Genomic DNA, 68,875 nt, shown 5'->3' on the forward strand with positions numbered 1-68,875 from the left:
ATCATTACAAATTGTTCTGAAATCCGCTCTGCACCAGCAGAGGCCTGGGTTTGGACGCCCAGCTGGCCCCCACCTGCCTGGCTGGGGTGCAGGAAGCTGTGCCCTGCCCAGGGGCGCCAGGGCTCTGCCTGTGCGAGTGAGCATGTGCACTTCTGAGAGGCAGCCTGGTATGTGGGGTTACGGGCCCCCATTTTCCAGACGAGGGAACTGAGACTCAGGGCAGCCAGGCCTGGGTGTGCCCTTCCCCGTCACCTTGCACCTTGGGACCAGGGGTGTGTGGGCCCCAGTGCTGCCGGCTATTGCCTTCAACCACATCAACCCTCACCTCCCGGCTGAGGGACAAATGCCACCGGAGCGACCCTCGGTGCAGTCTGCAGAGCAGCATGGGCCATGGGAGCTGCCGCCCAGGATGGCGTCTCCACTCGGCGCCGGGACGGTCTACAAAACGAGTTTCAGGGCGAATGCCGGCTGCACACCCCACAAAGTGCTGGGCTCCGTGAGAGCCCTTGATAAAGGCTCACTGCCCCCTCCAGCCCTACAGGGCTCTGAGGGACGGACCGCCCTCCCTGAGCCTCCCTGGGTGTCGGGGGGAACCTGGAGGGGTGGATGACCAGCCCGTGCGGCGGCCCCTCTCGCGCCTGCTTGGAGCACCTGACTCACCTTAACTATGGGCCTGTGGGCCCGCCGGGCACGGCCGGGGCCAGACACAGCCCGGAGTGCCAGCCCGGGAGGTGACCGCGCCTCCCCAGGCCGAGGCCCCGGGGCCCCTTCTTCCGTCTAGGGCCCCTCGGCCGGCCTCCCTGGCGCAGGCCTGCGGCACTGGCCGCGGGAACGTGCCCGCGCCTCCCCGTCCAGCCTCCTGGTCAGACGGCCGCGGGCCGCGGGAACCTAACGGCGGCCTTCAGGGAAGCTCCGCGCGGGCACAGCGCGCCCGTGTCCGCGGGCACCGCCCTCGGGGTGGGGGCGGGCGGTGCGGCGCCCCCAGGTGGGCTCGGCGAGCGTCCCGCACGCCCCCCTCCCGCCCCTCCCGCAGCGCGAACAGGCGGGTGCTGCGGGGAGCCAGGCCGGGGCCCCACGCCCAGGTCTCGGGCGCCGCCGCGCCCCCAGGACCGCGGGGGGCTGGGCCCGTCCCACTCGGGCGCCGACCCCGGGCGCGGCCGCGCGCTGCGGAGGCTCTGCCGCCGTGGTCGCCATGGCGACGCGGAGCGGTGTATTTTTAATAGCGGCCTCGGGGTAGCGCGACCGCTTTCCACGCCCGCAAGCGCCCTGGTCCGAGGCGCCCCTCGAAGGCCCCCTCCGCCTCCCCAGATCTCCCCGGGCGCCCCCAACTCGACCTGGGCGCCCCCAGGAGCCGCTTCTCTGCGCCCGGCCGGACACAGGGGCCTTCCCTCCGTGTCCACGCGCGCTGCCAGACGGGGCCCAAACAACCCCAAAGAAGTGTCCCTGGGCCTCGCTGCCCTCGAGGAGCCCGAGGCTCAACCCGACGGTGGTCACTCTAGATGCGCAGGGCGGCTCCCACCCGGCTCCGGCCAGAGTCCAGCCAGTGTGCGCCCGGCCGCTGTCCAGAAACTTCGGGGGTCCCCTTCCGAGACCATAGGGGCTCCCACCCGGACGGGCGGGGTGGCCTCCGCGTGCCCTAGCGGCTCCCAGTCCCCCGGCTCCGCCTCGGCCCTCCACCCCGACCACCTGTGGCTGCTCGCCCGCGGAGCGCCAGGGTGTGGGGAGGCCGCAGGCGTGGAAGGACCTGTAGACCCAGGTCTCCTGGAAACGCAGCTCCCCACCCCCGGTATCTGGGGAAAGGCAAGCGCCCCAGAGCCTCCGTGGACTCGGCTTTGAAATGCCAGGCACAGCCCGGCCCACGGGGGGCTGCGCCTCTCCTGCCTGGGGCTGGGGGCCTGCCAGCCTCCAGGGTCCTGGGCCGCAGAGCTTTGGGGTCCACCGGTCCCTCACTGCTCTAGCTACGTTCCCGAATCTCGTCCGCCCCCTCGAGGGAGGAACACCGGCGGGCGACAGGGCCCGATGCCGGGGTCCTATCCCACCGTCCGGGGAGGGCTGAGTCCGGCCAGTCCCGGCGCGCCCGCCCCGACGGCCCAGAGCGGTCGGGCCGAGCTCGGGCCTCGGCCCCCTGGCCCTGCCCCCAGCGCGAGGTGCCGCCCGGGCGGGAGGTGGCGCTCTGTGCGCCCAGCGCATCCCGGCGCCCGAGGCTCTCTCGGGGTTCCCGACGAGCTGCTCCTTCCTTTCCCTTCCCCACCAGCCCCTCGGGCTCCCGGCTCCGGGCGCAGCGCGGCCTCCCGCGAGGGAGAGGGGGCTTGGGGACGCGGGGTCCCGGGGCGGGGAGGAAGCGCCCTGCGGCCCCGGGCGCTCTCGCGTCTCGGGATGTGGGTGCAGGTTCCTCCCTCAGACGCCCCAGGCGGCGGGTCGTGGGCGGGGGCGCGTGGCAGCCGCCAGGTGAGTGCCCCAGAAGCGCCGCCGCACCCGCCCGCCTGCCCCGCAGCCTCGCTCACCCTCCTTTTATGGAGAGGGGGAGGCAGGGGCCCCGGCTCCCAGCCGGGAGGGAGGCCCGAGCGCCGGGGGGCGGGGGCCGGCCGCTTTTGCCCTTTTTGGCGTCGCAGCCCCGGCGCTGCCCTCGGCCGCCGCTGGGGCCCGAGAGGCGAGGCGGCCTCTGCGGCGCCTCCCCCTCCCCGTCCGGTGCCGCAGGGCTGCAGCTGGCTGGCACGGGCGGGTGGGCGAGCCCGGGGGGGCGCGGAGCCGGCGGCTCGGCCGGGCGCGGGGCTCGGATGGTTTCTCCGCCCGCGGGAGCGCGTGTGTGCTGCCGGCGGCGGCGGCCGGGCCCTGCCCGGCCCGTGCGGCCCCCGCGTGCTTCCGAGGTGCGGGTCCCGGGCCCGGAATCCGGGGGAGGCGACGGGGAGGGGGCGGGGGAGGGGCGCGGCGGCGGCGCTATAACCCCCTCCCCGCGGCCGGCCGGCTCCACACGCGCGCCCCGAGGAGCCCGCACAACTCCGGGAGCCGGGCCTGCCCGCGCCTGTTCCTCCGCCGGCGGCGGCCGCTCGGTCCCGCGCCGCCCGCAGGCCCGCGCCGCGAGGCCCGGGCGACCGCTGCCGCCGCCCGGCTCGGGCCAGCGGAGGGCGGAGCACGCGCCGGAGCCGAGGGCGCGCCGCGCAGGGGCGCACGCAGGCCCCGGGCCGCGCCGGGCTGGGCTGGGCCGCGCCGCGCCCGGCCTGCCGGCGGCGGCGGCGAGGAGAGGCCGGAGGCGAGCGCGGGGCCGGCGGTGGGCGCGCGGGGCCGCCCGCAGCCCGCAGCGAGCGCGCGAGCCCGAGGCCGGGCCTGGCCGGGCGCTCAGACAGGTGACGGGCGGGGCAGCGCGGCGGCGGCGGCCTCGCTCCGGGCGCCTCCTCTCGGGGCCGACGCCCGCAACCGTGCGGCTCCGCCGGCCGGGTGGCTCGGAGCCTGCGCCCGGGAGCGAGCGCGGCGGCCGGCACCGGGGACGCACCGCGGGAGAGGCCCAGCCCCCGCCCCCGCCCCGCCTGTCCCCACCCCCTACCCGGCGGCCCAGGAGATCCCGGCGCGACGGGCGGCGGGCGCGCACTCCCCTCGCTCCGCGCCGGCGCCGCCCGCTCCCGACCCGCCGGCGCGCTCCGCCCGCCCGCGCTCCCCGCCACCCTGGGGCCGCGCTCCCTGAGGGATGGTACTGAATCTCGCCGCCGCAGGAGCCCGGCTGGAGCGCCCGCCCCGCGGCCTCGCCTCCTCGCCGAGCCGCCAGCGCCTCGGGACGCGATGAGGACCTGGGCTTGCCTGCTGCTGCTCGGCTGCGGATGCCTCGCCCATGCCCTGGCCGAGGTGGGTGCCGGCCCCGCGCCCACCGCTCGCCGGCGGCCCCGCGCACGCCCCCCGCGGGCGGGGCGCCGGCTCGGGCCCCGCGGAGCGCGGTTCGGTCCCTGCCGGGGTCGCTTTTGAACGTTGCCCACCGGGCTGTCCCTGCCGTGCCCGAGCGCGCCGTGAGTTTCCAGCGTGCCGCGTCGCTCTGCCGAGGAGGCGCGGAGTGGCGGCGGTGCACGCGTGGGGAGAAACTTCGGGGGGCGCGGGCTCCTCTCCGGGGAGGGAGCCTGGGCGCGGCGGGCAGTGCGGTGTCGGGGTGCAGGGAACGCGGAAGGGGGTGTGTGAGCCGTGGAGCCGGGGACCCGGAGGAGCGGCGGGGAGACCGGCGGGCCCCCCGCAGCCCGGTGGGCAGCGCAGCGCCGCGGCCCCGGGTCCCCGGTCCCCTGCCCGCTGGGCGGCTGGGCCGGCGCGGTGCCGCCCGCCCTGGGCCTGCTTACAGGTGGCCGAGCGGGCGGGCGCGCGCCCCCCGCAGCCGGCCTCTCCCCACCCGAGCCCCCGCCTCGAACCCCGAGCCCCCGAGCTCGCCGTGATGAATGACTCTCCCAGCCCCTGCCGTGGGAACTTCGTGCTTGAGGCCCCCGGCAGCCCCGATCCCCTGGAAATCGGGACGGGGTGGGGAGGCCGGGCGCGGGGCGGGCTGGGCGGGCACCGGAGCCAGGGCGGCAGACCCCCGCCCGCCCGCCCACCCCGCAGCCTCCGTGGCCGCCGGCCGGACTCGGGGCGCCCGGTCGGCGCTAGGGCCGCGGCCGGGCCGGAGCGGGGGCGGGGTGGGCGTGCGCGCGCGTTCGCGAGCCGGAGACCCTCCCCGCTCGCGGGCCCCGCGGCGTGGGGTTCGAGCCCCGGCGGGGTGCGTGTTGGGGCTGCCGCGACTCGGGCGCCGAGCCGTGACGCATTTCAACTTGCTCGCCCTGCGTGTTGATTCCACTATTAAATCAGAAACTCCCCGGGCCCCTCGTCGCCCCCACACCGCCTGTAACTGACACGCGGGGCGCAGGGGCCGGCGTGGGGGGCTTTTGTTTGAAAATTTGGAGATGGGCGGGTCTTTTGGGTTATTTTTGCAAAGGGCAGCAACGGATGGGGACCGAGAATTGGGGTCTCGCGGAGCCCCACCCCCCGCCGCGGACTCCGCGGCCCGGCGCGGTCGGGGGCTCGCGGGGCGGTCCCGCGTGGGGCCCGGGAGCGCCCCGGGCCGGCGGAGCGGGCGCGGGCGCTGACGCCGTGGGTCTGCTTGCAGGAGGCCGAGATCCCCCGCGAGGTCATCGAGCGGCTGGCGCACAGTCAGATCCACAGCATCCGGGACCTGCAGCGGCTCCTGGAGATAGACTCCGTAGGTAAATCGCGCCCCTTCCCTGCGCGGGCGGGCGGGTCGCGGGCGCAGCGCAGGAGCGCACCGAAAGGTCAGACTCCAACCCGGCCATAAAGCGCAGGCGGATGAGTCAGGAGTTTCTCTTCCAATCACCACTTTCTCTGCCGGCGGCCGCCCGCCCGCCCGCCCGCCGGGTTGTTTTCGCCGCGGAGCCGCGGCGGGTGTCGCCGAGAGTTCAGCGCCTAGAGGGCGCCGGCGCCCGGCCAGGTGCGCCCGCCGCGGCCGCCTCGGCCGGGGGAGGGCGCAGCGCCCTGGCGGGGCCTCCCAGGTCGGGTCCCTTCGCACCCCCGGGAACGTGCCCCGCTCCGTCCTGCGCGGGGCGGGGGTTTCCTGGTTGCTGGAGGCCGATTCGTCTCTCTTTCCCAAGCCAATAAAAAAGGCGCGCCTTGGACACATCTGCTGCTTGGGGACTATTTGGGGGGCTCAGCCTCAGGCCCTGGAGCCCAGCCACTGTAGACAAGTTTATTTGTGAAGCGAGGGTCCGCTGCAGTTCGGCTGGACCTGGATGGGCAAAGGTGGTGGGGATCAGGGTGGCTGGGGAAGGGGAGCCAGGGGGTGCTGGGTGGCTTTGCTGGGGTGCGGACCAGAGAGAGCCCCCTCTGGGAGGAGGGCAAGGATTCTGGCCCAGGTGTGGGTAGCGTGGAAATTCCAGTGTCAGCGTTAACTGGGGAAACGCTCAAATCGGAAAACTCACTATTAACTGAGTTAAAACAGGGCCCAACATGAACTTGTCCAGGGAAGGCGGCGGGGTGGGCGGGAGGATCGGTGAAAAGATTTCTTGCTGAAAACTGCCCTGGAGAAGAGGTGGGGGTGGGGGAATTGAGGGAAATCACAAGGTCCGGCCATTTGGAAATTTGTACCTAATTATGGTGGTGGAGAGGCCTGAACTGTTTTCATTTCGTGCCAAGACCATCTTCCAGCGAGGCCGGCGGTTTCTGTAGTTTCTTGACCCAGGAAATCCTTTGGCTGATCCTTATCGGGAAGGGGGTAGAGTTTCACTTGGAGCCTGGGGCGGGGGGGATTTTTATCTGCCCCTTGATGTGTAGCCCTGGGGAGAAGGGTTTGTTTTTGGTGAGCCAGGAAAGCGCTGGCCTGCATTCTGCAGGTCCCTGTGGATTTGGGAGAGTGGGGAGACTGCCTCCCAGAGAAGGTTCCATGGCTTTTTTTTCTGGCTTCAAGTGAGGCCCGTGGAGAGCTGGGCCTGCTTGCAGGAGGGCTTTGGGAAGACACCGGGAAATGGGCCATTGACTTTCTGCGGGGACCATTCTTATTCAGGTTTCTGCAGCCCCGCCTCCCCCCACCCCCACCACGAATGCTTTTAGCATTGCTTCAGGAGCTATTCGGATAGCATTCCTGACTTGGGGGCTTCTGGCCCAGAGCCTCTTTGGGGGTGAAGGGGGGGGTCTAAACCAAAAAAAGCCGGGATTCACCAGCAATTTCTCAGCTGGTTTCAAATTGCCTCCTCATAACAAGCCCCAGGAGCTCACCTACCTCCTACCCCCCGGGAGTGGGAGCTTGGTTCACCTGCCCCTGTCTACCTGTCAGACTTTTTGTGCCTGGGAGATTTTGGGTGAGAACAGAGGAGGGCCTCTAGGATCTTCCCTAGGGCGTCCTTTGTGACGCACACACCGAAGTGTTTGTCTCGGTGGCCTCCCCTTTCTCAGATGGGGAAGCTGAAAACCAGAGGAGACCACAGTCTTTGGCCTGAGCACAGGGGTTGCACCTGTTGCTTCTAGAACTTGTCGGGAGTGGGGGGGAGGGGTCTTCCCCAAATCCCTGTTCCCGCCAGAAGTGGAGAGTGAGCCACAGTGGGCTGCTGGGAAGGTTGTGAGCAGCTGTGGAAGATCAAGTTGCTCTCCAGGCCCAGGACTCCCACTTGGTCCGTTGTGGGTCCATCTGGGGTCAGTGAGGAAGAGGCTGGGGTGCGGCGAAACCCACCCACAATCAGCTGCCTTTGTATCTCTAGGGGGGAGGGGGGGCTCCCAGATTGACCTGAGCCTGAAGCTAAAGCCCAAAAAGTGGAAAAGAGGCTTTTTAAACTGAGTGGCTCCTCCCTCCTGTGGACGGAGCTCTGTGGTTGGCTTGTGGGATTTTGGGCCCCTCCCAGTGGGCCCGCTGCATTCCCATTTCTCTGGCGAGAAAACTAAGCTGCTACTCCTCCCAGGTGTGGTTGGAGGCCCTGAGGCATAGGATTCCCGCATTTGGAGAGAGTGTGTGCGGGAGTGCAGGGGAGTTGGTCTTCCACGTGTGTGGAGTTTGTTTGTCCAGTGTGTTGAGGTTAAACCCTGCAGCACGGTGGCCGAGGGAGCTTTGTGCTCCAAGCTGTCTGGCCCAGTGCCCACAGGTCATCGAGGAAGCAATACATGAATATCCCATCTCGGGCCATTAACACTCCACCAGGACTGGTGGCTGGAGGACTCCTTTTCTGTGCACAAAAGACAAAAGGGAAACCACTGGGTCAGCTGTCCTCAGAGCAGTCGCAGGGTATGATTCACGGGTCGCCGGCTGCTTCCCCGGATCCCTCGGTCTGGCTGGTTTGCTGACCACCCATCTTGATCGGGGGCAGAGGGTGGGCCTGCTTGACCAGAAGCTGTTTCAACCCAGTCTCTTGTCTCCAAAGCCGGTTCAGATTTCAGATTTCAGCCCGTGGGTGAACTGGGAGGCCCATTGTCATCTCCATTTATTAGGCAGGAGGAGGCCCGGGCGGGAGTGTGGGCTGAGTGTGGACACGGGGTCCTGCCAGTGTTTCTCTCTGCTCATCATTCCATCTCATGGGCCTCAGGCTCAGAGAGGTTGGGGTGTCCACCGCATGCACAGGAGACCCTAGGCATTGGGGAGAGCGATTGGTGCTGGGCTGTAGTGAGGCATCGGAAGGTGGGAGCCGATGTTGCTGAATTCTCTCCTAGAACAGAGAACGGGCCAGCTGCTCTCTGATTTGGCGATAGCAAGATGGCCACCACCAGGACATGACTCATAAATGTCACTTTTTCGTGAAAGAGTGCTTCTTGTAGCAGTGGATTGATGGGAAATTCTTATAGCATGAGTAGTTCTGTTCTGATCTTATTTTGGGTCTCAAAAAAATAGTGGCAGTGGAACGTTGAGTCATTTTAAGTGAAAGTTGGGATCTGCTCAGACTTCAAAAGAGCGCGTTTTTTGCCGTTTGCACGTTAGGCATGGTGCTCGGTTTTCGTTTAGAATGAGCGAGCAGTCACTGGGGCCTCCATGGGCCAGGCACCAGGGAGGGGGCCAGGTCACTCCTGGGGAGGCGAGGAGGTGGCAGAGGAGGAGGAGGGTATCTTTGGGCAGCTGCTGCAGCTCTTGGCTGCTGGAACCGTCCTCTCAGGGCCCCTTTGCCCCTGGTTATCTATTGGGGAGGCTGGGATGGAGGGGGAGAAGAGAAAAGACCTCCCCAGGTAGGTCTGGGGGCAAAGGCAGTAAGGCCAGGTGGCCACTTTTTCCAGGGGTGGGCAGGATCAGTGGGCTGGGTTTGGCCAAATGGCAGGTGGCAGGACTGTTCCTTCCACCCACCTTTTCCCTCATTCCTGAGAGACCTGAGGGCCCCGGGGGAGGAGAGGCAGGGGGTGTGAGTTTGGAGGGGCTCTGGTCAGCCCGGGGGACTAGGGTCCAGTTCTGATCTTAGCTCTGGCCCTGCTGCTTTGTGGCTGCCTCTCCCCCAGCTTGCTCTGCGATCGTAGTACTTGGTGGCGAAGGCCTTTCCTCCCTGCAGGCTGCCTGCATCGGTCACCAGGACTCCTGTCTCAGTCCTGCAGTCAGTCCTTGCTCACGCCAAGTGGGAGGCCTCTTGTGATTCTCGGGGGCCTCACCTCAGTGGACTGGCTTCGGAAACAGTGGGGTTTGGCTGTCAGCCAGCCATCTGGCCTTGCTTCCGGTGCCCTCGAGGGTTAGGGCACTGTCAGGGTTGGTGTAGTGAGGGACGGAGTGGGAGACACGGGCACACCAAGTCCAGCAGCACCCGCGTTGCTCGTCCTCAATTCAGCCCCGTCCAGGGTGCCGTCTGGGAGGTGGGCCTGCTGGGAGCGGCTCGCCTCTTGGTTCTGGGTCCTACAGACCAGGAGGGCCAGCCTTGGGCTTCCCTACCTGGTTCAGTCTTCGCCTGGGCATCCTGGGAGGAGGCACCACAGGGGAGACCCTGCAGCCCTTCCCCGCAGGGCCACGGCTTTGCTGTGAGGTGCGGCGAGGGTGCCACACGTTGGGGACCTTGTGTCGGCTTTGTGGAGATTGGTGGGATGTTTTTGGCAGCTGGGAATCTTTCATCCCCTGCACATTTGGACACTGTGTGGGAATGGAGGGTCTCCCAGGGGACCCCTCCATCTTGGGGAGTGAGGGTGGGGCTGAGCTGCAGGAAGTGCTGTGGACGCACCTGGGGGGCCAGCTAGTCACTGTTTCTTCTCTGTACCCTTAGGGGCTGAGGATGCCCTGGAGAGCAGCCTGAGAGTCCACGGGGGCCGCGCCACCAAGCACGCACCTGAGAAGCGGCCCGTGCCCATTCGGAGGAAGAGGAGCATTGGTGAGCTGGGGGCCTGGAGAGGGGCCTCCGGGGAGCCTTCCCTCCTTCCTCCTTAAGACAAAGGCCCAGCCTGCTCAGGGGCTCCTCCCTCCTGCAGGGGGGTTGTCTCCCTGCCCCAGCCTGGCCCTGCCGAGAGTCCCTGGAGAGGGAGCCGTCATAAATTCCTTAAGTGCCGGTCTTGTTGGGGCCTGCTCTCCAGGAGGCCTCGCTGGGAGACGGCGTGTTTCATTTCCAGCTTCTCGTGTGGAGCCCTGGGTGCTCCTGGCTGTGAGCCGCAGACCTGGGTGCAGCCGTGCCGAGCCCGGCAGGCTGCTCACAGAGGCCCCCTTTCTGTGCCCCCACCCCGTTGGGCTTGGCTCCTCGGGCTCCACCTCATCATGGGTTTAGGGATGTCGGTTCTTGTCCCTTGCACAGAGCAGCTCAGGTCTGCTGGCTGGTGGGGCTCTGAGGGGCTCTGCACCTCTTTGCCCCCCAGGGGCAGTTGGGGCCATGGCCCATCCAGCCCCATGCCATTGGGGTCCCCCTGCTTACTTGGGCTGCTGCCTGTGACCCTGACTGTGACCTTAGGCAGGTGACTCCTGCCTGAGCTTTAGTTTCCTCTGAGAAGATGGGTTTGTAGCTTCTACCTTTGAGCGTGGTCTGTGGGTGAATGATTCCTAGTTAAGCTAATCAGGCCCTTCCCAGGTGACATTTACTGTTGTGACCAGACAGATCACATCCTTCAGACCAATTACAAGCTCCCTCGGGCTGGGGCGTCCTCTAGGAAGGCCTGTCTGTGTCAGTGGGGGAGGGAGCCTCCTTGAGCAAAATAAGGGACTGGACAAAAGGCCTGTCCCTCGCTCCACCCCTGGCCCATCTGGTCAGGTTCCCTGGCAGGTGCTGGGACAGCCAGACCTCCAGCTTCCAGACTTCCCGGTTGGGTGGCCTGTTCTCCGAGGTGCAGCGTCCCGAGTCTCCCAGGGCTCTTGGGAGGTCTCCTCGCCCCGTATGAGGAGGGCATGTGACAGCTGACACCCCCCTGGCACGGTGAAGGCAGAGCATGTGGTCTTTCAGCTGCGTCTCGGCTCCTCTCATCTGCAGAGGGAGCGCCCCGCTCCATGCTGGCTGCGAGCAGTTGGGGGGTGCGTGGTGGGCCCTCCACACCCAGGGCAGGCTCCTTCCAGCTCTGGCTCGGGTCCCGGGGCCCTGAGTGTTGCTGGGGCAGCAGCTTTGGTAGGTGGTCGCGGGGCTTCCTGGTGGCCAGTCACCGGGCGGCCATTACACAATGCCCGGCGGCCTGTGAGCCGGGGTCCAGGGCTGGGCTTCTCATCTGTCAGCCCCACCCTGGTGTCTGTAAGGAGTTGAGGGCTCTGGGCTGGACTGGTTGACCTGTGCTGAGGAGCACAGCAGAAAAGAGCCAGTTCCTCCTTGAAGGAGCCCTTGTCACCGGCGGGTGGCCTCATGGTGGGTGGCTTCCAGGTCACCTTTCAGGAGCAGGTGTCAGGCCTAGGGGGCTGGGAGCCTGGGCGGGGCTTGTTCCTGTCCCTTGCTGTGACACGCCTCCCCCGGCCCCCGTGGCTGCTCCGGTCGTGACAGCGGGCCAGAAGGGATGGTGCAGAGCAGCCTGGGTGTGATCCCTGAAGGCAGGGGCCGGCTCCTGGGTGGGTTTGCCCCTGCCTAGAGTGGGACCTGGTTCTGGGGACATGGCAGTGTGCTCAGCTGTGTCCTATTTGCCCACCCAGCTGTCTAGGGTTCCCGGCCTCGGTTTCCGTTTGTCCATACCTCCACCAGCCCCACCTGCCTGTCAGCCTGTTTCCATTCTGTCCCCGGCTGCACACTCCCTACCCTCCGTGGACCCATGGGACTTCCCGCCAGTCTTGGCCCTAGTGTCACTCAGTCCCCTTTGCTGGCTGTGTCCTTCCCCTGGGGTCTCCCCACTGGCCCTCGAGCTCAGCAGCAGCCTGTTGTGGGGGGTTGGGGGCCCTGGGGCCGAGTGACATACATTGGAGGGAGCAGCAGCCACACTCCCAGAGCTGCTGCAGCCCGCGGGGGTGAGGGTCCGTGGGGGCGCGGTCAGCAGGGACTGGAGTGGCCTCCACACTCACCAGGGCTCTTCCCCTGCAGAGGAAGCTGTTCCTGCCGTCTGCAAGACCAGGACGGTCATTTACGAGATACCTCGGAGCCAGGTGGACCCCACATCTGCCAACTTCCTGATCTGGCCACCGTGCGTGGAGGTGAGACGCTGCACTGGCTGCTGCAACACCAGCAGCGTCCGGTGCCAGCCGTCCCGCGTGCACCACCGCAGCGTCAAGGTGAGCCCTCGGCCCCGAGGGAGCCCGGGCATCCCGGCCCGGGGGGGGCGGGCCGCCGTGGGTGGGCAAGAGCTGGGCCGTGGGTCCTCTCTCCCGTTCGGGGGGGTGTCTGTCTGGGTTTCCCTGCACCACACACAGCCTCTGGAGGATACAGCGGGAAGGAAGAAATCTTCTTGCAGACACCTTGGTGGGGGCTGTGGTGGTGGCAGACGAGGTCGGGTCCCCTCAGCCTGCACTGACCCCAAAGCCTCTCCCCAAGACACAGGAGACAGGCAGGGTTGCTGGTGTGGGCTCTGGGCACGTTGCCTGTAAATCGGGGGGACCCCCCTTCTCTTGGGCTGTATGTGTCGATGGAGTGTTTCTCCGGGAGGGTCCCTCTGAGGTGCTTCGGGCCAGGCCTTTCCCCTTGTTTCAGGAGGGACAGGTGGTGGGGGCTGGCTACCCTCACCCCCACCTGTGTGCACCTGGAGCCTGAGCCCTCCTGTCTCTCAGACAGGGCCGGCTGAGGCGACCTCCGGGGCAGCACTGGGGTGGGGAGATGCGGGGGTGTAACATAGGGGTCTTTGTCCCCTCCGGAGTCCGGGGGGGTTCTCCTTTAGGTCACTCCTGGTGGCCAAACGGGCTGGCTTTTGGCCCAGTGGCTGGAAGCTCCTGTTGGGGCCTTGGTCCCCCTGCCAGCTTGCCTCATCTGTGAAATGGGCCTGAAGCATGCGACTGGGTGGCTGGGCTGTGGCCCTCCCTCGAGAGCCTGGGGCAGGGCCCTCTTGCTTGCCAGGGAGGCTTTCTGAGCATGGACTTAGTCCCTGCGTGGCCCTTTACAGAAGGACAGGGCTGGAGGGAGGCTCTGGGGTGTCTCCTGTCTTCTCAGGAGTAAGGCCGAGACTGGAGAGGCTGGCTGCTCCCCGTCTAGGCTCTGGGTGGGTTAGGGCCCTGGGCTTGGGTCCTTCCCTGGGCAGCGGGCCTGCACCCTCCCACTGAGCCTCACTGGCAGGTGGGCCCGCTGTCCTGGTTGAAGGTGCGTGTCTGGGGGTGCGTTAGAACTCATCCTCGACTACAAGTTATTTCACACCCTTGGTGCCCCACCAGGACAGCCTCTCAGTGTCGGTCCCCGGCCTCCCCGCAAGGTGCAGGGGAGAAAACTTCCTTGGTGAAGGACCACGTAGCCGTCCGGTCCACTTGTCATGTGAGAAGGCCATTTAGACCCATAACTAGGACTTGACCGACCTTGGGGATGAGGCCTCTGCCCCACTTGGGAGCTGAGTAAGCACATTCCTCGGCCTATTGCCCCATGGTCTACACAGCCGGCCGACACGCGAGGTGTTCCCAGTGCTAGCCGCCCGGGGCGCTGGCTCCTCACGCTGCTCTCAGGTGGGGGGCCTCACTCAGGCCTCTGGATGCCCAGCAGCAGGGTGGGTGAGTGGGGCCGGGCCCCTTCCAAGAGGGGTGTGTCTCTGCCTGGGGCACAGGCCCCACAGGCCTTCGTCTGCCCAGACAGGGTCATGGTCAGCCCAAGAGGGGACAGAGGGGTTCCTTTCTGCATCTGGAGGCCAGGTGGCTGGGTTCCATACCCATGCCCCGCCCTGCTCGTCCCTGCCCACCCGTCCGAGGGTTGGCAGGAAAACATCCGGTCCCAGACATTGGGGTCCTGGCAGAAAGGGGACAAAGGGTCAGTGGGAACAGGAGGCCCATTGTGGAGGCAGCTGGCTGGGCCAGGAAGCTGTTCCCGCTCCCTTTGGGGTTGAGGCAGAGCAGGCCCCCGGCGTCCGTGACTGATGCCTGAGTGGTGGGTGCCGGGCAGGTGGGTGGCCTTTGCCGGAGAAGGTACCTTCCTGGTTTTCTGGCCTTTTGGTTCATAAAGGCCTCTTATAAAAGAAGATAACAGTCAGGCTGGGCCTGGTCACCCCATTGAGGCCCAGGAGGGTGAGCTGTCCAGTAGGAGCTCGGCTGGCAGCTGCCCAGTGGCTCCCAGGCCCCAGATGTCTGGACGTGCTGGGGTGTCAATGGCCAGCCCCCCTCTTTCATCTCCGTGAGGTCACAGGTGTGGGGCCTTGGGGAGGGCTCACCTGTCCTCAGGGACCTGGCCCCCCTTCCCCTTGATGGAAGCATCTATAGGCAGGGTCCCCAGCATCCCCATAGGCCCCCCAGGGTAGCCAGGGGACAGCTGACTTCAGAGGTGAGCTGGGTTCTGAGGGGTCGACTTCCCTGAGCTGGGCTTGCTGTTTCCAGATCAGCACTTGCTATCTGCTTCCTTGAGGAGCATGTCCTTCCTTGTTCCCCCGATGTGGGCCAACACCTGGACCCTGCTTACCTCTGATCCTGTCTCCCCCAGGCCCAAGTCTCAGGGTTAGGACAGTGGTGGCCATGACTCGGTGGGGCCCCCAGCGGCTCAGGTCCCCTGGCCCTTGCAGGTGGCCCACTGTGGGGTCAGGGTGAAGGAGCAGCTGTGAGAACATCTCCTGTGTGGGAAACTACAGGACGCGGCAGATTTGGCCCATTTTGTTTGAGGACCACCTGTGGGTGTGAACTGAAGTCCGTTAGTAAATGAACCTGGGCAGCCCCCAGGTGGCCAGAGCCAGCACCCAGCCCTGCTTTGCTGGACTTCCTGGAAGGCAGGTCTGGTGGGTCCGCCCAGGGTACCCAGGATGGGCCTCTGCACCCTATGGATGGATTTGGGGGCACTTTGGGACTTCATGGCTGTGTGGGTCCAGTAAAGGGCCTGAGGGAGGACATGGTGGCTCTGGGGTGAAGTTCTCAAGTAAGAGCCTCCGAGTCCCTCCCCAGTGGGCAGGGATGCCTGTGCTTGTGTGGGGAGAGCCCCAGCGGTCAGGAAGGCCAGCGCCGTGGGCCTTGGGAAGCGGGGCACGGCCCCCGGAACACTGCTCATCGGGCTTCAGGCCCAGAGTCACTATTCCTGGGCCCATGTTGGGCTGTAGCCAGTGGGTTGGGAGGCCCCCCACTCTGTCTGTTAAACCAGGGGAGGTATGTCCGCATGACGCTGGGGTTGGCTTCAGTTCTAGATGGCTGTTGGTCTGTGGAGGGGACACGGGAATTCCCTGTCTGGAGCAGTGGGCTCTGGAGCCGTCACACCCGAGGGGACAGATTTTCTGGACTTAGGAAGTCGCCCGGTTAAGGACGAGCTCAGAGCCTCTGCTGTTTCCAGGTCTGGCCGCCTTCTTCTCCAGGAAAGAAGTCTCGGCTGCTGCCTCAGTTACCTCAGCTGTAAAGTGGGCAGACTTGAGCCCCCCCAGGGCAGCTGTGGGGCTCAGTTAGCTGCTGCTCACACCGACGCTGCTCTGCCCTGACTCGCGCCAGCCAGGACCTAACCTGGTGGCCCCCCATACGGTGTGGCTCTCCCGGCCCTCCCGGGGGGGAGGTACCCTGCCTTGGCAGCCCAGCCTGGGGCGCCCGGCCTCCCCTGTCTAGCAGGGGTCACATCGCTGCTGGGTCCTAGGGTGCATTTGCCTGTGGTTCATGACACAAGTGCCCTCAGCAGTGGGAGTTGGAGTGTCTCTTCCTAAGGTGCAGCCTGGACACTGAGATGCAAGCAGAGGGGGAAGGGAGGGACGTGGGAACCCCACTTGGGCTCCAGTGTGGGTCTGGGGGACAAGGTTCCGGGAATGGGGTCCCTAGAATGTAGATGTCTCATTCTGTGGACCCAGCTGGTCTGAGAACGTAATATTCACAGCATGTTCGTGGGAGGAAATGTAGCCATTTCCTGCCCAGACAGAGGTGCGGGGCGCCCATGAGGTCACAGGTGTGAAGAATCCTCGGGACCCAGAAGCAGGTGCATCGTAAATCGCTGTTTGTTTTTCTTTGATAAAATGGGCCCTCTGAAGAGGGGCTTCCCGACCTGAAGCAGCCAGTATTGTGTGGGCTTTGCCAAGGGGTCTGGGCAGGGAGGTGTCTCTGGAGCGTCCACCCTCCCCCCGCGGTGAACTCCTTGCCCCCCCCCCCATGCCCAGGAGTCCAGGGGTCTTGGCTGAGCTGGGTCCCAGCATCTGCCCCACAGAGGAAACTGAGTGAGTCATGGGACCAAGAGCAGGACAACTGCCCGTCTGCCCCAGCCTCCCATGTCCCCAGCAGAGGCCAAGGGTGGTAGGAAGGCCCCCGTGGAGGAGGGTGCGTGGACGCTCAGAGCCAGGAGCTGTGGCAGGGTGTGGGGCTGGCCTTTGGGTCCCAGATGCTTGGGCTCTGGGGTAGGGGAGGGTCAGGGAGCTGGACACCCAGTTATTGCCCAGGCACACTTGTTCCTGATTTGAGGGGGGCTGGCCAGGTGGCCGGGGTGCAGGTGGGTCTTCAGCCCCCTCAGGAGGCTTTTTGAGGTGCACCCCACCCAATGCCCTCATGAATCCCACTCCCCTACTCGGGGCAGCTGGCTGGCCTCTCCAGACTTGGCACCTGGGGGCTGATTTCGGTAAGATGGGGCCCTGTGTGAAAGGGGACAACCGGGGTCACTCCGGAAGGTGGCTCAGTCCCAAGCTCCAGGCTCTTCTACATGAGTGACCATGTTTATTCCTCACCATGTCCCTGTGGCCCATGTTCCCATTTTGCAGATGGGAAGGCAGAGGCTCTGCTCACAGGGCCCACGGACTTTTTTCTCATGCTCTGTCCCTGGGGAAAGGGCAAGTGGATGGGTGACCCTGTCCCAGGCCTTGGAGGTCGGCTTCTCTTCATTCTCGGTTTAGGAAACCTCCCAGGCCTGGCTCCAAACCTGGCCTGGCTGCCCCCCGCGCAGCTCATACCTGGCCACGGCATTCACGCCCAAGGCCAAGCACTGTGAACCACTTAACATGGCTGACGGCCAGGTGTCCAGCATTCTGCATGGAGGGTTAAGCGTTCATGTGGCTGAGTGGCCGTGGCTGCGTCTGGATGAGCCTTAAGACTAGCTTGTCTGTGGGATGGGTCCCCAGTTGCTGGGTGCAGGGCTGACCCCTCTTCCCCAGGTCATCTGGCTTCTGGACTCCAGGCCTCTGCAGAGGAGCTCGGGAAGTCACCATCTTCCTCCGCCCCTTCCCAGCTGTCCTGGGGCCGGGTCTTCTGCCTCAGGCCCCCTGCCAGCTCTGGGTGGCCCCTCTACATGCTCAAGGTGAAACCTGTGGGCTCTGCTCCCTTTCTGCCTCAGTTTTCCCAGGTGGACAGTGAGCGGATGGAGTGGGTATCCTGAGGGCTGGGCCCCAAGTGGCAAAGAGGGCGTGTCCGCCATGGGCCTGGCTCCTTGGGTGGGGGCCTGGGGCGAGCAGGGGCTGCAGTGGTTCCTGCTGGGGGCCAGAGCCAGGCTGTGGGCCTTTGGGGATGGAGCCCACTGTGGCTGCAGGGAGTGGCCGGAAGGGTCACGTCTCTAACGCCTGTCACCCGTTTCCTTGTCCATAAACTGGGTGGGAGCGAGGGAGGCACGGCGCCTGGTGGTGCTCACTGGCTGCACTGGAAGTCTGCGAGCCAGGTGTGTGTGTCGCTGAGGTCCTGTGATCAGGCGTGTGTTCATGTGCATGTATGTGTATGACTGTGGAGGGTGGAGCTGTGTTCCCAGGACAGACAAGCCAGTTCCCTGGAGTCCGTGGGGATTAGACTTCTATCCCCCTTCTCGACTGCCTGGACTTGTGCCTCGGGGCCATTTCCTCCTGCAGCTCCTTGGGGAGGGTGAGGCCCACCATGTAGTTCTGTGTCCAGAGTGCCCGGCTGGTGAGGCCCGTGGATGGGTGGTGGTGATTTTCCCGGAACTGAAGGGCACCAACTCCTGTGACGGCCCCGGGTCTCTGCCCACATTCCCTCCAAGTCCAGAGAGACCTGTGGCCTGGGGCCGTGAGGAGACCTCATGCCTGGGACTGAGGCTATGGGGTGGCCTGGCCCAGCCGCCCTGGGGGGGAGGGGTCCCCGTGGGGCTGGTCATGTGGCCTGAAGCCTTTAGGGTCCTGGTCTGGAGTCCATCTCATCCAGACCCTGACAGCCTAGTTGTGGGTCCTGGGGCCAGGCTGGTTCCTCCTTGGGCTGCAGACAGGAGGGAGGGTGATGCCTGGGCAGCGAATACACACAGCAGCTTTGCCCTGTGCTTGGCTAAGGCTTCCCCCCAGTAATAGCCAAGTGCACATTGGGGAACATTGTCCTTGCCCCAGATGCCCCTAAACCATGGAATCAAACACCTTCCCTCACCCCACCCCCAAGCTCCCACCTTGAAGCACATCCTTCAGACCGGCCCAGATGCAGGTGGGGTTTATTTTAAGGTTAAGTGGAACCAGACCGCAAATGCCGTCCGAAGCTTGTTTTTCACCCGGCACTCCTCCAGCCTTTCCCACTAGGAGGAGGTCGGAGGTTGGAGGTTAGAGGTTAGGCTCCCTGCTGCCTAGTGGGGCGAGGCAGCCTCCATGGCTGGGTCTGTTGTCTCTGGCAGGTGGCCAAGGTGGAGTACGTCAGGAAGAAGCCAAAGTTAAAAGAAGTCCAGGTGAGGCTGGAGGAGCACCTGGAGTGCACGTGCATGCCCACCAGCCTGAACCCCGATTACCGAGAAGAGGAGACAGGTAAGCAGTCTCCTCGCTGCTGTTACCAGTTACCAAAGGGTCCTTGGTCTGGCTTCTGGGGCTGCAGTGAAGCGGGGCTCGGGGGGTGGTGGGATTTGGGCTGCCGTGAGCCCACTCAGCCGCTTGCTGACTGGCCAGCGTGCCCTGGGGACCCGCTGGGCCAGAGCCTGCCACCCATGGGCATCGGCGGGGAGGTGGCCGAGCTGTGTGGCTCTGGCAGGAGAGGTTCAGGCTGGAGTGAGGAGGGGTAGGGTGTGCGTTTTAAGTCTCCGGCCCTGGCCGGTCGGCCGGTTGGGGTCATTAGGGGAGACGAGTTTGAGTTGGGTCTCCTCCCAGGTGGGGAGGTGGGTGCTGGGCCGCTGGCCGCAGCGTTGCCAGTGGGGCTCTTGGCCTCCCCTGCGGACAGATTGCCCAGAGGCGGCTGCCCCAGGGAACCAGGAGGGCTCTTCCCGAAAGGCGAGCAGCTCAGGTGTTTGTCGTCGGCGCCCACCGGACAGCCCTCTCGGGCCCGCTCACCTCCCTGCCCTTCTGTTAACAGGAAGGCGTAGGGAGTCAGGTAGAAAGCGGAAAAGAAAGAGGTTAAAGCCCACCTAACCCGCCGACCAGGTAGGCGCTGTGGCGGGGGCCACACGGAGGGGCCACGGCCCGCGGGCGGCGTGACCACCGATCATGGGCAATCTCCCGGCGAGGACGCAATGATTGGCCTTGATTGCTCTGCGAGCTTCTGGTGTCTGGCTGGGCTGTGGGTCTCCTGCTCCCGCCCCCACCCTTCCCCTCCTGCCCCGTGGAAGCCTGACCCACGGCCCTTCGGTCCCGAGGCCCTGCTCTGGCTTTGGTCTTTGTGTTGGGGGACAAAGGCGTCTCATGAGTGTACTGATTAGGGGTCCTGGGCAGCAGTGGGATCAGCTTAGGCAGGTTACCCACCTCATTTGACAGGTGAAAAAACAGGTTTAGAGACATGGCAGTTAAGGGTTGTCTAAGGCTGAGCAGATCCTTTAAGGTTGACATTCATGACTGATGTGTAAAGACGGAGACCAGAGCAAGTAAGGCGATCTCGAGGTGTCGTCAGGGGCCCTCTTCTATCCAGGACTGGTGCTGTCCGTCCTCAGGTGCCTCGTGGCCCAAAATGGCTGCTAAAGCTCCAGAAATAACATCCACACTCCAGGCCGGAAGAGAGTAAGGTGGGAAGGTGGGTAGAGCAACCCCCTTAGAGAACTCCCACCCAGCGACTTCCACTTTGATCTGATTAGCCATCCTCGGCTGCAGGGGAGCCTCGGAAATAGTCTTTTAGAGAGACATGCTGCTCCCCAGAAGAAAATGGGATCTGGGCAACCACAGTCAGCCTGGAGGAGGCAGTTTCAAGCCTTCCTGATCCTTGGTGTTGGCCTGTCTGGCTCTGGAGAGCCTGGTCCTTGTCTCTGGTCCATGGCACCCAAAATAAATAGTGGTGAGAGGAATTCTTAGAGACAGGTGTCCGAGAGCCTGGGTTGCGGCTGGCAGTGTGGCTGCAGGAAGCTGCCAGGTCAGCTTTTGATGCCTGTGAGTCAGGTGCATTCGTGAGGATCCTCTGGGGAGGAAAGGCCCATGTGGACGACCCAAGGGGGTGTGCTGCGGGGTGGTGGTTTGTGCCGTCTGCATCTAGTCTACAGACCACTGGGCTCTGGCCTCTGAGCCAGCTGATGACAGAGACCCCACAGTGCGAGGCGGGGTCCCCGCTCTCCCAGGCCCTGCTGGCATTCGGGCTCTGGGCATGTGGGTGGTACAGTGTTAGAGTGGGCAGTGGGCAGGTGAGGTGGCATGGCAGGGAGCTGCTCTCAGCTCAGCTCAGCGCACGTCCGCCTGGTCGCAGAGACCCCTGGCTGGCGGTGTCCGTCCGAAGGGTTGCCTCGTGGCCCAGTGTGGCTGCCAGAGCTCCAGGAATCACAGCAAGCCCTAGGCTGCAGGGACGAGGCAGGTGAGGAGAACGACAAAAGGACCTTTCTGGGCCTCGGTTTCCCTGTGTGCAGTGGCAGAGTGGGGCGCACTCCCGAGCCCTGTTCTTTCGTGAGATTCTGAGAACCGGGTCCCAGCTCTGGGCAGGATGCTAAAGGGTAACGAGCCACATGCGGACTGAAAAATTTCACGAGAAGGACAAATCCTAAGACTTGCCGCTGTGTGTGGACACGCGTGCGCACGCGCCCTGGGCTGCGCACTCACTCTGGGTGAGGCGCTCGCGGTCCCGTCTCTGACTCTCTCCCTCTCCCTGCAGATGTGAGGTGAGGATAAGCTAGCAGCCCTTTCCCGGGACACGGATGTACATGGCGCGTTACATTCCTGAACCTACTCTGTACGGTGCTTATTGCCAGCGTGCGGTCTTTGTTCCCCTTCGTGAAAAACTGTCTCCATGCGCACCCTGGAGAACAAAGAGACAGTGTACGTTTGTTTAATGTGACATCAAAGCAAGTATTGTAGCACTCGGTGAGACAGTAAGAAGCTTCCTTGTCAAAAAAAGAGAGCGCGCAAACAAAACCACAGAGCATGACGGACAGAGCTGACTCAGAAATACCTAAACAGTCGTGGGAGAGGAGGGGCGCCCTGTGGGACAGAAGCGGCGGGCGCCTGGCCGATGGATTCTGTCCAGGGTGGTCGCAGGTGCTTCTGCCAAGGACGCGGATGGGGCCTGCCCTTCCTGGGAGACGGGCCGGGTGCCGCAGCTCGCGGGGCGCGCAGGAGCCGGAGCGTCTGGGAACCGCCGCGGGACTTTAGAAACCATATCTCCTCGCTGTAGTGTTTAAGTCTATACAGAACCTTCCTGAGAGCCTTAAGTGGGTTTTTTTGTTTTTTTGTTTTTTACACCATAAAGTGATTATTAAGCTTTCCTTTTTACTCTCTGCCTAGCTTTTTTTTTTTTTTTTTTAAATTATCTCTTGGATGACATTGACACCGATAACACCAGGCTGCTGTAACAGGACAGTGAGAAGGTATCTTTCCTAGCAGGATGCAAACAAATAAGATGTATTAAATAAACATGGTATACCCGCCTATGCATCATTTCCTAAATGTTTCTGGCTCTACGTGTTTCTCCCTGGCCCTAGCTCATGTTGCTTTTTAATTTAAGCCATTTCGAGAGAACTATGCGTGAACCAATCAAAGGCGGCCCCGTCTCCTTGTCCCCGGAGCTCCCGCCGATGGCCACAGCGTGGCCGTGGGACGTGGCTCCTGCTGCCCACGCTTGGACACAACCCAAATTCTTTATTTTTGGTAAGATGTTATGCTTAATGTGTACTCAAGAGAAATGTGTGTGTGTTGTTTTTTTTGTTTTTGTTTTGTAAAGGTGACGTTTGTATTTTTATCTAATATTACCAGTTTTATATACCTGAGAGCCTGCTATGTTTTTGTTTTTTTTAACCAAAATGGAAAAAAACCCCACCAACAAAGCCCATGCACATGAAACTCATTTTGTGGTCGTGTCTTCCTAGCTGGGTAACTGAGTCTTGGCTCTGCCTCTGGTCTTGGCCTGCGGTGCAGCGGCCGGGGCTCCTGGTGGTAACTGGGAGGTGACCGCCTCCGGGCCGGCCCCACGACCAGAACTTAGGACGCGGCCTGCCCTCGGGACTCGAGCCTGGTGGGAGTGGGCCAGAGAAGCCGCCTCGCCGGTGCATGTGGCCGCGTGGAGATGGAGGCTGTGCACCTGTCAGAGCAGCCACGTGGATCATGGAGGATTTTAATCCAGAAGTGGTTGACCTCACTGTCCCCACACGAGAGCCAGTGAACACTGCTGTCCCCGTCCTCGAGGCCACCAGGCTCCTGTGGCCATAAAGATCCTTGTTCCCCAAGGGGTTGTCGCTGCATCTGGAAGATTTTTTATAAAGAAATTCCTCTGGCACATTTTCTCCGTCTGGTTCCCGGAACAATGCCTCGGTGGGCTGGGGGAGGAGGGGTGGGAACGTCGGCTGTGTCCCCTGGTTCTCGCTGGACCCCTGGAGTGCAGCACCCCTGGCGTGGGTGGGCGGACCTGCCCCAGGCCCCTTGCTGTTCGCAACACTGCCTGTGAACATGTCTGATGTTAGATGTGTAGACGTGTCATTTGTGTGTATGTTCCGTGACACCCGAGAACACCGCTCAGTTTTTCTTTGCGTGACACTGGCTGATGAGTGGCCTACCCCGTTGAAGCGATGTGGCAGGAAAGCCGTGTGTGCTCATGAGGAGAAAGTGCCACCAGGAGAGGTCCAGGTGCCCGAGGAAGCTGGTGGCAGTGGTGCCTTGTGTCTGCTGGCTGCCCTGCTGCGCTGCAGCTGGTCGGGGGGCCGCACCCACGCAGCTGCAGGCTTTGCCCTGCATTCCCAGCATTTCCCATCCGGCACCGGCACCCTGGGCTGCACCTGGGTGCGGCTGGGCTGGCTCTTTACAGTCCTTGAGCCCCGTGCCCTTGAGCCAGGGGCCTCTGTCAGGGCCTCCGTGTGGGCTGCGGCTCAGGCAGAGCGCGGTCGGCCATGCCGAGGGCAGAGGAGGTGGGGGGCCTGGGGCCCTGCTGGGCCTCGGGGTTGGCTGCCTCCGTATGCAGAACTGTGTCCCGCCTGCCCCTGCAGGTCCTCGTTTCTGCAGCTCTGGGCCCAACATCAAGGAAGCTCGGGGGCGGTACCCTGTCCACCTGTCCACCTGTCCACCTGCTTGGAGACCCGTGGTCACCTGGTCACACCTGTCCTTGTGTGGGAGATTTTGTCAGGAGTTGTGAGGCCCAGGTTCCAGGTGATGGGTGTGCCCTGTCGTGGGGCCACCTCCCTTTCTATCCAGGCCTCTGTGTCCAGTCTGTGAGGCGAGTGAGCCTGGCTGGAGAGCGGCTGTCCCTCCTGGCTGCCGGGTGCTGTGTCCCATCCTCCAGCTGCTGGCCCCGGCCAGGCTCAGACCATCTCTGGGCGCAGTCATCTTCCGGTCCCTCCAGCCCATCTAGAGACAGGGAGTGGTGCCCTCAGCATGTCCTTAACCTTGGAGGACCCTGAGAGAAGAGCAGTGATGGGACACTGACTTTTGGGGGGTGAGGGGACAGCAGGCGTGTCTGAGGGGTCATTCTGTCTCATGGGGCCTTGGTTTCCAGTGGAGGTGTTAGCCAGGTGGGAAGTGCCCCTGGCTGGGATGGGTCTGTATCAACTGAGTGATGCCTTAAAAACCCAACTCGTTCTCATGCTCTGATAGTGATACGAGATTTAACCTCAAAGAATGTCAATTTAAATTAACAAGGTGAAAGGGGTCAGGGTGCTGAGGGACACCCGTGTAGGAGGATGCTGTAGCACAGATGTGTCCAAAACCACAGTGCAGGCCACTGTCCCCACAGCTCTGGCTGTGTCCCAGTCTCTCTGCTGTGGCCGTCCCTGGGGGTCATGTGTCACCTGCACTTTCTAGCACACCCACCTCCTGCACTGCTTAGAATCCTGCCCTGAGAATGAAGTTGGAAACCTGGGCAGGCCCTGCCTGCGGAGGGATCTCCAGGTGCTTCCTGCCAGCCTCACGGCCCAGTGGCTGGAGAGCTGAGGGAGCATCTCATCCCACCTGGGCGGGCGGGAGGCTCTGATCCTTCAGCCACAAGTTGGGGCCGCCGGGTGGGGTGCGAGGATGTGGCTTTGCTGGGCTCTCCCCTGCCCTGGACCAACCAGCAGTGTAACCTTGGGCATCTCACCACGAAACCTTGGGTGTCTCATGACTTTGGATGACCTTGCCATATGACCTTGGTGGGTGGGTCATTTCTCTGTTCTGGGAAACTGTCGCTGGCCTTGTACTGGGAGGGAGTCTTGGGGTCCTCACCCCACACCTGTCACACAGAGGGGGTAGGATGGAGCTGCTCCGCAGACAAGGGAGTGTGAGCCCTGGGCTAACGCCAGACCCCAGGACTGAGAGTATGGAGCTGAGATGAGGGGTGGGCCAGGCGACCCCAGATGAGAGGCTGGGGACTTCGCTGCTCCTCTCCTCCCTGGGTTGGACATCGGGGCCACCTTGCCCTGCTCATGCCTCCTGCAGCTGACAGTGTCTTCCTGGGGCCGTGTTTTCTCCACAGCAGCCTGGACCCTTGGAGGCAGGGCTGAGGCCTAAGTCTCTGGGTCCCCAGGTTGTCCCCGAAGGGGGCAGCAGGCTGTTTGCTCAGAGCCTGGTTCTTGGGGACCCCGGGGGCCTCGATCCCAAATTGTTACTGTACTGACCCAGGAGCTTCCGGTTCACCCCTGGGTTGGGGGCCAGGACCCAGCCTGGCCTTGGAGGTGCCTGCAGTATGCAGGAGCTGGCTTGTCACCCCACATTCTCCACCCCTCCCACCCGTGGCCTAGGCTGGAATCCACCCCCACTCCCTGAGGGGCCTGGGACGCAAAGCGTGTGGTTTCTGCAGAATAAAACTGACTGTTTCCAACCAGGCCCTTGAACTGCCAAAAAATGTGGAGTATTCACCGTCTGGCCCCTGGCCTGCCGATCAGTGGGCAGCGTTCCTGGGAGGACGTCCCCGCCACGCACCAGACACTAGCTGCAGCGCCCGCAGCCTGAGCACCCCCTCCCTGCCAGGGTCCTCCCTGCCACCTGGCTCTGCACTCCCTGGAAGGCCCTTTGTGGTCCTGGTGTGCGGGGCAGACAGACAGACAGACAGAAACACCTCTCCCCTCCAAGCTTCCCTCAGGCAGTACCCGGGCAGGGGACACCTGGCAGCTCCAGGCCTGGGCGGCAGAGCTCCATGAGGCTACAATCCTGCCCACCCAGCCCCCGCCGTGGAGCGTGGGCCGTCAGCCCCATCCCTTACCTGGGGGACTCTGGGACCCTCATGCCCACCTTGTCAGACCTCACGTCTTCCTGACCAGCAGGAGCACGTGCCCCTGGGGCAGCCTGCCCTCGTCAGCCCTTCTAGGCTCTGGGCTGGCAGTGCCCTTTGCTGCCTTGGGCCATCAGAGGCCCTGGGCAGGGAGGCTGGGCTCAGAGCCCATCTGGCTCTTACTGCGGCACCACCCAGATGTGCTGCTGGTGTACCGGGCCATGCGCGGGCCTGACTGGGTGTCATCCTGTGGCAGCCCAGGGTGGTTCCACGGGACAAGGGACGCCTCTAGGGGCTTGAGGGTGGACCTCTGTTGGGGTTGGCTGGGGACAGGCACTGGGACCCTGGCCTCTGCCAAACTGTTCCAGAGTCTTTCCTAGTCCCAGCTCAGGGCCCTAAGGGGGAACAGGCCGGTGTCAATCTGGAGAACACCCCCCACGCCTCACTGGGGTCTGAGGTTTCCTTGAGCTCCCAGAGGGGCTCCAGGCCTTTTCACAGCCATGCTTCCGGAGAGAGACAGGCTGCCGCAGACTTGCCAGGACCTGTGCTCCTGGGGAGGCGGCTGCCACCTGGGCTGGAGGCCCTGTACCTTGTCAACAGTCTCGGCTCAGTAACACAGGCGCAGTGAACTCTGCCTGACCTTAGAGGCAGGCACTTTCCCAGTTTTTTCTGGTCCAGGGCTCCCGCCTTGTCCCCCCCATCATGGCCTGGCAGTGCCAACTCCCCTCTGCCCTCCCCCAGCACCAGAGCCAGGGTCATCCGAACAGCACCCCTGGGACTGTCTCCAGGAGCAGCGACGGACACGCCAGACCCGGACCCGAGGCGGCCTGCAGGGCCGTGGCGATGGCCGGGTCTCCCCAGGTCCGTTTGTTCCTTGGTTAGTTCGCTGTCGTTCTCACGTCAGAGTGCACACCCAGGTGTCCCCTTGCTGCAGCCCTGTTTTGGGGGAGGCGTGCTCTGATGGTCCACGACCTCACACAGCATCTTGGTGCCCCCCGTCAGGTGACTGTGGGTTAGACCACAGGAGACCAGAGGCCCCCAATTTTGTGCACGAGGTGATTTTAGGTGGCGCACGATGCACATTTAAGACCATGTTCTCTTCTAAGACGTTTATGGCTTTAGCTCTTATATTTGATCCATTTGGAGTTAATTTTTGTTTGTGGTGTGAGGCAGAGGTGTGCCATGTTTCTCTTGCACGTGGATGTCCGGTTGTCCAGTTTTTGAAAGACCGTTTCTCTCCCACTGAAGGTTTGGGCACCCTGGCGCTGACCAGCTGACCCTAGCATAAGGGTTATTCCTGGGCTCTGTTCTGTTCCATTGGTCTGTCTGTCTGTCTTTGTGCCAGGACCCCTCCGTCTTCATGACTGTGGTTTGTGGTAAGTTTGAAATCATCTTGGTCAACACTGTTTTGGTTATTTTGGGTTCACTGTCTTTCTGTTTAAATTTTGGGATCGGCTGGTCGATGGCTACAAACAAGGCAGCTGGGATTTGGACAGGGATTGTGTCGGTTCCCTGGGCCAGTGTGGGAGGTTGGCCCCCTAATGTTATGCTCCCAATTAGCGGACACAGGGTAGTTTTCCATGCATTTAAGGTTTTCAGTTTCTTTCCATGCTGTTTTTGTAGTTTTCAGTGCACAGATCTTACAATTCTTTTTGTTAAATTTATTCCTGAACAGTTTATTCTTTTTGATGCCATTGTAAACGGAACTCCTTTCTTAATTTTCGGATGGCACGTTGCCAGTGCATAGTCTTCCATGTACGGCTGGCTTCTGTGTATCTGTCTTGTGTCCTGCAACCTCGCTGACTCGTTTGTTACTCTAATGAGTGTGTTTGTTGGGACTCCTGAGGGTTTTCTACATAAAAATAAGTTATTTCCATCTTCTTTTCCAATCTGATGCATTTTGTTTCTTTTTCTTGTTTCATTGCCCTGGCTGGAGCCTTCCTCCGTAAAGCACTGAATGGATGTGGGGAAGGTCTTGCTCCTGACCTCGGGCTCTGTGTCCATGCCCTTTACCAGGGTGAGGGAGTTCCCTTCTGTTTCTAGTTTGTTGAGTGTTTTTTTTTTTTTTACCATGAAAGGGGATTGGATTTTTGTCAAATGCTTTTCCTGCATCAATTGAGATGATCATATGCTTTCTCTTTATTAATATAGTGTATATTTCATCAATTGATTTATTTTTTGGTCTGTTGAACCAACCTTGCATTCCTGGGATAAATCCCACCTGACCATGGGTATAATTCTTATTTTTATGTGTTGCTGGGTTTGGATTGTTAATATATTTTTTGGAAGATTTTTATGTCTATACATGAAAGATTGCAGTCTGGTTTTCTTGCGATATTTTTTATTTTGGTATTAGTATATAAAAATGATTCTATGAGAATGAGTTTCTTCCTCTTCAATTTTTTGGAAGAGTTTGGGAAGCATTGTTAAATGCTTTTGTTAAATGTTCAGTAGAATTCACCTGTGAAGGCATCTGGTCCTGGTGTTTTCTTTGTAGGAAATTTTTTTTATTATGAATTCCATCTCTTTGCCTGTTACAGATTTTTCTTGGAATCATTTCTTTATGAGTCAGTTTCAGTAGCTTGTGTGTTTCTGGAAATTTGTCCATTTCATTTATCTAATTTCTTGGCAAACAGTTGTTGAGAGTATTCCATTATAATTCTTTTTATTTCTGTAAGGTGACTTGAGTCTTCTCTCTTTTTCTCTTGGTTAGTGTAGCTAAAGGTTCATCAATTTTGTCGATCTTTTCAAAGAAACAACTTTGGGCTTTATTAATATTCTCAATTTTTTTTCTGCTCTCCATTTTACTTATTTTCCTCTAATCTGTACTATTTCCTTTCTCTTGTTTTGGGCTGAGTTTGATCTTCTTGATCCAGTTTCTTAAGATGGAAGTTTAAGTTATTGATTTGAGACCTTTCTTTTGTTTATAACACAGGAGTTTGCAGCTATAAATTTCCCTCTAAGCACTGCTTTAGCAGCATCCCCTTAGTTCTGGTGTATTTTCCTTTTCTTTTGCCTCAGTTTTTCAGGTTCCTTTTGAGTGTTCCTTGTGTGTACTTCTTTCTGTTTTTTCTTTTTCTTTTTTCTTTTTCTCTTTTCCTGTTTTTGGGAAGAGCTGCTGAATATTCTTCAAACCCATAATTTCTACTGGCTTCCCAGGAGTCCCCCTGGATGACTCTGTGGCCATGGAGATGACCCCTGTCCCCAGCTCCCTGCAGGATCTGGCTGAGTTCCTGGGCATGCAGTCTTTCTAGAAGTGGAAACACACTTAAGGTCCTTGTCACATGCTGCTGTCCCCCCTGGCAGCTGGCATCCCTTCTCAGGTCGTACTGTGGGCAGCACAAGCATGTGGAGACAGATGAAGGAAGTGCCCGGGCTGGCGGCCAGTGTTGGTGAGATGCCACGTGAAGGTGGCAATGAGGGGTCATTGCCCCCAGGATGGCTCCTGCTGACACATGGTTGTGGTGTGTGCCCTGGATGCTCCGCAAAGGGCTGGGGAGTAACAGCCACCTTCTGTGTTGGTTTTGTCCCCATGCAGCAGTTTGGATAAATAAAGTGTCACAATTCATCAGGAGGCTGAGCCCCGGGCTGAAGCAGGTCCAGGGAGGCAGGATGGGAGCAGGGCTCAGCCTCAGCCCCGGGCTTGAGCGATGTCCTGGATGATCAGGGGCCCGTTCTGCAGAGTATTTGCAGGTTAAGGAGGGCTTTCTGGAGGACCTGCCATTGGACAGCTCAAGGCCTCCTTACCTGGCATTTTCACTGTCAGGTGGACCCTCTCAGATATGGAAGTGGGAATGGGGGCCACAGCTGAGTGTCCACACTCCAAGGGCATCACCCACCCAAGGAGACCCTCCCTCTGCCCTCCTCCCCTTTCCCTCCCTCCTCTTCATATTTTTGAAGCCACCTTCCTGGGGATTGGTGCTACCTTGGGAAGACCTGGGCACCCAGAGCTGCTCCCTGCCAGACAGAGACTTAGGGGCAGCAGCCCCAGCCCCAGGACCCTGGGGTCTCTTTGTGCAAGGGATGGCGCTGGGGCTGGGCGGTGGGGCAGCGTACTCTGTTTACCTAATACGTGTGTGTGTCTCTGTGTGTTTGTGCGTGTGTGTCTTTCTGTCTGTGGTGGGGGGAGCTGCTGGCAAATAGCCCTTGGCTGCAGGCCTGAGCTGTCTGCCTGGGTGGTGTCCAGAGGCCCCTCAGCTCTGCATATCTTCCTCCCGCCTCTCCACCTCCTCAAACACTGACCTGTGGTGGCTCTGAACCAAGGACATCTTAAAGTTACTCCATGGGGCTGGTGGGAAGTGAGCATGTGTCTGTGGAGATGGGGTTGGGCACCTGGGAAGCCACACCTTCTCCCAAGATGCACAGGAAACACCTGAGTTCCTGGAGCATGCTAGGAGGCTGGAGGAATGTGCCAAGAATCCCGGGCTGAGCCAGCCAGGGCCCAGGGCCAGAGAGGGAGAGTGACATGTCTGAGGACACACAGCAGCACCACACTCTTCCTGTGGCCTGGGGGACCCTTGGGAATCAGCCTATCTTTGGTTACCCCAGACCTTACACCAAGAACATAACCTGATTCAAACACCAGGTTGAGAAGTTCCCGTCCATTACCAAGGGGGTGAGGGGGGCTAGTGGGAGGGTGGACAGAGGACAGACCCACTGTCAGAGGCGGGCTGGGCTCCTGGGCCACATTCATAACAGCCTGAAAAACAGCCTCCAGAAAAAACCAGCTCAGATCATCATCTCATGTGTTTCAGAAATTCTGGCATTTTCCTCCTCAAAATCTGTCCTAGTTATGCTTGAGATCTCCTGACCCCAGAATACTTTTATTTATGACAGAAAATTCATCTCCATAGCAACGCCTTAGGAAGCTGCAGCCTCAAGATTATAACTTCCCAAGCAGGGAAGACAATAAATGGATTTCTCACAAAATAGTGCTGAGCGACTCCAGCATGAGCCAGCCTGCGTGGCTGTCCGGGGAAGGGGATTAGGGTGAGGGGACGAGGGAGGGGCTGCTGGGGGCGAAGCCCACCAAGGTTGTGGGTTGAGGGAGGAAGCCTTTCCCTGGTCTCCATCCTGGGTTTGAAGAGCAGCCAGCACTGACCCTCCATCCTGAGCAAACGGCCCAGGGCTGCACCGGGGTCCTGAGCAGTGTGGTATCAGGCACTCCCAGGGCAGGGCCTCCCCACTCCTGGCATCTGTGTCTTCCAGCAGCCTGGTGAAGGAACATGTGTCTCCTCTTCCTCTCCTGAGAAATGGGCATGGAAAGGGGAAGTGCTCTGGTTGTCCTGGAAACAGGACGTTCTCTCTGGTAGCCTTGAGAATCCAAGGCTGGAAACCCCACTCCACAGAGCTGTGCTCCCAGGTCAGCCCGGATTCCACAGTGGGGAGTGAGCACTGGTCAGTGCCAATGGAAAGATAGCTCCTCTTGTTAGACATGGGCTAGGTGCCCCTTGCAGGAGCCTCAGTTGTATGTAATGGAGCTTCTGCTCTGGTCCCATGAGTCTCTAATCCATTAATTCATTCATCCATCCTTCATTCATTCACCATCCATCCATCCATCCACCCACCCATCCACCATCTACCATCTACCCATCATCCATCCACCCACCATCTATCCATCTACCCACCCCTCACTCCATCCATCCACCCACCCACCCACTCATCCATTCTCCCATCTATCCATCCATCCTCCATCCCTCCATCCCTCTCTCCATCCATCCACCATCCATCCATCCACCATCCATCCACCCACCCACCATTCATCCATCCATCCATCCACCCACCCACCATCCATCCATCCATCCATCTATCCACCCACCATCCATCCATCCATCCATCCATCCATCCATCCATCCATCCACCATCCATCTTCCATCCATCCATCCACCATCCATCCATCCATGTATCCATCCACTCATCCATTTATCATTCATTCATCCAACAAACACTTTGAGCACCTACCAGGGGACTGTCACTGTTTTAGATACCCCAGAATCTTTGCCTTCATGGTGCTAACTACTCAGGAGAAAGTCCAGCATTAATCACACAGAGAACACAACTGCAGACTGAAGTGAGGGCTGGAAGGAAAAGGGTAGCTGTGGGTGGCACTGCTTGGATGCCGACGCTGTGATGTTAGATGCTAAATGTTTTAATTCTCACAACCACCCCACGAGATAGGTGCCAGGAACAACCTCTGTTTTACAGGAGGAAAGTGAGGGGCAGGCTCAGTAAGGAATTTGCCCCAAACTTTGTAAGTGGAGGAGAAATCTGAATTGAACTTGGGCCAGACTGGGTTTTAACCACTAGGGCCTCATGCCTCTTGGGCTGGGAGGGCCTGGTCTGGTGGGATCAGGGGAGACCTCCAACCTTCTTGAGTCCCCAGGAGGAACGGGTGGGTAAAGCGGGGGAAGAGCTTCCTAGGAAGGACTGGCTGTGGGCAGCCCCCTTTCAGCTCAGGGAGCCTCTGCACTAACAGGGGCAGGACTGACCTGGGGTGTGGAGGGGGAGGGGGTGTGGGGTGCGAGGAGGCTGCACTCTCCCTCCGCCTCTCCTGTGCTCCCAACCAGACCACCTGTTATCACACTCTGCTAATGAGCTGCCTGTGAGGAGAGGCGATGGAGCGATTAGGTGAGGTCAGCCTCCGGTTTCCAAACATTGGAAACCAGTTAGACAAAGCGGTTCTTCAGAGGCTATGCCGCTGTCTGGAGGCCAGCGCTCCTGGCCGGCTGTTCTCAGAGCTGTTGGAACCAGTCAGTTAGCAGGTCAGGTGCCGGCTTCCTGCCGCTGCGCCAGCCCCACTCGGCCTCCCTGCCTCTACTCGTGGCCAGACCTCCATCCGGGTGCCTCCCCAGGCCCAGGGGTGCAGGGGCCATGGCCTGGACAGGGCCCGGCTCCCGCAGCTCAAAGGACCTGCCCTGACTTGCTGTGGCGGCTGGGCCCATTCCACGGGGGTCTGCGGGAAACTGTGGCCTGGGTTTGATTTCTGTGGAACCTGTGGCTGCTTCCCACAGCCTGAGGACAGAAGGAAGGTGGCCGCTGTGGATAGGGCTGTTCTCTTCTCAGGTTCCTTGTGGAGCTGGCCAGCTCTCTGCTCCCCCTCCCGGGTCCGTCCTGGGCTTTCTCTTTCTTGGCCCCCAGCTGGGTCTGCCAGGCCTCCTTCCCGCTAAAGATGGGGACCTTGGTGGCGCAGGGCCAGGCACCTGGCACTGCTTCTGCCCTCCCTCCTTGCTCTGCAGCCTGGACTTGGCCTGCATCTGGGTCTGAGCAGAGAACAGTTTGGCCTGTGGGGAAGACAGGCTGGTTCAGGGCTTCGAGGGGACGCTTACAGCCCTGGGCTCCTTAGGGAGGCTCAGAAACCTTGTCGCCGTGGGCAGATGTGCCAGGAAGAGACAACCTGGAGGCTCAGGAACCCCAGGGACCCTGGTCAGGAGGCCAGCTCTTGCCAGGGTCACCAGGCAGGCCCTTGGCTCCCACGCCTGCCCCTTCCCATCTGGAGCCTGGGTTCCTGTGCTCTCGGCTCCCAGAACGGCCAGGCCTGCCCTAACTCAGCCCCAGGACTGGGCAGCCTCCCCTTGGAAAAGCTACTGGTCAGCCCTCAGAGTGTGAGGGGGCCCCTGGGCTACTTCCTGCTCACCTGGTTGGAAGCACCCTGGATGCTGTTGTCTGGAGGGAGGCACCCTGGCTGGATTACCTGCCCCCTGCGTACATTGGTGTCCAGGGCTGAGGTGTGTGGGATGCATACAGAGACCCACATCCTAGCGGTCCCCCACTTGCCCCTCTGGGTCTTGGACCCCGCTTTCTACCTGCCCAGCAGCTGTAAACAGGCCTTACCCGCTGTCCCCCGACCCTTGGCAACCTTCTTAGCTGAGTATCTCAAAGTGCTTCCAACAGCAGCTAAAGGCCCTGGGAGAGTGGGGAGGGCAGAGGCTTCTGAGGGAACCCTCCCCAGTGAGCCCACGAGGGTCCCTGGCCAGTCCCTGGACTCGGTTTCTGGCTCACCCATTTCAAGGCCACGCTGAGGCAGGCCCTGGCTTTCTATCAGGGGAGGTCCAGTCAGGCTTAGCTGCCCCAGCGCTTGTCTGGGCCCCCGCACAGCCTGCCTGCCCCCCTCCCCTGGAAGCTGATCAGCCCCAAGGCTGGCCTCCTGCAAAATTAACCAAACTTCACATCCTTGGAAATGGTGTGTGGGGTTGACTTCCCTGTGTAAAGCAGCTGGGCAGGGCCTCCTCTCTGGGGCCACATCCAGGACTCTCCGTTGCCGGGTAGCTGTGGCGGCCACAGTGCTCATGTTCATGCTCAGGATTCGTTTATTAAGCACCGTCAGGTCTCCGGCCCGCGGGTTAAGCCGTGGGCACAGGTAGTGCCTTTATTATACTCAGTTAACAAATGAGGAGCTCAAGCTGGGGCTCTGCAGGAACTCTGCCAGGTCTCAGGACCTGGGTAGAAGCCCAGACAGAAAGAAGGCTGCCCACCCCGGCCCTCGGCCAAAGCTTGCTCTGTTGCTCAGTTTACCGAACAGCGTGGCACTTAAGGTGTATCTGCTTCTCCCGCTGGACAGCAGGCCCCTCGGGAAAGGAGAGTTACTCCTTTGTCTTCGTGGTGGGTCTTCAGAGCCAGATACAAACAGGAACTGTCCAAATGTCATTTTACACCTCACCAGAGAAGATATAGGGGTGGCTGGTAAGCACAAAAGATGTTCAACACCATTAGCCACCAGGAAATGCAAACTGAAGCCACAAGGAGACACCCACATGGCGAAGAGAGCGGCCAAAATAAAGCACTGCCCAGGCCTACCTCCACCCCCCCTCCCCTACAAGCTTGTGGACACCGGGCCCTTTCCACAACCCTAAAGCGGGCCGTCCTGCCGGGAGGGCTGGCAAAGACCGACCGCCTTGGGGGAGAGAGCCAGCGTCCGATCCCAGGTGAACATAGGAGAAGCCCCAGGAAGGCTGTGGTTTCAGTCACAGAATATTCATGCAGAGCCCTCAGGAGCCCTCAGGTCATTGTGGGGTTTAGCAAACTCATTTTACAGATGAGAAAAGCGGGGTGCTGGTGGGAGGAGGGGTGATGAGGCCACAGAGCAGGTCAAGCCTGAGGTCCTGGACCCTGGTCCTCCCTCCTGACCCTGTCCACCTGTCCTGTCCCCACCCCTCTCTGCCCAGGATAGGACTCCCAGTGGCACAGTTTCCTGTGGCTTCAGCACCGGATGACATGCATGCCCTGGATATCTTGACCTGTGGGGTGAGTGTGGGGGACCCCGTAGTCTCTGCCAGCAAAGTCTCATTTCTCAAACAGCCCCTGAGGTGCAACAGCCATGTTTTAGGTGGAAAACCCAGTTTATTTTTGCACGTCTTTTGGGAGAATGGATCTCAAAGTGATGAATAATTCATCTCTCCAATGTTTTGAGGCCAGAAGTGGCTGAATTAATTTTGTGTTTTAATGTGATAAAAACAACAACGGAACTTCAGTCTTTCCCTGAATCGTGAAAATGCTCAACGGTAGGGGATGGTTTGTTCAGCCACACACAGGGTCAGCACTCGGGCCCCTGGCCGGGGCCGACTTCTGGGGAGCAGAAACCTGTTCCTGCAGCCCCGCTGGCTGGAGCAGAGCAGACTCATGGACGTCCTTTCTTACAAAACCACTGCAGTGCCTGTGTTACTCTCCTACGAGAACCACCTGAGGCTTAAAACGCTTCCTGCTGCCCCGAAAACTCCAGCTTCCTGTTAGGATCCACCGGAAAACAGAGCCCTCTGGGTGGTGGCTTGTCCCTGAGCACTGGGGAGTCCTGGCTGTTACAAGGACTGAGCAGGTCACCCGGTCAGTGCGTGAGGTGGACCCTGGGCCTCTGCACCTGGCCGGGCGGTGGGCAGCTTGGGAGGGGAGAAGGGTGTGTGCTGGCTTCCAGGCCTGGCCTGCCCCGCCCCACCCTGCCATGGCCTGGCCCTCTACCTTCTCCTGTTAGCAGTGGAAGGGGACTGAAGAGGGTAGAGCTGTGGCCCCGTGGACCCTGGGTCCCTCAGTGGCCATGCGGCTGCTGCCCACCCCCCGGAGCATAGGCTTGGGCTTTGAGTGAGTGAGAAATAAACCGCATGGAGGCTCTGAGGTTTCGAGTTGGTTAGTGCAGCAAGGCTTGCTCTCCTAACAGGAGACCTGTGAGCCAGCCAAGGGCAGGTTCAGTTTACCGAGGAAGGCTCTGATGAGATGACGATTCCTGTTTTTAAAAAAGCTCACACAGCTAATGGGTGGAAAAGGCCACCCAGCCTCGACCCCAGGTGCCGGCACTCAGCAGGGGGAGGCCTGAGGAGCCCGATGCCATCACAGGAGCATAGCTCTGCTGCCCAGAACCCATGCTGTCCTGGACTTTCCCAGTAAAGCCTAGGGTTGCCCTGGGAGGACTGAGCTCACAGTTTTCACGTCCAGATCCAATGCATTCTGACAAGGGTTTCTTTAGAGGGCTCCTGGGAACATCTCCCTGGCTCTTAAGAAGGACACAAGCCAGGGCTGCCTTCAGAGGTTGGTGGATAAAGATGGGGTGCCCGGAGCTGTGGCAGCCGTCTTGCAACTATGAGGAGCAAGCATGGGGACCGAGGCCAAGCGAGGATGGCAGAGCAGAAGCGAGAAGGGACCCCAAGTCCTGTGATGGCACATAACCACTAGGGCACCAGCCGGAACTTCCTGTCACAGGACACATTGCATTTAAAGCCGTTTCAAGTTGGTCTGTATTTGCAGCCAAAGCACTCTAACTGGTGTGTGTCTGTGTGTGCATGCACAGGCTCGTACTTGTGTGTTAAAGTTTTCCTTCACATTAAAATGGAGCCGGAGGATTGCTCCTTGTGCAGAGGGGAGACTGGGAAAAGGCAGTTCTAGGAGAGAAAGTGAGAGAATGGGGGGTGAGAGAAGCTGTGACCTGTTCTGAGCCCCCATGGGGCAGATGCCATGGCAGGGTGCCCTGAGTGGTGTCCCCTCCTTGTCACCAAGGGACAGTGCGGGACGGGCCTGGAGGCTGCTCACCAGCTGCAGGGCACCCACTGCCCAGAATTCCTCCCACGCTTTCTCCCCAAGTCAGTGCGGGGCCCATGGGGCCAGCCCTCTGGCCAGTGGACTCTTTCCCACAGAATCTGGAGAGGGGACTGAGTAAGCAGAGCTATTTTTAATGTCTTCAGTCATTGAAGTTGCTATCTCAATTTGTAAGACACAGTTTACACTCCTTGGAAACTTGAGCCGGCCCAGGGCCTGGGGAGCTGCCAGGAGTTTGTCACGAGCCCTCTGGGCCTCCTCCCCTGCGAGGGAGAGACACACACCCTGGCCTGGGCACCCACCCCAGTGTGACTGCCTTCCGGAAGCTTCCTCGGCAGCCGCCTCCATCGGCTGGGTCCCATCCCAGCCCCCCTGTGAGTCCTGGGGGCCCGCAGGGGCACCAAGGACCCCAGAGTTCAGAGCTGTGCCATCCTTCAGGTCCCCATGTGGACAAATGGCTCCAGGGAGCAGGCTTCCCAGGGCTACTCGACACAGTAGCCCATGGGCTGGTTCAGGGCTCATGGGCTGTTTGGAGAAGACAGCCCCTTCTTTGGATCCATTCTTGTCCCACACAGTCTTGAGGACCTGCGAGATCCCTTATTAGACCCTGGTCATCAACTCACCCCCCACACCCAGTCAAGCTGCAAAGGTGAACCCCCCACCCTGTTGTACAGATGAAACAAGGGGGCTCTGGTTGTTGGACGGCCGAGCCAGGCCGGGACCCAGGCTGATTCTGTCCCATGTCACCTCCCTGAATCTGGAACCGTCCTGTTTGGGATATACGACCATCAGACCCACCTCGGCGCCCTATGTCATTCATTCATTCGCTTGTTCATTTTTTTCAGTCAGCACTGTTTGATGAGCGTGCTCTGTGGGCCAGGCTCGGGGTGTCCCATGATGACCAGGCTATGTGTCTATCCCAGGAGCTTCAGACCTGGAGGTGGACACAGGTGGTCAGCACCTGAACACTCCATAAAATGGTACCTGTGGTAAGAGGAGCGTGAGCGCACTGCAGGGTAGGGTGGGGCATACTGGATTGAGCAGTGTCCCCTCAACATTCAAGTCCACGTGGAACCTGTGGGTGGTTGTGGCCTTCATGGAAGCAGGGTCTTTGTAGATGTAACTAGTTTAGGTGGGTCGTGCTGGAGTAGGGTGGCCTTAATCCAGTGACGGGTGTTCTGATAAGAAGAGGGAGATGTGGATCCACATGCGAGGGAGATACGGTCTCAAGCGTGGAGATTGGGGTAATGCATCTGCAAGCCCAGGTCACTGGGATTGCCGGAGCCCCCAAAGCTGGACAAGAGTCTGGAGCAGGTTCCACCCAGAGCCTCTGGAACTGAGAGTGTAGACGTCTGTTCCTATAAGCCACCCTGTTTGTGGCACTTGGTTCCAGCTGACCCTGGGAAATTACATGGCTCCCAGAACCTCAGCCTGGATGCCGCGGCAGTCCTTTCTGGCTTCTCACCTCTAGACCAGTGCTTTCCGGTGGATCCTTCTGGGTGATGGACGTGTTTAATCACATGGACAGAGCTACTAGCCACGTGTGTCTACTGGGCACTTGAAAAGTAGTTTGTGTGACGGAGGACTGAATGTTTAAAATTGCATTCGTTTTTAATTTGTTTGGATATAAGTAGCCACATGTGGCCAGTGCTACCATGTTAGATAGCAGCTGTAGACACCATGTGGCTGCCCAGTCCCAGGGAGAGGTTCCTGCTGTGTGAGACACACTGTGGAGGGCATGCCTGTGTGTGGAGCCCCATGAGTGCCCATGGGGCAGGGGCATGGGGTTGTCTGCTTGAACTACCACCTTCTGTGGCACTGTATACCATGTGGGACTCATTCCACCATCCGCTTTCCAGAAAATGGGAACTCGTGTGGGCCACCCTCATGACCACGTCTGTGTTCAGGGCCGGGCAGCAACTAGAACAGAGGAAGTCCTCAGAGAGCATTGCTGAAGTTCTTTGGCATCTTGACATCCAGTCTTCTCTCTTCAGTTTACAATACCCAGGCTTTGCCGAAACCTCCGTCTTTACTTTGGGAGCCATCCAGATCCGACCAAGCACTCACTTCACAGGATTAACAGAATTGTTTCAAATATAGACTCTACCACCGGCCTCATAAAAGTTTTATTGGTGCTAGTCATTCTTCGGCAGGGCCATTCTCATGTCAGGCGTCAACAAGGGCTACATAAGTGCAAGTTCAGGGTTCTGGATCTGGGGCTGCTGCTGTGTTGGCTCCCAGGGGAGCCAGGGAGCTTTGCACAAGTCATGTAATTACCAAAAAGTTTAACACCTTTGGGTTCATTAGGAAGCATGAGGACTGTCCAGATATGTGTGGTTTACGCAGAGCTTTGAATACAGGCTCTCAGGATGATTTTTAGCTGGGCTCTCAGTGGATATGTCTCAGCATCTGGGGGTGGGTTCTTGGCCAGGGTCTGCTGGGGCTGCGGGACTGAGAGCAGAGAGTGGAGCCTGAAGATCCGTCTCAAAGTTTAGTATCTGGGGACCCCAGGTACTAGAATACTCATTCACATCTTAAAGGAAATTGGCTTGGAGAGTGGGTGAAGGTGACGATGGTGTGTCAGTAGTGGGATGATAGTCTTAGAGATGATAGAGATGATGGAGGTGGTGATAGAAGTAGAGGTGGTAGTGGAAGTGAGAGAGAGGTGGTGATGGAGGTGGTGAAGGAGGTGATGATGGTGATGAGGGTGATGATGAAGGTGGTGATGGAGATGGTGATGAAGGTGGTGATGGAGGTGGTGATGGAGATGGTGATGGAGGTGGTGATGGAGGTGGTGATGATGGAGGTGATGATGGAGGTGATGGAGGTGGTGATGAAGGTGGTGATGGAGGTGGTGATGATGGAGGTGATGATGGAGGTGATGGAGGTGGTGATGAAGGTGGTGATGGAGGTGGTGATGATGGAGGTGATGATGGAGATGGTGATGAAGGTGGTGATGGAGGTGGTGATGATGGAGGTGATGATGAAGGTGGTGATGGCGATGATGATGGAGGTGGTGATGAAGGTGGTGATGGCAATGATGATGGAAGTGGTGATAGAGGTGATGATGGAGGTTATGATGGAGGTGATGATGAAGGTGGTGATGGAGGTGATGATGAAGGTGGTGATGGAGGTGATGATGAAGGTGGTGATGAAGGTGGTGATGGTGGTGGTGATGGAGGTGAAGGTAGTAATGGAAGTGAGGATGGAGATGATGATGGAGGTGGCCATGGAAGTTTAAATATGTTCCCATTTGGGGCCATTCTAAGTAGAGCTGATAGGAATGTCCTTTCTTACATACGTCTTGTGGACCTAAGGCATTTTTCCTCTGGCCTCTTTTGTGTCTGTGATTACAATTGTGCCAGGATATCTGACTTGTATTCATGCCCCCATCCCAGCCTCCGGCACACAGTGACGCTTCACTGTGGTCTGCTGGTCTGACTGTGAGTGTGTGACCATGTGCACATGTCCCAAGGCCTCCATTGCTCTCCTCTCTGTGGCCCAGAGCATTCTACTGTCAGAAAATGGCCAAGAATCCAGAATTCTGCAGGCGCGAGCTGAGAGATGGGCGTCGAAACACGTGTTCGCAGCCAGCAGCACACAGCTGTTTCCTCTTGTGGCTTCCCAGCCTCGGATGACTTGTTTTATTAGAGGCGAGTCGTGCTTGCTACCGGCCGACAGCTCTGGCCGTCCCGGGGAGGCAGCTGCCCAAAGACCATCAGTGGCCTCCGCAGCTTATTTCTGCTGTGTGCGTGATGGTTGGGGCACTGGGCCTGTGGTAGAACGAGGTGGCTCAGCGGGCTCAGGGCTCTGGAAGGAGCTGGCTGCCGGTTTCCTCTCCTATGGCATCATGCAGGCGGGAGCCCTTGGCTACCAGCACAGTCTGCTGGTCTCTGCACAGCTGGGCCAGAGATGGATCGCTGACACCTGCTCCCTCCCCGGCCCAGGGCCAATGACCACATCAGCTCTGCAGGAGCAGCCAGAGCAGGCAGGTCCCAGAGGGCCCCTGGGGGAGTGTGGGCTGGAGTGAGGGGGCTTGGTTCCGAGGCTTTTCCTTTTCTGGTTGGGGACCCTGTCATCTGTCATAGAGAGTGGTCTCTCCTAATCTCAATGTGTGAATGTTCGTGGCCAGCCTGCCCCCTCATAAGTATTCTATACATATTTCTACCTCAAGTTAAACCAACTGCAGGTCACAGTAGCTGTGGGGGGGGGGGGGGCTCCGGGAAGACGGCGATGGATGGACATCCTGTCCCCACCTGCCAGGGCTGGGCAGTCATTCGGGAGGAGCCCCTCCCAGTGGCGCATGTGCGCAGCTGGGCTGCAGGCTGGGGGTTTGGTCTGGCTTCCCATGTGCCTGCCTGGTTGTTCCTTGTGCTCCCCACCCCCAACCCACCAGCACCCCAAACCCAGAACTGCAGGCTTTTGGTTTACATCCCAGACAGATTGGGGTGCAGGTAGGCTATTTGGGTGGGGAGGGGGTCTATCAACTTAGTATGGTTTGCTCTGAGGTTGGGGCTGAAGTGTGGTCTAAGAACATTGGACTTGAGCACTTAGCTCAGAAGTGGGTTTGTACAAGTCTGCCTGAAGCCTGTCCGAGTGTCCAGCCGTCTGTGTGTGGACGCTGCCCTGCTAGCTGGATTCCCATGTTCTCGGGTTTGGATTTGGCCACTATCCTGGGGGCTGATGCCCTCCCCCAGAGCCGGGGTCCTGGGCCCCAGAGCCAGTGACCAGGCCCTGTAGCCTCTGGGCTCAGGGCAAGCAGGGAGCCACCTGCCAGCCTGACTCGGCCCCGTTTACGACAGCCTCCCCGACGTGGCCCCGGGAATTGCTGTCTGCCCGCAGCCTGGCTGCTCGCACCTGGCCTTATGGGAAACTGTGGAAGGGGATTTTCCCAGGGCTCGGGGTTGGGGGTTGGGGGTTGGGGTTGGGGAGGAGCCTCCTATGACATATTAAAACCCCCAAATGGAGAGATTTATGGCATAAATATTGCATGGACGCCCCACCATTAAATCAGAAAACTCAAAAGTGCTGGAGGCCCTGCTGTCTGTCCCCAAGCTGGGCTCATGCACGGCTCCATGTTAGCGGCGGGCTGGGTGCCCTCTGCCCCCATGCTGCACAGATCCCTGGTCACTGCTGTGGCCAGAGGGACAGCGTGCCAGGTGACCGTGGGCTTGTCTTCCCTCAGCGTCAGGATGATGCTCTGGGTTAGACAAGGTCAAATCCCACAGACACCCCCTGAAGGGCTCTGGGCTCCAGCCTCCCTGTTTACAGACATGGCCATGGCTCTTCTGGGCTGGCCACACAAACTCCAGGCGAGGTGACCCCAGGAGGCACTTGGGACCCCTGTGCTGGCCTAGATGGGGACACCTGGGGGCACACACTTTGGAAACTGCAATTGAGAGTTGGAGCTCTGGCCCAGCCCCTTCCTCCCCAGCCTCTCCAGACGCTCCCAACCCTGTCCTGCTCTCTGAGGGTATAGAAAGCGGGGTCTCCCATCCAAACCCCCAGAGGCTCAGCTGGGCACCAGCTTCTGGGGACATCAGGGGAGGGTCCTTCCTGGCAGACTAAGGCCCAGACTGAGGCAGGGCTGGGAGCTGAGCAGGAGGGTTGTTTGGGTTGGGTGGGTACCACATATAGCTGCCACTGTCCACTGAGTGGCCATGGGTCCCAGTGCTGTGGGCTAATTCTCCAGGGCCCTAGCTTCCTGTCCAGCATCAGCCTGGATCTTAGCTACAAGCAGAAGATCCACTTTAGCCAGGTGATGCTGAAAAGTCTGTTGTTAGGGATCACTTACTAGGGGAGCCCCCAGACACTGTGGGAAGGGCCTGAACGAGCCGTAAATACCCTCAGGGTGCTGCAGGCTGCAGGGTCATGGCCAGAGACCTCGGGAGGGCATCTGGGCCATCACCTTCACCAGACCAGCCTTTCTGCATCCGCCTCCCAGGAGCCTGACCCGGGGCTTCCAGTGGGCAGAGACCAGGGTACAGGCAGGGCTGTGCCCGAACCACATAGGAGGCTAGGAAGCCCTGGCCTCCTCTTGGGGACCCTGCTCTCAGAGGTGGGACATTTTCTGAACTTAGGGAGGGCCACATAAAGAAACAGTTGTCTATTCTGCTGAGTTTCTGGAAGGACCCCTTTCAGCCTCTCCCGGGATCTGCTGGGGCTCTCTGAGCCCTGGACCCTGGACGGTGCTGCAGGTCTGGGCTCCTGAGTCTGGCATATCTTTCCCATCTGTGTGCTGGGGGCCCCTCTTCCTTGAGCCCACCCTCCCTGAGTGGAGAGACTGTCTGTGTGTTCAGGGTTAGAGGTCAAGGTCCACTTCTTGGCACATAGTAGGTGCCCATACTCTGGTTGGTGCCTCTATCTTGAAGGGTCTCTAGCACCAGCCCTAGTCAGGCACACGGTAGGTGCCACATATGTGCCACTGAGGTTGGCATGCAGCTGGGGGTACACAGCGAGATTGGCCCCCCGTCTCCCTCCACCTGGCTCAGCGCCCTTGCTGGCATCCAGGGGCCTCTTGGCAGGATGCTCGGCGGAGGGCACAGCGGGTTCCAAACTTCGAGCTGGCAGGACAAGGACTGTCCTGTCCCCGCCAAGGTCAGAGCAGGGCCAGGCAGCAGGCAGAGGCCGGAGGTGGCCCACGGAGGAAATGGTTGACATTTGCAGCCAGGGCAGGAAGTGGACAAACTGTCAAGGAGGAGTTGGAATGCCAGCTGGAATGCCGCCCCCTCTGTGCCCGCACCCACGCCCCCCAGAGATCTGAGCCCAGAGTCAGGAAGTGCCTGGTGTCCTGGCCCAGGCGCTCTCACTGCTGCTGGGTGGGTGCCCCCCGGCCACTTCCAGTTCCCAACTGGAGGCTTTCTAGGGGGCATTGGAAATAGATGGAGGGTCTCAGGGTGGTAGAGGAAACTGGAGCAGGAACCAGGGCCGTGGGGTCCTGTCTCTGCCAGCACACACATGGGATTCCCTCTCAGCCTCCCCTCCGGATGCTCAAAGACCTTGAGAATGGACACTGCCCACCTCCCAGCCCTCGAGGCATTTGGCATTCACACTCGCTCACAGATGTCTCACTTTGGCACACACTAACACCTCCAGCTGGAATGCTTCTCCCAATGGAAAACTTCTATTCAGCCTTCAGAACCCAGCTTGGCAGCAGCTCCTGTATCAAGCTGTTCCTGAAGCACCCCTCCCCTGCTGTGCTGCAGTTTCACAGCCCAAAACCCCTTCACTGGGAGCTGCCCACTGCCTCCCAGATCCTCCCACTAGACTGTGAACTGTGGTGCCCCAGCACTCAGAGGAACACACAGTCGGTACCCAATGTTTGCTGGGCTTGGAAGTGCAGCACCTGTGGTTCCAGCTGCCCGAGAGACAGCCCTGGGATCAGAGCACTTTCCCCTGGGATCTGCATGGACGTGGTCTTTGCCCTCCTCGGCGTCAGCAATCTGTGTGGCCGGCTCCACTGCCCATCGGCTCCCTGTCTCAGGTACCTGAGCTTCAGTTTCCTCCTCTGAGATGGGGGCGATTGCACAGCCCCTCAGAGGGATGGGGAGGACCCAATGACAAAGTGGCCTCCCCAGAGCCTGGCACCCATAGGCGCTCAGCAATGTGAAGCATTGTCCACCCCTCATAGGTGCTCAGGGCCTGAGGGGACAGCGATTGTGGATTTCCAGGCCTGGGTGCCCCCCCCACCAACAAATTCCTTTGCCCCAGAGGGGGAGGTAATTAGCATTCCAACCCCTTAGAGTGAGACTGAGAGTGAGAGCACCCGCTCCTTAGAGTCACCCAGTCAATGAAGAGAGAGGTAGGTGCCCAGCCCGGTGCTGCCTCTGGGACCAGGGCCTCCACTGCTCCTTCTAGCCCCACATCTGCTGGCCTCATCCGGGAGGAGCTGTGTTGCTCTTCGGGAGATACAGGGGGTAGGGGTTGCCCTCCAGTGGTTGGGGCATTTGGCTCATTTTCATAGCCTGGTGAAGCCAGTTGGGTGTAATTCAGCTCTGGAAGCAAGTGGGATCGCCTGGGGCAGCGCTGAGGGAGGTGGGGGTGAGATGGAGGCAGGGACCAGTGAGACTCAGGTGGGGTCCAGGTGGGATGCAGGTGGGGTCCCCATCTCCTTCACATCTGTATCAGGGCCTATCTCCCAGGCTGGAGCTGGACTAGCCCCTGTGGGGTCATCAGTCCTGGATACTGGTCAGCCCTGGACAAGCTCCCTTGTCTCATCAAGCTCTGCCTCCTTGCTCACCCCCTGCTCCTGTCTTGAGCCTTGAGTTCGAGGCTCTCATCAGGGGCTGATGACTCTAACCCCTTCCTCTGAGCACAGGCCCAGGGGCTCTCAATTGGCTTAAAAGAAGAATTTCCCACCAGGAGGGTTAGGGGGTCGACTGACGCTGCAGACAAACCTCCTCTGAAGGTGCTTATTAATAGAGTCTTTGGGGCCGGGGCATCGGTGGCTGTGTGGGAGCCGAGGTCCCCTCCCCAGGAGCTGCCGGGTGCACAGCCACGTACAGATGTGAGCACACTCAGCAGTGTCCTGGGCTCTGCCCTGTCCCTTCCCTCTCTGCCCTCTCTCCCTTGTCTCCCAGCAGGACAGCGAGTGCCTATCACAGCCGGAGGGTCTGCATTTTGTTCCCAAACCAACCTGAGACTCCCTCCCAGTCCAAGCCCCTCCCCAGAGCCAGGAGGCCAGCGAGTCTTTGGGAAGGGCTGGGAGTGTCTTTGGGAAGGGCTGGGAATTGTGATGTTAATTTAATACTGTTGACCTCTGTCAGGTGCCCCCTGAAAACAAGGCCCCATGTGTCCAGCGTGTGTTTTGGTGGTCTCCAGGGCAACCTGCTAGGTGGGCAGAGCCGGAGGAGAAGCCCTGTGGAGGAGGGGGAAGCCCAAGCTGGAGGGCAGGAGGCTGATGTAGGGGCTGTGCCAGGGCAGGGCTGACTCCAGTCTACCAGCCAGGTGAGGAGACTGAGGCACGAAGGCCTGCAGGAGGCCTCGGGGTCCAGGACCACTCCTGTTTCCCATGCTGCCGCTGACCAGGGACAGCTCAGGCCAGGCCGCTCCCGAGCGCTCAGCAGCGAGGGCCATCTCGGAGTCTGGACCTGTGCTCATGGCTTCCTGAAACTCACGGCTGGAGATCAGATATGAGTTAAGGGAAGATTTATTTTAAACGTAAACTGATCTCGGTGGAATTCCTGGGCGGGCCCTGCGGCTACAGCCCGTGGACTGTGAAGCTGCGATATAAATAGGGCACAGTTGTTGCTGCCTTTGACCCGGAGGCCCTGCTGATGGCCCTGCTGATGGCCCACTGGGGAGGTCTGGGCCGGGCGGGGCCAACAGCCTGACTGGCCCTGCACGGTCCGACCCCCACGGTGGCCCTTCAGCCACACCCCCTCCTGTTTTCATTTGCCCAGTGAGTGGAAGCCTCCTGCAGGCCCCTCCATCTGGCTCCAATGCTCCTGGCCCCGGTGTCTCCAGGGCGGTGCTGTCTCCACCCTGCATCCCAGTCCTTGGCCCCAGTCTGCTCCACACGTGGTCCTGAGTGAAAGCCTTGCTTCCTCCAGCATCTGTGCAGGGACCCCCTCCCGGCCTCAGGTCCAGGAAGTGGGGCTTCCACGTGGCCTCCTCCCTCCCCCGACAGCTGTCCCTCCCCCCTGCAGAATCCTGAGCCACTCTGAAGCCCCCTCCCTGCTACCACTCTGCCCTTCCCAGTGGACCCGCGTCATCAGAAACAAAAGCCAAGAATGCTGAGGGGCCCCTGGGATGTGTGATTGCATCTGGCTAGGCTCCAGGAGTCACCCACAGGCATGCCGGGGAGCTGGCTGGTGGCCAGGACGTGTCCTGCCAGCTGCCCCACGGGTGTGGGGGCAGGAAGCCCATGGAACAGCCCCTTCCTGGGAGCCTAGGGGAAGGTTAACTGTTAGTGCCCGCCCTACCCTGCACCAGGAAGCCAGCTTTGTCCATCCATCCATCTGTCCGTCCGTCCACCGTGCTGGCCTGAGGGTGGGAGGCTGGGGCCAGGAGGAACCTTGGCGCTCTCTTATTGGAACCCCCTTAGAGTGGGAAACTGAGGCTCGGAGAGGTGACTGACCAACTCACCTGTCCATGTCAGGTGTTGGGGGAGGAGCTGCGTCGTGACCTGAGATGCTGGGGACCACCTCCTCCTGAGGCCCCGGCCCCACACACAGCCTCTGCAGGAGCAGTGCTCGGGCCTCTGGCAGGGTCCTCTCCCTCTCGAAGACTTTTGGCCACAGGAAAAGCCCATGGAGAGGCAGTGGAGCGTGGTCCTCAGCACTTGGCCTGCCTTTCTCCCTTTGTCTGGTTCCCCATCCCGGCATCTCCTAAGGTCCCTTCTGGGGGCAGAGGGAAGGAGCCTGTCTCCCCTGCCTCCGTGTGTCCCTCAGGGCCCAGGGCTCAGCAGATGCTTGTCTACATAGTGGAGGGACTGAGGGAGGGGATGGAGCTGCCAGACATCTCCACCTGTGTGGCCGGGCAAGGCCAGCAGCTCCTGATGTGTGATCTGGGTAGATAATTGGCTGTATCTGCCTGGCAGCCTTTGCCTGCTGATGCCACTGGATCCTCACACAGCCCTGGGGGCAGGCCTAAGGACCAGTCCCACTTTACGATGCAGGGACGTGAGCCGCTTGCCCAGGCCACACGACCAGCTGCAGAGCGGGTTCATATTCTCCATCTCGCAGAGGCCCAGGGCTCAGCAGGTACTCACCTGTCATGGTGACATGTGAGTGGCCTGGGGCTGCCCTGACAAGGGACCACAGACCAGCTGAGAATGACTGGACGTGTCCTCTCACAGCTCTGGAGGCCTCAAGTGGACTTCATCAAAGGCCGGTGCCTTCCAGCTCCCTCCCTCCCTCCCTCCCTCCCTCCCTCCCTCCCTCCCTCCCTCCCTCCCTCCCTCCCTCCCTCCCTCCCTCCCTCCTTCTTTCATATTCATTCATCCCCTGAGGGGATGGTTCTCCTGTGGCCCCTGTGGCCCTCCTGGCGCCATGACCCCCTGCTCTTCTGGAAGTTTCTTCAAGTCTCCTAGAGCATCAAAGGCCTGGGAGCCGGGTGACCTCTGTCCTCAGCCGGGCGTGGTTTCCGGGCATTCCTGGGGTGGCGGGCAGCTCTTTGGGACTATTTTGGGATCACCACAAATTTCACCCTCCTCCTGTGAACGGGGAGTTTTCATCAAACACAGCAGACATGGGGGTGATGTCACTCCCAAATTACAGGGGTGCTGCGGGATGGGGCCGGGTGGGGGGGCGAAACTGTGTGACCCCAAGCGCCCCCTGAATCCCAGCTCGGCTGCCTGCTGCCCACGACCCAGCCCTTCACCTGTGTGCGGGCTCAGGGCTCCCCTCCAGATACCACATGGCCACGCAGGGCAGGGTGTGCATCTGGGAAAATGGAAAATGCTGGGCAGAATGCTTGTTTGTTTATTTAGGACTGGGCAGCGGGATGTGACGGTTCCAGGGAAATGACTAAGTCGCCTTTGTCCTTTCCAGGGAGTCCTGGCAGGGCCAAACCCAGAGGGAGAGGCTAAGCAGGGTGCCCCCCACGGGCGAGGAGGTTAGGGCTCAGTGTAACAGGTCCCATCCCAGCCCCCAGCCTAAGTAACCCAAGCTCTTAATTAGCCTGTGACCAAGCGAGAGCCACCGGCCCACTGAGTGATGCTGTAACGGCACCTCCTGGCCCCTGCCCCCAGGGACAGAGCAAAGCACGGCTCCCACGGGTCCCAGCTGGACCCAGGGCTCAGGAATCTCATTCAGCTCTTGTAAGAGCAGCAAAGGCCCAGTTGGGAACTGAGCAGAGAGGTGTCCCCTAGCCGTCTCTCTGGACAAGTGACCACTGCCCCAGGAGATATGTGGGTCTCTCTTCCCCGACTGGAGGGTCTGTGCACAATGGCTGCATCCCTCAGACTGAGGGCCTCAAGAAGAGGCATTGAGACACGACCCTTTTCTGGGGGCCAAGACACACCATCTGAGCTTGCTGGGGTAAAATAACCTGTACTTCAGAAAAGACTGCTTGATGTAGAAGCCAGCAGGCTGCATTTTGAAAAAACAAAAGGAAGAAACTTGGAAAGTCCACATCTTCTTAGTCCTCAGGCATGTTTCTTGAAAGTTGGCAGGGAAGCTAAAAACACAACACTCTGCTTGTGATTCACACTGGCTGCATTGTGGTCCCGCATCATGGCCCTGTACCGTGACCCTCTACTGCGGCCCTGTGCTGTGGCTCTGTACTGTGGCCCTGTGTCGTGGCCCTGCACCATGGCCCTGCGCCATGGCTCTGTGCCATGGATTTGCAGAGCTGGGGCTAAGGCTGTGGAGCCCAGGGGAGGCCCTTCTGGGTTAGGATGTGGAAAAAGTGCTGCCTGGCACTGGGTCTGGGCCTGTTACAGCAGGGCTAGGGCTGCAGGGGACCTGGTGGAAGTCTGGAACCTGAGCTCCCAGGGGGAGATTCGAGTTGACCCTTGGCTCATATCCCAGCCTAGAAACTAAGGCAGGAGGCCCTTGGTTGAGATCCCCTTCTGACTGTTCAGGTGAAGAGCTGGCTGCTTGAGTGTCCAGAACCTACTTAGGCTGTGCCAGGCTGTTCACATCCATTCCTCCATCCATGTATTCATTCACTCATCTAGGCATCTACCCCATTCATCCATCCATCCATCCATCCATCCATCCATCCATCCATCCATCCATCCATCCACCTATCCATCCATCCACCTATCCATCCATCCATCCATCCATCCATCCATCCATCCATCCATCCATCCATCCATCCATCCACCTATCCATCCATCCATCCATCCATCCATCCATCCATCCATCCATCCATCCATCCATCCATCCATCCATCCACCTATCCATCCATCCATCCATCCATCCATCCATCCACCTATCCATCCATCCATCCATCCATCCATCCATCCATCCATCCATCCATCCATCCATCCATCCATCCATCCACCCATCCATCCATCCACCCATCCACCCATCCACCCATCCACCCATCCATCCATCCATCCATCCATCCATCCATCCATCCACCCACCCACCCACCCACCCACCCACCCACCCACCCACCCACCCATCCACCCACCCACCCACCCACCCACCCACCCACCCATCCACCCACCCACCCACCCACCCACCCACCCATCCATCCATCCATCCATCCATCCATCCATCCATCCATCCATCCATCCACCCACCCATCCACCCACCCATCCATCCACCCACCCATCCATCCACCCACCCATCCATCCACCCACCCATCCACTAGCTATCATTACCTTCTCAGTGTCAGGCGTGGCCCTAGGTGAGAGGACACAGCCCTGCCCTCATGAAGCTTTAAAGCATGGGAAGATAGAAGGCAGGAACACCAAGGGCTCTGCAGTCTCTTGCTAGTGGGCCTGCCCTCTGGGTTGTGGGGAGATCCCCACAGGAGGGACCTCCCAAGGAATGTGGGGATAGATCAAGAGCTGCCTTTGCTTCCTCCCTTAGTCTTGTGCTCCTGAGGAGTTTTCCATGGGCATGAAGGAGGTGAAGTGCCCCACACCCACCTGCTGTAGCTTTGGAGGCTCTGTCCAGCAGGGGGCTGGGGCTGGGGCTGGGGCTGTGGGTCTGAATGTAAGTGGTCTGTCTCCCCTTGTGTGCTTCTCAGCAAGGATCCGCCCTCAGGGCTGGGTGGTGGCTGAGTGCCCAGCCTGGACACCCAAGAGTCCCTCAAAGTCTGATTTCATTCAGAAGCTGGCTTGCGACAAAGGAGGCTGGGGCAGCCACCCTAGTGTGACCTTTCCTCTTGCGGCCTCCTGGCTCCAGGCCGGGGTGAGCCTCAGCTTTTCCCCAGCCTCCACCAGATTCCTCAGTCGATAAAGAACAATTGAGTCAGGGCTCAAGTGTCAGCCCAGGACCAGCCAGGGAGGGTGGCCAAGGGCCTCTGACCGCCCAGCTGGAGCCAGGGACCGTCCTTCCGCTTGTGGCTGGCAGGGGGTGGGGGTGGGGCTGGGTAGAAAGTCCTGGGTGCCAATCAGACCCCACCCGGAGTGAGGAGGGGAACGTGGGGCAAACCAGTGGCCTTTTCTGAAGGACGGTGGGAGAGGCCTCCCTGTCATGATGGAGCAGAGGGTCTTGCACATGGGCCGTGCTCACACCACCCTCCTCCCGTGGGCTCCAGGCAGGGAGGACATGACCAGCCCTGTGCTGGGGGTGGTGTGGCGAGTGCAGGCATCGTTGGTTCTGGGTGCCCTCGTTTGTGACGTAGACTCTGGTGGCTCCTGCCCTCCCACTAGCCATGCACTGTGAGCTGGGCATGCTGAGCTCTTTCATAGACAGGGACATTCAGCCCCTGACTCTCCACTATGGACTGACCCATGTCCCCCCAATTTGTATAGTGAAGCCCTATTCCCCGACAGGACTGTATTTGGAGATGGGACTTCTAGGAGGTAATTAGGCTAAGGGAGGTCGTGGGGTGGAGCCTGCCCGTCTGTTATGGCTCCAGCTCTGGGTCTCAAAGGCTTCTTTGCTGGCCCTGCTGCCTCACCCCACAAGCAGCTTGGTGTGCACACACTTTCCCAGCCACCTGGCGGAGCAGGACAGTGGGACGTGGCCTCTGGTCCAGCCACATGAGTCCAAGGACACAGGCATACCTTGTAGGGCCGGGCTGCTGTCTCTGAGCAAGGATGCTGAGCTGTTTGGGCTCTCAGGGTGGGTGCCTGTGCCAGTCAGGGCCCTGCAGAGAAGCAGAGAGGGAGAGACAGAGATAGGGGAGTGTTTAAGGAGTTGCTTGTGCAGTTGTAGGGCTGGCAATTGGGAAGTCTGCAGGGCGGGCAGGACCTCAGGCAGGAGCTATGCTGCAGACTTGAGGCAGAATCCCGTCTCCTTGGGGAAATCCCACGGTCTACGGCCTTCATCTGCTGGAGGCAACACCATGAAGGCTCATCCACGCAGCTGAGGTCGATTAGTGACATCTACAGACACCTGTGCGACACCTAGACACACCAGGCCGGCACACCTGTCACCATCCCTATGCCCACCAGTCTTCCTCTCACCACTGTGGGCACATCTGGCCCGATTTCTGTCTGCGGTGTCTGCAAATCATTGCCAAGGACCCTCCGGGGGTTCCACTCTGTTTCCACAGTGGAAACCTCATCCCCTTCCCAACCAGAGGCTCCTGGGACTGCCCCCCAAGTGAGCCGATGGCTTGGGGTCTGTTCCAGGGAACCCTACACTAAGGCAGCCCTGAGGAGGGGAGAGCAGAGACAGGCCCCTGCCCGCCCCAGGGCGGCCGCTGTCCCCTACCTTGTAGCCCATGTGGATGACCCTTGGTGAGCATCGCACACCCTGGTCTCTGAGCACAAGGCTCTGTGGGGTCACAGCAGGGAGCCCCTGGGCCGGGTGTGGGAGGCGTTCCATGCGGAGGGCAGACAGACACTGGCAGGTGTGTAAGTTCATGTAGGCTCTTGCAACATGAGCTGGTGCAGACACATGTGCAGATTCTGACCCTGACAGCCACTGTGTGCTGGGCCCCAGGAGAGAGTGCTGGGCACATCCCAGTATGGAGGTGGCAGTCACACTTGGGACTCCCTCTGTTGCGGCCTCCTGCCCCAGGGCCAGCCCAGGCTGGGCAGGGTCACAGAGGGACTCTTGGCCCACACCATGCCCCCCATAAATCCTGGCCCTCAGTGGGCGCTCAGGAGACGGGCTGCCAGCTGGAGACGCTCGTGAAAGTCCATCGCCAGCTCTGTGCAGAGGCTGGGTCTGGCTCCGGACGCCTGTCCCTGCAGGGCTTTGGTCCAACTGGGACTGTGGAGAGAGGAGGCCGGGTATGGCCGCGTGACCCCCAGAAGGAGGCCAGTGTGCGTTTGGCAGGGCACCTCGCTCTGGCCCAGGGCACCCCTCCCAGCGCCAGCCCCCAGGACCCACTCTGTTCCTGCTTGTGTGGGGCGGAAGCAGCTGCAGCCAGGCCGGTCCTGCAGCCTGACAGTGATGGATGGGCTGAGGCTCGGGTCACTGCCGGGTGGGAGGTGGGCCCGCTTCCCTCCGGACACGAGACAGGCTGGACACGGCCCCCAGGCCTGGAGAAGGGAGTTCCGGGCAGCATCCGGGCAGGTGGCTTCTCTGCTGAATCTGGCGTTTCCGTGGCTATTTCTGCAAGTGACCCTGTGGTTCTGACCTCACCCCGGGCACTGCCCGTCTGCTTTCCCTGGTCTCCAGCCCGAGAGAGGGAGCTGGCTCCCCTGGGAATGAGCTCAGCTGCTTTACTGCAGTGTCTGCCCATTCTGCGTTTAAATAAAAAAATCCCAGAGAAGATGAGGGCCACCCCTACCCCTTCTGTACTTGTGACCTGCCCCATGGCACCTGCTTCCCCGAAGGGGTCAGTCATTCACACAACACCCACGGGGCTGGTAGCTTTCTTCTACGGTCCCCATGTCCTTACACTGAGACGGGGCCATGTTTCTAGGTCAGAGCCACCCAGGAGTGACAGACTGAGAGCTACGCATGTAATTCTAAATCTGCTAGTGTCTGCGTTGAAGGCATAAAAAGAAACAGGAGAAATTTAATTTGGAGCATGTACTTTGACCCAATAATCCAAAGCATTGTCATTTTAACACATAACCCATCCAAAACCTATTAATGGGATATTTCACTTGGTCCAAGCCCTGGACTTTCTGCGTGTGTCCAAGCCCTGGACCTCATGTTCACCTCTGCTGGGACTTGCCAAATTCAGGGGCCGCCACCTGGCCGGTGCAGCTCTCGCTTCCCTGAGAATCCTGGAGCCCTGAGGTGGTGCCTTGAGGGTCCACCAGAGACAGCAGAGCCTGGGTGGGAGCTGAGACGGATGGCCCAGGTGGGGTAGGGTGTGGGCAGCTCACCAGATGTCCTCTGTCCAGGAGCACCAGGTGCTCCCTAGGCTTTCGGTCTGGTCTCTGTCCTCTCATGTCCTCAGGTGGCATATCGGCTTCCTGTGTCCCCTCAGGCACAGAGGGGAGCTGGCCCTGGTGGTACACGGGGCATCCACATTGTGGGCTTGTGCAGAGAGAGTCCTCTGGCTGGTGGCCCTGTTCATGAATGAGGTTGATTTTGTCACCCACATGCAGGAGGTTAAGCTGGGCTGGGACCCAAACCCAGCACCACCTCTGGGTACTGCCACCTCCTGCCTGTTTCCTTCCAGCCAACTTGCTGGCTTCGGAGGGCAGAGGTCACTGACAGCTGTGAGCAGGGCTGTCCTGATCCATGCTCGGGCCTGTACCAGACCCACAGCCCTGCTGGAGTAGGTGGAGGTGAGAGGCTTTGGCTTCACTGTGGGCCCCCGGTGTGATCTGGGTGTGGGCGCAGCACTGAGAACAGGGAATGTGCACACATGTGTATGTGTGTACATGTGTTACGCATGTGTGTGCCCAGGCGTGCAGTGTGTATATTGCATGCATGCGTGCACGTGTGTGTACACATGTGTGGGTGTGTGCACCCACCACAATCACCTCCAACGGGCAGCTGGCTCCTGGAGCTGCTTTCATCTGATCCGAAAAGTGTTTTACAAACACTGACTCATTAGCCTCCCACGGCTGCAGGAGGTAACTCAGTCCACTTTGTAGGAGGGGAAACTGAGCCACCTCACTGTTCAGGATTCACGGCTGGGCCACCCAGAGAGTCACCCCTCCCGACTTCCCCTCAGACCCCAGACGCAGGAATGTGCTCAGAAAAGCCAGAACTGAGGGGCCGGGTCTGGGGGACCTGAGGGCTGCCTCTGAGCTCCGGGTGCATGGCATGCTGTTCCACGCAGTGCTGCGTCTGTGCCAGGCGTGCACGCATGGTCGATCCTTCATACACATGCCACTGAATTCTCTCAGCCGATTCGCATGAGAGTCCTGCGAGTAGGCTCACACCCCCCCCCCGTGGGTGAGGAGGCAGAGCTTCGAGAAAGTCAGCTCTTTGTGCCGAGACCACTAAGCTGCAGGCCTGTCTGACCCTGAGGTCGTGCTTGCCACCCCCATTCTTGCATGCCATCACCATGAAGGGGCATCTCGTTTACGAATGGCCAACCCAGAGCTCAGGGTGTGTGGTCAGGATCCAGGGTGAGCGACAGAGTGAGACAGTTTCTCCCAGGGGAAGTGATTCTGACTTGAAAACACAGTTCCTGCCCTTGTTTCCATCTCACCAACCGTAGGAAGCATTCACGGGGTTTAGGAGACATTGGAGGAGAAGTGCCCTGGGCCACCGAGCCCCTGAGAGATAAGTGAGGAATGAGGGGCCTTTCTGGGGACAGGCCTGCGCTCGCCGCCCACCTGGTCTGCTTTGATAACCCGGACGTCCCGGCTTTATTGTCCTTGCCTGTCACTCAGCCCCTTTGTGAAATTACTTCCATTCAGACATTTGGCTGCTCACGGCTGCAACTGAAGGTGAAAACCTGTCTTCTGTCTGACAGGAAGGGGGGTGAAAATTGCTGTGTAAACAGAAGACTCCTCCAGGCGGCTGGGGCCTGGGGCAAGGGGTGCGCAGCAAAGAACCCCTCCGCTCCTGCTGCCCCCTCTGGTGCTGGCTGCTCAGCTGGGCTCTGTCTCAGGCTTGTTTCCCGACTCAGGGGGGTAAACATTCACCCCTCTGTCCCCTCCTTCACCCCAGGCTTTGTTCCCCGGGTGGAGGCCAAGGCCCCAGGACCCACCCCAGCCCCAGCAGAGGCAGCTTCAGTCCCCTGAATGGACGCTGGTGGACACAGACACCGAACGCCGCCCCTCTGTCCAGGCTGCTCCCAGCCAGCTTGCGAGGGGCCGGCGGAGACCCTGGAGGGCGGGCGCAGGCCCAGGTCAGACGGCGAGAATGATTTCTGTCGGAGCAAGAGTAACAGGGACGCGTGGCTTTTCCTGAGGCCATGGGCTTGTCCTATGAGATTCATCACATTTAATTCTCACAATCCCAATACGTAGGTGTTACTGTCCCAAAGAACTTGTCTGAGAAGACACCTCCGACCAGTGGCTGGGGATGATCTGAACCGAGTTTTCTTAGGCCCTGCAGCCCAGCCCCTTTACCTGGTCACCGGGCTCCCCCCAGCTAACCAGGACATCCGATTGTTGGGGACGCGGGCCCCTCACCCACACAGTGAAGGGGAGACAGAGACAGAGAGAGACAGTGGCTGGGGAGATGCTGGGAACTGGGGCCTCTGCGGTGAGGCGCCTTGTCCTTGGTGGGTCTCTGTGGGGCTTTGAGTCCCGGTCCCGCTGAGCCGGGCAGCTTGTCTGTGTATCTGCAGGGCCCTGAAGACCTCGGCTGGCTGAGCCGCCCGCCCCTGCACACAGCTGCCTGTGGTTGGCCGCCTGGCCCCAGGGCGGCCCCCGGCCCCTGGCTTCCTGGCTGCACACCCCCGTGGTGCACCAGCGGCCCACTAGCCATGCCCATGGCCCCTGGCACTTGGTTCCCCACTGTCTGTCCCCCACCCCGACTCCCACCCGCCAGCTGGCCCCCGCTCTCCTGCCTGCCCCTGCCCTCACCCCACAGGAGCCAGCACCCCTGTCCAGTTCTGCAGCTCACTTGCCCCAAGCCTTTCTTCCCAAGGACCACGGGACCCGGCAACGCTGCCCAGTCTGAGGGCGCGGGCGCCGGCCTCCCTCGGAGGCCACACAGAACTCAAATGCAGGGCCAGAGCCGTGTCTGGGAGTGTCGGGGACAGGGCCAAGGCTGTCAGCCCAGCTGGTCCCTTTGTTTGAGCACCCCTGCCCCCAACTGTGTGGGGCTGGCCTCTTGGCAAAAGGAGGACCTGTTGGAGCCTGGAGGAGCCTCCGTGTGGTCACATGGCCTCCCCCGCCCCGTGGGACGTTTGCTGACCACAGCTTTCACCCCCGGGGTGAATGGTCTTAGCAAGCAGAGGACGAGGGTGCCTGGAAGCTCCCACTCCGGGCAAGCTGGGGCCCTTGGAGAGCCAGAGCCAGAGGTCGGAAGTCTTAAAAAGTCAAACACTCTGAAGGAAATCACTTTCCTCCCCGTGAGTGGCAAAGCTCGGGAGCTGACGTTTCCTGTATCCGGTCCAGTACCCTCTGTGGGGCCACACTTCAGGACGTGGCAGAAACTCAGCCAGGCCACGAGCTGGGGTGGCTCTGACGCCCTGGACCCGGAGCCAGAGCCTGCCCTCGAACCTGAGCACAAGGGCCCCGAGGATGGCCTATCCGCAGTCCCTGCTCTGCTTCTTGGCTCCTCTGCAGGAAATGCCTCTGGCTCCTCGCTGCCCTGTTCCAGTCCAGAGAATGTGGATGCGCCTCAGTTTACCTTACGGCGCCTCTGCTGGGAAAGGCAGCCCACACGGTCAGACATGACTGTCCGCAGCCCAGGCTCGAGGACACGGGGCTCAGTGAGGTGTTGGTGACGTGTGTAAAGCCCCGATGGGCAGCCTGCGTCCGTGGGAACACGCCCGCCGTGGCCGATTCCCAGCAGCCGGTGTGGGGTCAGAGTGCACAGCGCAGGGGAGAAGGGCAGGGCAGTCACCTATGCCGCATTCCTCCCACAGGCGTGTGGCATGTAGCCCGCAGCACAGCCGAACAAAGCAGCTGGAAGCGCCGAGTTTGTAGCATTTGTTACCTCTGTGTTTAACGTAACTCACTTGTTTGCAAGTTCGTGCGACTTAACGTTTAGTGATGACAGTCCCCTCTCACAACACTGGTGCAGCCTTTTTCGGTCCTGAGAGTAGGAGCCCACGGCTGAGTGTGGGAGCCCAGGTCCAGGCAGCACCAGCCTCAGCCCGGGCCCTCCTGAAGCCCAGTCCTCCCCATGGCCCCAGGGACGTGTCCGCCTGATGCCCACTCCCCGCTCCAGGCACATCCTGGTGCCCCAGACTGGCACTCCCTGCCCACACGGCCCCACATCTGCCTTGTGATTTTCCTCCCAGCCTCAGGGGCCGTGCCTGAGCGAATGCCCCTAAGCCTGAGGGCGTGGGCCGGTGTGCTCTTGCGAGCGGGCATGCAGTGTGTTCGTGGTGAGCAGTGAAACTTCACGGCGTGGCTGGGAGAGAAGGTGAGGAGGGAGCTCCAAGGAGGCCAAGAATTCCGAGTGTGAGGCTGATGTCCAGGCCTCGGAGGTTCGTCAGGGCGGGAAGACAGGCTGATTTAACAGTTTAGACCCTCGCCCGTGGGCCTCCCCCTCTCTGTGCCCTCACTCTGGGCCCTGCACACCTGGGTGCACGCTGGTGAGAGGAGGCTCCAGGGGAGTCACACCGGGTTGTGGCTGAGGAGGGAGATGGGAAGAACCTCTGGCTGGGCATCTGTGTGGAGTCCAGGCTGGGGGAGTGCAGCTCGGGGTGGCCCACCCATGAGGGGCTCTGTGGGCCATGACGAGGGGTTTAGATCCCACACCTGAGGGCAAGGAGGACACTGATGCTCTGAGAAGTCAGGCAATGTGGCGGGGGCCACGTGGGACGTGCTTGAGGACGGAAGCCAGGCCCGGATCCCCCGACCCCACACCCGCCTCATTTCTTCAAGGACGAGTTCTCCTGGCGGCCTTCTAACGTGCAGCCCACGCCTGATTTATTGATATTGGGCTGGATACTTCCGAGGTCCCGTGGCTGCTGTGTCAAGACTGGGCCCTGTATGGGAGGAAAAAAGCTCAGAGAGCCATTTGCCTCGCATGAAAAATGCATTATGGTGTGCGAGGCAGCCAAGAGGCCTGGCACGCCCACGCGGAATCCGTGTGCTATTGGTGGCCTTAATGCCGGGCCTGGTGCCCACTTTGCCTGTGGACAAGGAAAGGGGGTCTTTTCCTGCTCTAGGGTCTCCGAGCACCACTCTGCTCCCTCCACAGCAGCCGTGGCAGGTGCAAGCACTCAGGGGACCCACCGAGAACCTCTTAAAAGGCTTTGGACAAAACAGGTGAAGGAAACTGAGTTTTCAAAACCAGATGTGGTCTGAGGGGAGTTTCTCAGGCAGCTCTGTGGCCATGACCCTGGGTCCGCTCTGTCCCACACAGCAGCCACTGGCCACATGTGTCCACTGAGCTCTTGAAATGGGGCCAGCGTGACTGGGGGATGTGTAGATTTTATTTAATTCTAATTAACTTAAATTTAAACTTGAGGAGCCACGTGTGGTCAGTAGCTGCCACATTGACTGTGCAAGTCCCGGAGAGTGACGATATTCCTGATGGGGTTTGGGTGATGCACCTATGGGTACAGTTAGATTTGTGAACTTCACTGTGAGTAAATTTTACCTAAAACAGACAGATGCTGAGCTGTAGCCAGTGCCGGGCCTGCTGGAGCATCGGGCTGATGTCCTGTGGCGTCTGCGGCTCAGGCACAGGATGAGGGTGGGCAGCCGGGGGAGAGGTGGGAGGCGGAGAAAACACAGGCGGCTGCCTGGAGTCGACTGGAGCATAAAGGTGCTCGACAAAATGCAGAAAGGCCAAATATGGTGGGTGGAGGGCCTTGGGTTACTCTCGGGGACCTGCTGGCTCCAGAGGAGGTGCCAGCTGTGTGGGGACCTGATGTGCAGACGGGACAGGTCCCCAGGACGTGACGGCGAAGGCTGGGGGACAAGACGTTGCGGTCAGGGCCATGGGGTCGGTAGCCGGGCCCCAGGGCAGCAGCGAGAGGCTCTGGGGGGTCTGGGTTGGGGGTGCGGTCCGTTGCTTCATTTCCAGGCTCAGACAGGCCATCCCCTCTCTGCCTGCCACCTGGTGGTCTGGCTTTGAGCGTCCTTTCGTGAGTAAGGAGCTGGCTGTCTCTTCACACACTTTGGTGCCCAGGTGTCCTTTTCTGGGAATGGCCTCTCCTTGCCCTTTGAGGGTAGGTGACTTACACTTTAAGAAATGTTCCCCGAGCTCCCTGCCCTGATCCTAGCTCAGGCAGGACAGGGCTGAATGCGCCCTTGTTGCTGAGAGCTGGGCACGTGTTGAAAGGGGTTGTGGACTGAGCCAGCCGGGAAGAAAGCGGGCAGCCGCTCCCCTGGAGGGGTGGTGCCAGGTGGAGTCAGGGGCAGTGGAGAGAGGCGGCAAGGGGCCACTGGCTCCCAGTCCCTGGGTGGGTTGCTCAGCTGGGTCTCAGTATCTCCATGCCTCTGGGCAAGTTCCATCCATCACGTGGGGATCTGGGCTCTCGTGTGTGACCCCTGCAGGACCTCACAGCCTCTGTGAAGTTCTCCTGGGGCCTGTGCTCACCTGCGCTCTCCTGCCAACCAGCCACCCACCACGGGGACGGTCCCCTGTGCCTATCCCTGAGTCCCTGGGGACAGTGCCTGTGGGGAAGGGTGTGAACTCTCCCTGCCCTCAGTGTGGGTCCCCCACAAAGGAGGACCTTGTTTTGAATCCTGCCACCTTCCTGCAGCAAGGAGCTGCGTTTGGGCGGGCTGTCCCCAGATGAGAGCGAACAGGCCCTGTGCACCCGTGTTGAGTGCACAGAGCAAAATTACATTCTGTTGACAAAATGTGCTGACATACCTCTCAGGTTCCCCCAGGAAGGGGCGGGGTCTGAAAGTTCTGTCCCCTCCCCATCCCCGGCCCAGCAAGAGTCCACCAGGAGGAAAGAGGAGCCACCCAGGCCTCTGTCCCCTGGAGCTCTGTCCCCGGGGCCTGGGAGGGATGTCTGCCTCCTGTTGCCCGCTGCCCACTGCTCACTGCCCACTGCCCTCTGCCTGCAGGCTGGACACTCCTGGAACGTGGAGCCCTGACCCTGCTGGTGGGAGTCGGGGGTACTGAGACCTCTTTAGGCGTGGGGCCCACAGACTCCTCAGGTGGGGCAGAGCCCTTGGGGGACAAGATGCCCAGGGCTCCTGTCCTGGGAATCATACCTGAGGATAGTCAGGGGCCCCATTCTGTGAGGTGAGGTGGTTTCCGGTTAGCTGGGCAGAGTCTACGTAAGGCTTGTTAGCAGTTGGTAATTTTATTCAAGAGTAATTCTGCAGTTGTTCCTCCCCCGATCTCTAAATACCTCTGTGGCTGCAGAGTCTCTGAGCCGCAGTTTCCCCAAGGATCCTCTCTTCCTGACATTTCTGGGTCTTCGACCTTGGATACTTGCTTGGTTGCCGGAGGTTGAGGGCCTGGGCACCATGAGCCAAGGCGGCAAGGGGAGAGGGGCTCACAATGAGACGAGACAGAGGTGACCCCCACCCGACCCAGGGGAACCAGGGACCCGAGTCGGACCCACCAGGCTGAAGCCTGGCTGCCCTCTCCGGGCAGACGGTCGCTAAGACAGCAGAGTTGCCAGCTGCCTGGGGGCCTGGCTCCGTGCCACGTCTCACCTGCGTGACCTGATGGGATGAAAGTAATAGTCCAGAGTGGTCCTTTCCAATGTGGCAACCACTGGCCACACGGGGGCTCAGACTTGAATTAGTGACTTACATGCTGCCCTCCCCACTTGGGCATTTTCTCATTTTAGAAAATTGTGATTGTTTGGAAAGTTATGTCATCTACGTTAGCATGTAATGGGTTTATTATTGTTGTTTACAAATAGATGACTATGAAAACAGTTCTCGGTTTTAGTTTCTATCACAGGAAGTGATGAAATACAACCAATGAGAGCTCTTTGGGGTCCTCAAAAGTTTTTAACAGTTAATGGGGTCCTGAGGCCAAAGACTCTGAGAATTATTGGTGAGGGGAGAACCAAAGATGCACAACGAGGGAGGGCTGATCCCGGCAGCCACGGCCTTGCAGCCACGGTGTTCTCGTGTGGCTGGGTTTTGTGTCTTTTCCTGTGGACCCCTCCTCCTCTTCTAGCAGAGTGTTTGTTGCTTCAAAAGGCAGCACAGCCTGGTCTGAGGGGAGTCGGACCAGGGCTAGGAGGACACTTTCCTGGGTGGAGGGAAAGGAGGGGAGAAGGTTCTGATTAAACAAAGACATGGTAGGCTGTGGCGGACAGCAGGCCGGTGATGTGACCCTCAGGAGAAAGCGACAGGGACCCGTCCGCAGCCCTGCTTGGTGCCTGGGACATGGTGTGCCCGGGACCAACACTCCCGCCTCCATCACACCCCTTCCTGTTCAGGGGGCTCTGTCCCAAGGAAATGAGCTCCGGAGAGAAGCAGAGCTGCTGCTGGGGAGGTCAGCCCCACCAGCGCCCCGGCCACGTGCCTGGCAGGAAGCCCGCCCTCTCACTCCTGGCTGCCCCTCAGGACTGGGCTCAGCTATGGAGAGGGGCAGGATTCCAGGCGGGCAGAGCCAAGGGTTGGACAAATCAGAGTTGCCTCTGGCCAATTGGGATGGGATTCCAGCAAAATACCCTGCTTTCCCGGCTGCCTTGGCTGGCCGGACCCGCCGACCTCCTCAGACAGGGACCGGGCAGGGGCACCAGCAAAGCCCCTTCCTGCCAAGAACGAGCGCGGCTAACGGGGAAGGAGGAGACCCACGACCCAGGGCCACGCCAGTCACAGCCAGGTGGGGAGAGGAGGTGCCGTTCGCTCACTTCTGAGACAGGGATGAAAACGTGGGCCAGCGTGGCTCAGTGGTGAGGGCACTGAAGCGTCGCAGGTTCAATTCCAGGTCACGGGCATGCGTCTCGGTTGCGAGTCGGGGCATGTCGGGAGGCACCCAATCAGTGTGTCTCACATCGATGTTTCGCTCTCTCCCCTTCTCTCCTTCCCTTCCACTTTCCCTGAAAAGCAGTGGAAAAAATATGCTCAGGTGAGGCTTAACAAAACAAGACAGAAAAGAGCATCTCCAAGTAAGGTCACATTCTGAGGAACGGGGGGCTAGGACTCCAGCAGATCTCTTTTTGGGAAACACAATTCAATTTCTAGGAGCTGGCTGGTGATTTTCTGTGACCCCTACCTCCCCTTCCTGGGTCTTTACTGCCCCAGCCCAATGGCTCAGGCTTACCCCCATCACGAAGACACGGTGCCTTGTATTCACAGCGTCTGGCTTCCCCGACTCAGCCCTATGGACAGCAGGCTGCTGTCAACGCGCCCTGGCTGTGTGACCACCAGTGAGCGGGGCGACCTCTCTGTGCCTTGGTTTTCTCACCTGGGCAGTGGGTCAGGTGACACGGAAAGGGAGCAGTGCTCAGAGCCAGCACCCAGGAAAAGGCCACTCTGGAGCCAGCACTCCTTCCAGAATTTCTGCTCATCTCCCCCTTTTCTGGACTCGTGGCCATAGTGCCTGTGTGGTCCAGGCTGCACTTTTGCCCCCATGGTTGTAAAGTGTTGAAATGGCTTTGGATGCCTTTGTCGTGGAAATTGTTGGGTCAGCTTCTTTCCTGCCAGGAGGAACCTTTCTCTTTTTTCGCCAGGGCCACTGAGCAGAGCCGAGGGTGCCGTCCCAGCACTTCTGTGGGGGTGGGGCTTCCTGAGCCTTCGGAGCCTCAGGGTGGTGAATGGTGAGTGGTGAGCATGAGGTTCACCAAATACAGGACCAGGACCAACTGCTGGCAGCACCGCAGCTCCCGGCTCCTGCAGGGCCTCTCCTTGAGCCTGTGAGGCAGCCATGACTCACATCCTCACTTCATAGATGGGGAAACTGAGGTCCCGGGAGTTTGAGCAACTTGCCCACAGTCACCAGGACGACCCGTGCTGGGACTCGCACCCTGCGCACTGCCCACTGCCCAGACCTTCTGGCCCTCACCCTGCAGCCCCTCATGGTCCTGGGCACAGGGTGGGGGGTGACCCTACCCAGAGGTGGTGAATGTGGCCTGACTCCCCTCAGGTGCCCCCAAGTGCAGGCACATCTTTCCAGTTGACCCAGCACCTGGCACAGCTCCTGGCACAGTTGGTGCTCAATAAGTGCTGGGTGGCATAAACTGCCACAGCAGAGAACCTTTGGGGGACACTGGTCACACACCAAGGAGGCGAAGGAGGGTGTGGGCCAGGCAGTTTGGGTGAGCAGCCTCAGCTGAGTCAGCACCCAGGGCACCGGCCTCCTGGCCTCCTCGGTCAGTAAGGGAGCCCGCACTGCAGGTCTGGAGGCTGCTTGAGAGGCTCTGATTTGGGAGGACCCAGAGCCCCACCCTGCTCCTCCCCCCTTGACCTTCACTGGCCTCCCCCATGACCTCTGCACTTCTGATCCTCCTGGGCGCCTGCTTCTCCGAGGACCTGACCTCACTCTGCCTCCAGATAACCTGTGTCCTGCATTCTGGGGCCAGGAGCCTCCTGGTGTCTGTCCTTCCCCCCAGCCTGCAGGGAAGGAGGTGCAGCAAGGTGGGCAGAGGCAAGGCGCCCGGCCTTGGCCACGCTCCCTCTCCTGGGCCTGTGCTCTCAGGCGTGGAGGATGCAGGCCCTGGCGGGGCTCCCGGCAGCCCCCCAAGTCTGAGCCTCCCCAGTTTCCAGTACTGAAGAAGCGGGGGGTCAGGCGGGCGCTCAGGGAAGCTGGACATCCTGCTGGGCACTCCCATTCCCCTGGTTCCTCCCAGCCCAGAGGGACTTGGACAGAGCCCATCATTGAGGAGAAAGTTCCATCCCACAGTCAACAAACATGGGTAAAAATAACCCCCAAGCGCCCTTAGCTCAGCAGAGAGGTGAGGCGGCACCTCATTCTTGGACAATTATCCTAAAAATGTGGCCCAGGTGCATCTGAAGCCCCAGAGCTCAACCTCTGCTCCTCCTGACCTGGAGTTTACCTTGGGGAGGGGGCACCTGGGAGCACCAGGGACCCAGGGAAGCAGCAGGCAGCACAGGGGCAGGGGCTCTAGTGGTTTCTGTCAGTCTCTGGGGCTGCCGTGACAGAGCAGAGCCCAGGCGGCTTAAACTCACAGTCATGTCTCAGTCTGCAGGCTGAGCCAGATCAGGGCCCCGCAGACCCGTGTCTGGTGAAGGCCCCCCCGAGTCACGGACTGTGTGTTCCTGTGGCCAAGAGCAGCCAGCTCCCTGGGTCTCTGTTATCAGGGCCCTGACCCCCTCACAAGGCTCCTCCCTCCAGACCTGCTCACCTCCTGATACCCTCACCTGGGGGGTTAGGCTTTGGCATATGGGTTTTGGGAAACACCGCTGGTCATACCTAATGAGTTTCTCACTAAGGTTTAAATTCCTCTCTGTGGATGTCTGGCTGGTCCAGAAAAAGAGAGATGGACCACAAGCAGGAGAGAGGAGGCAGGCGGCCCCTCAGATGTCCAGGAAGGGTCCTTTAAAACTCTGTGTCTTCCAAACATTCCTAAAAATCTCTGGGATAATCTTAGAAACAACACCAAAAGCAGAGTCCATAAGAAAAAAACCTGATAAATTGATTTCATCAAAATTTAAAACTCTTGCTTTTCAAAGACTGTCAAGAGAATGAAGACGAGCTAGAGATGGAGAGGAAATATTTGCAAACACATATCTGACAAAGAACTTGTATCTATAGCATATAAAGAGTTCCCAAAATTCAACAAGGAAACAAACTACCCAGTTAAAAATGGGCACCCATGTGAGCAGACTCCTCCCAGGTATCACCAGCTCCTCAGCCGCTAAGGAAACACAGGTTAAAACCAGGCTGATATGCCACTGAGCAACCACTGAAGTGGCTAAAACAAAAAAATCCTGACAGTACCAAGTGCTGATGACACAAAGCACTGGGCCCCACCCATGGCTGCTGGGATGCACACGCACAGCCTGAGAACACAGCGGCCGCGAGGTTCCTTACAGAGCCGAAATGCATTTACCCTAAGACTCAGCAGCCCCCTTCCTGAGTGTTGACACTGGAGAAACTGCACACAGACCTGTGTGTGAATTTTCACCGCAGCTTCTTTATAACAACAGCCCCAACCCAGAAACACCCCGACCGTCCTGTGACAGCTGAGTGTGCAAACCAGCCGCCACGGAATTCCACTCAGAAATAAAAGCACAAACCGTCATCCCCCTGGACACCAGCCACTCCCTCAGTCTGCCCATTGACGTGCCTTCTCCACAGAGGGAGGGAAGGTCTGAGGCCACCCCTTCCCCAAGCAGATCCTAGGTCAGGCCACCTGGTAAAGACACCACGGGTCCCCACTCTGCATAAGGTGGGAAGGAAGCATCATTTGGAAAATGGGGTTATTTTTATGGATCACTAATGAGCACGTCCTCTCCCCCACTTCCTTCCATAAATGTCCGTGCAGACCTGGAGCGGCTGCAGCTAGGACCTTGGGTCCTTGATGTCTTCATTTCCCAGGCATCACCTAGACCCGGCTAAACCCCAGACTGTTCTCCAGGTCATCTGGACTCTCATGAGGCAGGGCCACCTGCAGAGGCTGACCTTACAGTGCCTCTGAAGTGGGCAGCCCAAGGTGTCTGGCCCTGGCGGCTGGAGATGAAAGACCTGTGTGGTCACCACATCTTCGCCCAGACCTGGGAGCTCAGACTTGTTTTCCCACTTCCTGAGACAGATCTATGGCTGCGGGCAAGGCTGTGGGCCAAGAGGCAGGCAGACAGAGCACAAAGGTCACCTCTGCCTTGGTCAGATGGCCTCCTGCTGCCCAGGCCTCGAGGGCAGGCACAGGTCCCCCTGCCAGTCACACACACACACAGGGCACACACACATACACATACACATACACATACACATACACATACACACACACACACACATACACATACACATACACACACCAGGCTCAGGGTTATATCATGACCCACCCTGCCTACCCCGTCCTGACACCCAGAAGCCAGACTGGTGGCTCTTGGTGCCCATGGAACCTGACAATCTCCCTGGGGCCATCCCCCTCTAAGTCCCATGGGCCTGGGGTCTCCAGGCTGAGACTGAGCCCATGGCCCTGGCTTGGGTGCCCTTGAGGTTGTGGAGGAGGCACTGGTCTCTGCACAGTGGGGTCCTCAGGCTTCTGTCTGTCTGTTCAGGGCCAGACCAGGGCCCCCACCCCTTCCGCCAGCCCCAACCCTACACCAGGACTGGGGAAGTGAGCTCTGGGGAGGTGAGCACCTGCCAGGCCAGGTGTGTGGGAATCTTCCCTTCTGGTGGCCAAGGGCAGCTCTTTCAGGAAAAGCGAGACAAGCCTGGTCCATGTGGATTCTGGGTGCACTTCACCTCACTCACACCAAAAACCTGCCTCAAAAATCTCAACCTGGAAGACTAAACAGGCTCCCATAAACTCAAGGGTGGGGTCTGAGCTCCCAAGGGCAGGCAGAAGGTAGGAGCTGTGGGGGAGGGGAGGGGGTGCCCACAGCACCCGCGAGCCCCAGACCCTCCTGGGACCCACCTCTCCCTCCAGACAAGCACCTTGAGAATCCCAAACCAGATGCAGTCAAGTGTTAAACCAGGCCCTGCAGGAAGAAAAGGCGGCTGCTCTCCTATTTCATCTGATGCCAGAGAGGCAGTCACCTGACACCGAGAAACAGTGTGTGCAGCTCACACGGCAGCTCGGGGAGGGACAGGCCCAGGGGTGGGAAGCGGGAGCCCAGGGGACAAGCTCCTTGGCGGGCCTGGCCCCTGGGCCTGGCAGACCCCTCCCTGTCCTCCTCTGGTGAGGTGGGCGGGAGGGTCAGGCACTGTAGGAGCCAGCTGGGAAGCTGAGGCTAATCCTTGGTAATTGCCAATGGGGGGGCTTGGGCCAGGAGCCTTCTCCCCTTTCTCTGCACTTAGCTGTGGGGACAATCCTGAAAGCACCTTGGTGAGGCCTTCAAAGGGCCAGAGGGCATTCCGGGCCCTGGGAAAGCCCCCTGAGTGGCCTGAAATCCAATCAGGCCCCTAATTGCCTGGAGGGGATTAGCAGGGTCTCGCCCCCCCCCTGCAGGTGAGCACTCCTGGCCTCCCAGGACCACCCTCCCCAGCGCTGGGTCTCCTTTGAGCCTGGATTAGTGCGAGCACATGGATTAATCTCTGAGGCGCAGCTCCCCGCCCGCGCCCAGGTGGACAGGCTCCAGGTGGGGGAGGAGGCCCAGCCCGGCTTCCAGCTGCCCCTGGGGTCCCACGGTTTCGGAGCATCAGATAAGGGGCTGCCTCCTCTGTTGTCCCACATGTCGCCCTTTCGAGGGCCTTGGGCGCTTCCTCTGGTTCCAGCTCTCCTGGGCATCAACCCCTCCACCCACCCTGGCCTGGCCTCCACCTTAAAATAGCAGGATCAAGCCCCAGACTCCCAACTGATTTCCCCAGCCCTGCTCTGGGCAGCTGCAAAGCCTCCTTCCCTTCCTGGGGCGTGTCTGTCCCCTCTTCCCGCTTCACCGGCTGAGCTACGTGTCCCCAGCTTGGAGCATCCTCCTCAACACCCAAGAGCAGCCTGTTCTTCAGAACCTGTCCCCCAAACCCCACCTCCCCCTACTGTGCTTTTAAGGGACAATCCTGCCCCCTCCCAGGCCCCCAGCCTGTTACTGTTTCTTCTCTGTCTCTGTCTCTGTCTCTGTCTCTGTCTCTGTCTCTGTCTCTGTCTCTGTCTCTCTGTCTCTGTCTCTCTCTGTCTCTCTGTCTCTCTGTCTCTCTCTCTGTCTCTCTCTCTGTCTCTCATCCGTCTCCCTCCACTGGGCCATGAGCTGCAGAAGGCAGGGACTCACCTGCCCCCTCTCTACTCTGCCTGGACCTGGAAGAGCACCAGCACAGAAAAAGCACGTGATGAATATTTGTTGGATGAGTGGATGGTGGGTGGGTTTCTCTCTCTCTTTTTAAAAAATTTAATTGTGGTAAAAAAAAAAAGGCACGACATGAATCATGCCGTCTTAACCATTCTAAATGGAGAGCACAGTAGTGTCAGCTATATGCACTGTTGTGAGCGGACTTCGAGAACTTTCCATCTTCCCAAACGGAGACTGTCCCTACTGAACACTGACCCTCCTCCCGCTGCAGGCCCTGCCCCCGGCACCCTCCCTCCTACTCCTGTCTCTGTGGGTCCGACTCCCCCAGGTGCTCGCGGGACTGAGTCACACACTGCGCCCTTCAGCCTCTGGCCTGTCTCACTGAACACAACGCGCTCGGGGTTCATCACGTTGCAGGTGCCAGAGTTTCCTTCCTTTCTGAGGCTGAGAAGCCCTCCAGGGCGAGGGGGACCCCACGGTGTTTGCCCACTCGCGTGATGGACGCCTGGGCTGCTTCCGCCTCTCGGTTACTGCGGACGTGCTGCCCTGAACGTGGGTGTGAGTACAACTCTTCAAGATCCTGTTTTTGATTCTTCTGGATTTACAACCAGAAGTAAGATCACCGGGTCACAGGGTAGTTCTGTTTTTAATTGTTGAGGAAAATCGCGCTGTGTTCCGCAGCGGCCACCCCGTTTCACACTCTCGTCAGGGCGCGAGGGCTTGCATTCTCCGCGTTCTCGCCCACACTTGGCGTCCTCTGTCTTTTTGATCACAGCGGTCGGATCTCGTCGTGGTTTCGATGTGATTTCTCTAATGGCTCGTGACATGGAGCGTCATTTCCAAGGCTTGTCAGCTATGCGTGTATCATCTTCGAGAACTGTCTGTTCAAGGCCTTAGCCTGTTTTTAAACAGGGCTGTTTGGTTTTGTTGTTGTTGGGTTGTAGGAGTTCACTGTGTAGTCTGGATATTGACCCTTTACCAGATATTTGTTTGCAAATGTTTTCTCCCATTCTGTGGGAGCCTTTTTCTTCTGATCACTGTTCCCATTGCCTTGCAGAGTTTTTAAAGTTTGCTGTGTTCTAATTTGTCTATTTTCATACTTGTTGACTGTACTTTGGGTGTGAGAAACTGTCTCTATCTGACTTTTATTGAGGGTGGCTGAGGATCCTGGCTGCTTT

The 68,875-nt window shown here is 59.8% G+C and overlaps 1 protein-coding gene across 2 annotated transcripts; it reads left to right on the forward strand.

The window, feature by feature from the left end:
- The first annotated feature begins 3,661 nt into the window (after positions 1 to 3,661).
- PDGFA (platelet derived growth factor subunit A) lies at positions 3,662 to 22,005 on the forward strand. 2 transcript variants are annotated; one of them, XM_087817055.1, is made up of 6 exons: positions 3,662 to 3,837; positions 5,111 to 5,207; positions 9,666 to 9,770; positions 11,874 to 12,061; positions 18,447 to 18,573; positions 19,112 to 19,167. In XM_087817055.1, exons 1-6 carry the CDS (start codon positions 3,775 to 3,777, stop codon positions 19,165 to 19,167), a joined length of 636 nt encoding a protein of 211 aa, XP_087673181.1. In that variant the 5' UTR covers positions 3,662 to 3,774. The 2 variants fall into 2 exon arrangements, with proteins under 2 accessions (XP_087673181.1, XP_087673179.1); XM_087817053.1 differs by lacking the exon at positions 19,112 to 19,167 and adding an exon at positions 20,822 to 22,005 and having other exon boundaries at positions 3,666 to 3,837.
- The last annotated feature ends 46,870 nt before the right edge of the window (positions 22,006 to 68,875 follow it).

Source organism: Miniopterus natalensis, chromosome 4 (genome assembly GCF_054644295.1).
Source record: "Miniopterus natalensis isolate mMinNat1 chromosome 4, mMinNat1.hap1, whole genome shotgun sequence".
Lineage (NCBI taxonomy): Eukaryota > Metazoa > Chordata > Mammalia > Chiroptera > Miniopteridae > Miniopterus > Miniopterus natalensis.

Excerpts from the sequence above, each read along its gene's own strand:
- PDGFA (XM_087817055.1), top strand. The coding sequence starts at position 3,775 with ATGAGGACCTGGGCTTGCCTGCTGCTGCTCGGCTGCGGATGCCTCGCC. Across the intron at positions 9,771-11,873 it reads TCGGAGGAAGAGGAGCATTG|AGGAAGCTGTTCCTGCCGTC; the intron begins GTGAGCTGGGGG and ends CTTCCCCTGCAG. Across the intron at positions 12,062-18,446 it reads TGCACCACCGCAGCGTCAAG|GTGGCCAAGGTGGAGTACGT; the intron begins GTGAGCCCTCGG and ends TGTCTCTGGCAG.